The 72,089-nt window shown below is 35.6% G+C and overlaps 2 protein-coding genes across 2 annotated transcripts; both read right to left on the bottom strand.

Moving 5' to 3' along the window:
* Window positions 1–44,940: 44,940 nt before the first annotated feature.
* LOC144436111 (receptor-type tyrosine-protein phosphatase alpha-like) lies at window positions 44,941–61,837 on the bottom strand. The gene is made up of 17 exons (XM_078124801.1): window positions 61,743–61,837; window positions 60,634–60,752; window positions 60,193–60,283; window positions 59,589–59,665; window positions 59,088–59,124; window positions 58,097–58,194; window positions 55,178–55,297; window positions 52,930–53,099; window positions 52,542–52,677; window positions 51,879–52,028; window positions 51,285–51,378; window positions 50,781–50,857; window positions 50,162–50,296; window positions 49,552–49,683; window positions 48,667–48,818; window positions 48,034–48,169; window positions 44,941–47,495 (listed from the first exon to the last, which is right to left on the bottom strand). The coding sequence occupies exons 1-17, from the start codon at window positions 61,801–61,803 to the stop codon at window positions 47,409–47,411; spliced, it is 1,872 nt and encodes a 623-aa protein (XP_077980927.1). The 5' UTR covers window positions 61,804–61,837; the 3' UTR covers window positions 44,941–47,408.
* Window positions 61,838–62,504: 667 nt separating this feature from the next.
* LOC144436835 (cell adhesion molecule Dscam1-like) lies at window positions 62,505–70,891 on the bottom strand. The gene is made up of 10 exons (XM_078125694.1): window positions 70,771–70,891; window positions 69,689–69,988; window positions 69,094–69,243; window positions 68,525–68,662; window positions 66,270–66,381; window positions 65,459–65,623; window positions 64,282–64,468; window positions 63,508–63,550; window positions 62,740–62,836; window positions 62,505–62,520 (listed from the first exon to the last, which is right to left on the bottom strand). The coding sequence occupies exons 1-10, from the start codon at window positions 70,889–70,891 to the stop codon at window positions 62,505–62,507; spliced, it is 1,329 nt and encodes a 442-aa protein (XP_077981820.1).
* Window positions 70,892–72,089: the final 1,198 nt, after the last annotated feature.

Here is a 72,089-nt window from a genome sequence, read left to right as displayed (position 1 = left end):
TAATAATATACCAAATGTTCTAGAGAGTGTTTCTTTACATATAATTATTATCATCCGGGTACTTACCGAGATATCTAACTCCAATTTGCCTGGCAGGGAATGGCATTTTAGTTGCGATGTTCGTAAGAATTCGAGCTTTGAACATGATATCCTTTACGGTGTCAACTGATCGAATACTTAAACATGCTATCTCAGAATCATTCCCAGATAATAGTTTCATTTCCGATACAATGCTTGGATTACCCTCGTTTACATTAGCCTTTAAAAAAACGCACCAATAAAATGAAATATTGTCAGAAACAAAGCAAACTTTAACGACAAAATCTAACAAATTTACAATATCACAAACCTATCCTTCCAGCCGCGTCTCTCCCTCCCTCCCTCCCTCCCTCCGACACTCTCACTCACTCACTCACTCACTCACTCACTCACTCACCCACTCACCCACCCACTTAGTAAACCCATTCACGCCTCACCCACCAACCCATGTCATCCACCCACTCATCATTTACCATTCACGCCTCCTCCACCAACTCATGCCATCCACCCACCCATCCTACTAAACAGAAACTTTATCACCATATACTTACCGGATAACGGCGTACACTTAACTTCTGTGAATCCGATCGTTCCTCGTTAAAATTTATAACAAACGGGTGTTCCAGGAATGCTCCATCTACTTCAAAATAGATGTCGGATAGTGACAGGGAAAACTGCGAGGCTAATTTTTCACCAACATGTATGGAAACTACCGCGTAAATCTCTGCGTTGCCTTGATTGAGAGGTAAACAAACATTCTATACGTTATCGACGATTCTACAAATCAGACGTACGCGATTAAGGTGGCACAGTCTGTGTTTATAAACTTTTTTCAACTAAAAATACTAGTATAATCACAGGGAACAGGACGAATATAAACATAAAAAACAACATGTTTACACTCAGAAATGTTTTAATTGGGAAAATAGCCCGTGACTTTAATTGTTCTAGTAATAGCACTCTACTAATTAATGCAAAGTTGATAAAGTCTGATAACACTCCTGCTAAGGTAGGAAATCGGGGGAAAAACAGTGAAAGGAAACAATAGTTATGATGGCAATATTTAAAACTTTATTAGAGAAATAGAGAAAATAATATTAAATATCCTGAAAATCGCGAGAACAAAATTAACTATTCGTCCTGTTCCCTGTGGTATAATCACCTGCAATGGAATTGTCCATGTATATACGTGCTGTCAGAATGTAAGATACAGCGTGTCGCTCCGCGCTCACCGGCTTGTGAAAGGGTTGACAGATGTGTGAGGGCGCCCCGTGGCCGTCACAGTATACTAATACCTTAATTATAGAGATTAAACCTCAACATTTTTACCTCCCGTAAGGGTACGGGAGGTATTAAAAGGGGGAATGCCTGTCTGCGTGTCTGTCTGTCTGTCTGTCTGTCTGTCTGTCTGTCTGTCTGTCTGTCTGTCTGTCTGTGAAACCATTTTCTAAAACTTGGCTGGCTCAATTGTAATGAAATTTGGGCTATATAATCTTTAGGGTAATAGCTAGACCTGATTAGGTTTTGAGCCAGATCTGTTAATGTTTAATTAGAGAAATTTGCATATTAATGAAATCAACTAATTATGCAATATCTTAAGACTGCATACTTCAATTTCAATATAATTTAGTATATTCGTTAAACATAACAACATACATTTGTCCTATAAAATTCGTTGATGTATCTTACAGCGCGTTAATGAATATTTTGCATAATTAATTATTTTTGGTAATTAGGCTATATCTTAAGAATACATACTCCAAATTCAACATAATTTAGTACATACATTAACCATAAGAAAACACATATGTCCTATCAATTTTCTTGATGCACCATACAGTGTTAATGAATAATTTGCATAATTAATGATTTTCGGTAATTAGGCTATATCTTAAGAAAACATACTTCAATTCCAATATAATTCAGTACACACGTTAACCATAACAATTGCATATGTCCTGTAAAGCTTGTTGGTGTACCTTTCAGTGTTAATGAATAACTTGCATAATTAATTATTTTTGGTAATTAGGCTATATCTTACGACTGCATGCTTCAATTTCAATATAATTCAGTACATACATTAACCATAACAAATTGTATATGTCCTATAAAGTTAGTTGATGTACCTTACAGTGTTAATGAATAATTTGCATAATTAATGATTTTCGGTAATCAGGCTATATCTTAAGACTGCAGTATCATACACTCTTACATACATTAACCTAAGAAAGCACGCTTGTCTAAAAAACAAAGCCTGTTACCATAGTTTATTTTAGTTTAATGAGTTATTTGCATGATTAGCGATTCCCTTACGGGAGGCATTCAGTTTAAATCTGGTCTTATATGTTATTAAATAGCGTCACCGGGTCATGGTTCAGTCCACAGGGGCGCGTACTATTGTTTAGAGTGCCGTTTTCGTAAGGAAAAATATTATCCTGCTGCTACAAATGTATCAATACCCTATACTAGTAGTTATCATACGTATTTTTTTCCTCACAGGTAGGAAATTGTAGTCAGGACGTTCTTATCTAGCCCGTATAGGCAACGAAAATAACAATCTAAGAAATACAACACGAGTAAGTAGAATACTACAGAAAGAAATCCCCCTAAAACGTATTAACTCGACGTGTGCCGTTTACTTGCCAGCAATTTAAAAATACTGACGAAGATAAAATTAGATGAAGTCCTTGTAAAACGCACACAACTGATCGGTAGAGTTAGAACTTTTTTGCAGAAAAAAAAGACAAACAAAACAGAAATTAATAATGAAATTACTTGCAATAGTTCTAAATATAAATCTAAAGCGAATTAGTAGAAATGACAACTTACAAAGTGAATTACTGAGATCTATATTTAATCTCCCTGGAATGTCGTTACTAATGTGGTCGTTCAAATCGGATAACCAGCGTTGGGAGTATGAAAAGTCTAACGGCAATGGCCAATTTTTCTGCGAATAGTAAAATGAAAAAGGGAATCAATTAAACTACACGTATCAAGAATAGCTGCCGTGTTATTGTTACAAGCGTTTAATTCATGAATTATTCATAAACAACGACATATTAGCATAAATCATAATTTATGAAACAAGACACACGTGTTAAGGTCACATTGATATATAACGAGACAACACGATAGGTCAATGTCCGTCCATGTAATGTCATGTTGTTCTATGTCATTAAGTAGAGTTCACGAGTGTCACATTAAATGATAAATTACAACTTAGATGTTATCAGCTCAGATATTGATATAGGTGTTACTAAACTATGAATGTAATTAACTGTATTTTTTATAAACGCTTTTTGAAATAGGGAAATAAAACGATTGTTTGTTTGTTCCAAACAATATTTTTCTAATAAGTTTGTATTATGGAACAGATTCATCACAGACTGACAAATGGGCGGACGGACGGACAGACAGACAGACAGACAGACAGACAGACAATCTAGCAGGCCGGCAAACCGACAGACAGACATACATACATACAGACAGACAGACAGACAGTCTAGCAGACCGGCTGGCCGGCCGACAGACAGACAGACACGGCGTACCTTTTTCGAACGAGGCAAGGTTTCACATGTCGTGTTGTATACCAGAGGCCAGTTTTCATAATCTTCTATATGAATAAGTAATTTGAATGCTTTGATTTTATTGTCCTGGTGTTAGATACAAAAATAAAAATAGTTAATATGAATAGATATGGACATTTTTATTTGTACTTACATGAATACAAGATCATCTTGTTATTATTCAAATTATTGGTGTTATATAATCTATGAAGCATTTAAGTGAGTACCCAAGTATATATATTGTATATATGCGTTTGTGTTTTTGACAGACAGACAGACAGACAGACAGACAGACAGACAGACAGACAGACAGACAGACAGACAGACAGACTGAAAGAGTGCTAGTCAGTCAGACTAGGCAGTCAGCCAGCCAGCCAGCTAGTCAGCCAGCCAGCCAGCCAGCCAGTCAGCTGGCTAGCCTACCAGTCAGCTTGCAAGACAGAAAGAGAGACATATAGATAGATAGACAGACAGGGAGACAGACAGACATCCAGTCCACTTGACAGACAGACAGACAGACAGACAGACAGACAGACAGACAGACAGACAGACAGTACAAGACATGGCGTTGCTTACCATTAATGTGGTTATATGAATGATAAGTTCAAACTGTTGTGTTATTCCTGCGTCAAGAAGGTATGCCACAATTATGGCAGCGTTGTCTTCTGACACTTCAAACCTGTTGAACTGTATGAAAATGAACGTTAACGGTACTGGACAGTGTTCATGATTTTGAAATGATTCAAACATACTAGGCGCCCGCAACCCACGTAATATAACGAAATAAATAAATATATAATAGAATTGGGAATAAGAAGATTGCATTTCTGTGGTTGAAATTTGAAATATATATCTAATTTAGGTGATAGGTGAAAATGTTGGCCCACTGCAAGTATCATTATCACATGATGAAAATGCCACGAAACACTCCCAATCTGTGACTAGTCTATTATCCATACCACAGACTTATAACGGCACAACGACCCTTGATGCTTCAATTCCCCGGGGATTATACTCTCCCTGATGTTTCAACAAGGACGTGGGATAAGAACCTTCATATTGCAACATCTATCCTACCAGGTTCTCAGTTACTCAGCCGAGTTGACTGGTTTACGTTCGTGGTTCAAATCATGCCCAAATATTTTAGCCGTTATCTTTTGCCTATATATATATATATAGTAATGTACAATACCGTATTTCCAGAAACAATCTCGGCATATTCAATGGAATTATTTTCTAGACCAAAATCAATCAGATCAAAAACAAGGTGACCAACGTTGACATTCTGTAGATGAGAATAAAAAACGCGGAGTTTATTTATTTATTTATTTATTTATTTATTTATTTATTTATTTATTTATTTATTTATTTATTTATTTATTTATTTATTTATTTATTTATTTATTTATTTATTTATTTATTTATTCATTCATTCATTCATTCATTTATTTATTTATTTATTTATTTATTTATGTATTTATTCATTTATTTATTTATTTATATATTTATTTATTTATAACCATCAGTTTGTCAGAATTACAGGTTCTTTAAATACTAACTTAAGTATTTATAGAACATATATAGAACAGTTAATACAATACAATAAAAACACTGCTAAAATTATGTAAAAATAAGTAATCATAGAAAATGTGCCTAAAAACTTAAAATCATCAAACAGGTCAACAATCTGAAAGTCGCCCATAGAGTTAAAAAAAATGACAAGAGACCTGAATAAAATTAAAGTTTAAAAGATATTTGTTCGAGTGGAAGGTAGTCAAAAGAGTTGATTACGACAAAATAGAAGGGAAATACATCAAGTCCATTGTAACATTAAAGTTGATGGAGCTGAAGGTACGTGAATACAGAATGTTGAAATATATATACAATGTACCAATTTGTCTACTAGGCGTCTTTTTACAATAGTACTTTAATATGCTACTTTTCATCTCGTCCCCAATGATTCAACCATGCATGTCTCTTATTTTCGTCACCACTTTCCAGTTAACATGACGCCCCAATCTTGTTTATCATTACAATGAAATTGTTTGCCATCTTGATAGGGCCAAAACAAATATTTGTTTGGTTCTAGTAACCCGACCCAACCTAGTTTTTCGCTGCCATTCCTAAACTTTTTTTTAGGGAATTCGGAAACAAATTTGCGAAATCGAATTTTTTTGCAATTGCATACTACTCCAATCCTGTTTATATCATTAACCAAATACAAAGTAGACACTTTGAATTTAAAAGCATTGATTGTGTGCTCTCTTTTTGTACTAATCTTGAAATATAACCGTGTGGCTAGTCCCACTCAGTGATATCTCGTCTAATCCAAAGTGCATGCTCAACCAGAAAAGACTGTACATGTATTACAAACACCTGATTTAGTAGCACCCCCCCCCCCAACATAAATTTTGTTGTACCTCTTGATTTAGTCTCATCTAATTTAAAGTGCAAGCTCAACCTGTAAAGGCTGTATTTTATACACCATTTAGAAGTGAAAGCCCCTAAATACGTACCTCTTCAGTTGTTATTCTTGTGACGTTTATAATCTGATATTGACTGAGTTCACTGTCAGACAGACAAGTCTTGGCCCCAAATCCACCTGGACATTTAAATAAATAAAATATGTTACTATCGTATCTACCCGGACTTGTAAATAAATATATGTCAGTTACTATCCGATCATGATGTTTGCCTACCCACGCCGCTCCATCAAAGTTCAATAGCAAGTCTCAATGCTCGTGAGATTCGATTGTAATGAAGTTTTTAATACGTAACACACTGTACCAGTTTAGAACTAGACTAGGGATTCAGGGGTACATGATACGATTCTAAATTTACATATCACGTCATATTAAAACTTGCTGACGCTCAATCACACCTGGTAAAAACTATTACTTCTCATAAATCTGTCATTAATCTGTCATTAATCGTGTGCAACCGTGCCATGCTCCTTCTCTTAAGATCACTTGGACTTTAGCTAATATATCATCTAGTCTAGTTCCTATACAGTATCGTTACCATTTACATTTCCACTCAGGCTCAGAGTATAGTCAAAGACGTTACCTCTAGAAGTCCAGAGATGCATGAGATGCACTTTAAAATTCATCCACAGCCACCTACACAGTCCTTAACATCATGTCTTTGTTAATCAATCACACAATTCTAACCATTAACACAGTGCCTCATAAAGTTAGTGTTTATTGGGGCAGTTACAACTCTCAAACAGCAACGTTTTGACAGGAAAAGTACACAATTGAAGTGGATTAATAGCATTTGGCACAGCATGCGAGAAGCACAAAGACATCATGATTTGACAGGAACGGTTTTATAGCCTCTTTGCATACATGTAGCCATTAGATTTAGAATGAATGTCAAGGTGTTAGCTGTCACCATGCATTGTCAAATTTTATTTGAATCACCAATTTCATGTTTCTAACTGCTACACTAACTTGCGAAAACAGAGTGTTGCATTTGCTTTCTTGTGAGCAAAGACATACCATGTAGTAATTAGTATAAATACTACAAGATCCCTCATCCAATGACTCTTGTTTACTGATAGGAACCTGCACATACATGATGTGATAATGACCAAATGACTGAAATCAGTATTGAAATTATGTAGTTAATATATGTAGAAATGGTTGTTTTATTGTGTATATTCATACATGTGTACTTCGAAGGATTTATTGTGTTATTGTGTCACTCACACAAGTAGCACCCCTTTTACAAAATGAAGCCGTCCGTCTGTGTACTAGTTTATGCTCTAAAGTTATGAGAATTTGGAAAGAAATTAGACGATATGAACGTTTTAAGTGATTGGCAATGGGACAAGTAGCTCAAATGTTTTACTTCCCGTTAATGGTTGTAAAACCCGTTGCTATCAAACAACATATCTCTGTGCTTGTGGCATGCTGTGTCAAGTGCGATTAATCAAATTCATTTGTGTACATTTCCTGTCTATGTATATGGTTCCTTTTGTTCACCCCATGCAGTCTAAAGTTGTATGTGATGTCCAAATATAGTACATTTGTCAGCTCAGGATGTTACTCATTGATCACTATAACAGTTGGGATTCACTGATTGGGTGAACAACTTTTTGTGCTGATTGAGGGATTTTGACCAGACGTGGTTTAGTTAGAAACCACGTTGGCACCCAGACTAATATCACCAACATTGTGTAAATTTAGACCCAATTCCTAAATATACGATATTTTCAATCGTAACAAATTTCCGAGACTCTTTCGTTGACGCCGTTTCGAAATTACCGATTTTCACATATTCCATAAATCGTGACTGACTTTTGACCCCTATTTTTTGGAACGTTTGCGCTTGTAATTTGAATCCACCAGGGAACGCCTCTACCCATTACACAATCAAGTACCCCCCCCCCCCCCCCACTACCTATTCGACCACGTGACATAGTGCAGGCTACATATAGCAGGTACAAATATAACATGATAGAGTGGTATATAAAATAAGGTTTTTGGGCCACCTGGTTTTTGGACCACCATCCCCTAGGGGTAGGGATTTTTACACTAAAGAAGTTTTAGATGTCGATTCTGGACCACCCTGTATAAAAGTGCGCCCCTTGGAAACTTTATTGGGAAGCTTTACATCTACATGATTGTGCAGGTTCTCCATAGTCTTGTTGCCAAAAACAGAATTATTCATCAGGTTAGAGAGGTCTTTTTCGTTAAAGTCGCTGGTTGCCTTCTTCCTCTGTTCTGTGTTCATCCGAATATATCCATCCATAGTCTCTGGTCAAACTTTAAAGCTCTAGATCTGTAGACCTTCTTGAGTGTCGTACCAAGTGAGAGGTATATAGCTGTAGATTACGGTAATGGAGCACATATCGTTCCTTGTGGCTGAGATTAGGTACCAGCATACCTAATAGTTAAATATCTCTAATTGTTTTTTTTTTAAACATCTATTACAGCAAGACGTCTAAATTCATCTCTAAAGATACAATGTTTATCATGCCTTTTTATACATATCTCACTTTCCTGTTGCATTTGTATCATAACCGTCACTTCCTTTAATGGTTTCATAGTACAGTATACACCTAATAATTCAATATATCTAATTGTTTTTTAAACATTTATTGCAGCAGGACGTCTGTATTCATCTCTGGTGCTACGATGTTTATCATGCCATTTCCTTGTATTTACAGCCTTGTATCCACACCCATTGCAAACAGCAAGGAATTTTTAACCCTTTTTTTTTACAACCAGGACAAGGTCTTGTACCTGTTCCTGGTTCCTTGCGTAGGCAAGACAAGTGAATTTTACAATACTTTCCAAGACAGCTCTTTCCGCATAATTGTGTAGATCCAATTTTAATCCATTCACAATTATTTGTATCTTTCATTATATCTAAGATATATTTACAAGTTTAATTAAGGTACTATGAATCTGAAGACCTATTTAATTTATACTTCTTCAGAAAAATTTCCAAAGGGGTTTAACATAATTATAATTTTTCTCAAACTCCACTGATTTACTAAATACATTTATTACAACCTCTGATGGGTTTTCTTCAAATATTTTACTTCTTGTATATGTTAATAATCATTTATAATTTCTATATTGGGCCTTAAGACGTTCTTTTATATTGGATATTTTCAAATTTGCATGTATTATACTTCAGTATGACTGGAACCGCTGCCACTCCAGATATAAATATCGGACTAGCTGGTACCATTGCTGATATTGCAGTAGAAGTTAATATACCAGACGTAATAAGAATTGCTTTGTTCACTCCACCAAGCAATTCATATGTTCTTCTGTAAGCACTACAAACCCATTCCAGATAATTAATTAATTCTTTGATATATTTTACTTTTTCACTATTAAAATCATTATCGTTTTAAGTCTAGTATATTCAATTGGGAAATTAAGCAGTGTCCATATTATAAGAAACAATAAGGGTTCCCCCCCCCCCTCTGTCAAAATACCCTGTTCTCCTACACTTCAATAATAGTATACCCCAAGCAATAATTTTTGGAACGTTTGCGCTTGTAATTTGAATCTACCAGGGAACGCCTCTACCCATTACACAACCAAGTACCCCCCCCCCCCCCCCCACTTCCTATTCGCCCACGTGACATAGTGCAGGCTACATATAGCAGGTACAAATATAACATGATAGAGTGGTATATAAAATAAGGTTTTTGGGCCACCCGGTTTTTGGACCACCATCCCCTAGGGTAGGGATTTTTACACAAGAAGTTTTAGATGTCGATTCTGGACCACCCTGTATAAAAGTGCGCCCCTTGGAAACTTTATTGGGAAGCTTTACATCTACATGATTGTGCAGGTTCTCCATAGTCTTGTTGCCAAAAACAGAATTATTCATCAGGTTAGAGAGGTCTTTTTCGTTATTGTCGCTTGTATATGTTAATAATCATTTATAATTTCTATATTGGGCCTTAAGACGTTCTTTTATATTGGATATTTTCAAATTTGCATGTATTATACTTCAGTATGACTGGAACCGCTGCCACTCCAGATATAAATATCGGACTAGCTGGTACCATTGCTGATATTGCAGTAGAAGTTAATATACCAGACGTAATAAGAATTGCTTTGTTCACTCCACCAAGCAATTCATATGTTCTTCTGTAAGCACTACAAACCCATTCCAGATAATTAATTAATTCTTTGATATATTTTACTTTTTCACTATTAAAATCATTATCGTTTTAAGTCTAGTATATTCAATTGGGAAATTAAGCAGTGTCCATATTATATGAAACAATAAGGGTTCCCCCTCTGTCAAAATACCCTGTTCTCCTACACTTCAATAATAGTATACCCAAGCAATAAGGGGATTCCCCCTCTGTCAAATACCCTGTTCTCCTATAACTCCAATAATGGTATACCCCAAGTCATTAACGTTGACAGATAATCATTCAACGCAAATGTATTTGTAAGAAGCATGACAAAGTCAGTAGAGGTGAATTCAAAATGTAGACAATGCATACAATGAATGAATTTGTATAGTAGGGTGTTTTCAGCCTTAAGTAAACTATTAGTCAGACTCACACCTTTATGATGTTATAAGTATATAAAATACCGCAGTCAGATTAACAGGGGGTCTCACAGTCAGAATAACTGTGGAGGGGTGGTCTAAAAATCTCCTTTAAAAATTGTATATATTGGTAATATAGAAACGACCTCCTTGTTTTATACAGGGTGGTCAAAAACCAAGTTCTAAACCTGATTGTGTAAAACTCCCTACCCCGAGGGGAATGGTGGTCCAAAAACCTGGTGATCCAAAACACCTTATTTTATATACTACTTGATAGCTAAAATTGAAGAGTTCACCTGGACAACAAAATCGGACTTTGTAGTCTTCACAAACACCGTCGTCTTGTTGGTGATCAAGGCAAATAAATTCTGTGGAATTATATAGTCTGAAATATTCTCCAGTTTGTGAAGCGGGTGTACCGTCTGTGGTGACAACGTCGATGGCTGTAGGTTCGTCACATACAAGACGTGGGAATTGTTGATGGATGTCTCGTGGTGTTGCAAAGACATATGTGAGGTTACTCCAGCAATTGAACCACCGAGTCCAGCTACTATCTGTTGCAGAGAGATGTAATGTGGTCATTAGTCACGAATTAAAGTCAAACAATATCAGGAAATACATAGTTAAATTACCACCGTGACATTTTGTTTGTTTTTTTGTTCACGGAAATAAAGAAAAAACACTATTTGTGAAGTCGAGCGGCTTTAGATAATAAACCGTTCTCTCCCCACATATTGTCGATAAAGTGAAAAAAAGAACGGTGTTGTGTGTGGGTAACCAAACTACGCAAATCGCCACGTCAACTTTTAGAAGCGTGACAGTGTGCATGCCATCCATGGTAATACATTTGTATTTGTATAAGCTTACTGATGTTTTGGTAAGACACCATTACAGGGTTTTCCGGAAAAGTGTAATGACATTTCGGACTATTTTTCGGATTTTTTGATAATGTAAAACTCCGACTCTTATTTACTTCGCCTGCCTGCAGTCGACCTTAGACTGTACACTCGACCAGTGAGTAGCAAGTTGATAGTTTGAATTTTTAGTTAATGTTGAAAAGTTTACATGAGGAAGCAGATGCCTCTCTGAGAACGGGAAATGTTCAATATGTCAGCCACTCTTCTTCACTGTATATTTCGAACTTTCTGTACATAGAAATTACAAAAGTACTTTCAAACTTTTGGAGAGAGAGAGAGAGAGAGAGAGAGAGAGAGAGAGAGAGAGAGAGAGAGAGAGAGAGAGAGAGAGAGAGAGAGAGAGAGAGAGAGAGAGAGAGAGAGAGAGAGAGAGAGAGAGAGAGAGAGACAGACAGACAGACAGACAGAGAGACAGACAGAGCCGGGAAATAAGTGTATGAGTCTGTCTTACCTGTACACCTTGCATGTAAAATCAGAATTAAACAAAGAATGATAGTAACAGTCTGCATGAACCACATATTGAGCAGTTACACGGACAAGACATCACAAGACTGTAACACTTCTGAGCTAAAGTATTATCAAATTATGTATTTACTGATTGTCAAAAATGCGGAAGTTGGACTGTACAATTAGCTATTTGATAAAATCGCCTCTACTCAACATGTTAAATAAAGCAGTGACAAGTTTGTCAAAGCAGTCAGTGTTCAAAGTTGATATAGTACACACATTTGGTGTGACTGGCCAATGCACTGCCACTGGTGTGGTCATCATGCGACAGTGGATTGAGACAGATCACCTCGTCCACTGTCATTGACCGATTCCTAATGCCAACAATATACGTCATGTGTAAGTAAACAGATATATTTATGTTTGAAAAAAACATTTCCTCTTTTCTTATCTCACACGCCTCTCACACGCGACATGGTACAAGCTTGTCTTTAAGAGAGGAGGTGAAATGTTCATTCTATGATAATTTATATAATTGAGTGTGTGTGAAGGGGGGGGGGGGGGCGAGGGATATATAAAACTATTTTGTGAACTAATGAAGAAGTGAACATATATATATATATATATATATATATATATATATATATATATATATATATATATATATATATATATATATATATATATACAGCTGGCTGGCTGAGTGTAATATTCATACCATTCCAAGACAAGAACACTATTTTGTATGACAATAACCTCTGTCTTCAGTATTTAAAGTGTAACAGAACTTTACTTGCTTGACAGAACTGGAGACCCATCGATGAAGAGGAGCTCAGTCTCTTCGAAATATTGGGGTTAGAACTGTATGGTTCATGATATTATAGGTGTTCAAGGTGGTCGATTTATCGGCGGTTATAATAAAATGTTTTCCCCCAGAGACATAGTTTATATCTTTTGCTAACATTTGAGTACGAGGAAGCCTGCTTGAGAACTGACAGTGTATGTCGTAATTGGTTTTACTATCTTTTAGGTGCCAGATGTATTTACTGAGCTCAGTGTCTTTCTTCCTGTGATCAAGTTTAAATACTGTGATAGTGCTGGTTTTCCAGTACATAGATGAGATGCTGCGGTGGGAACCTGCTGAGAACGATCGTGAGAACTGGACCATGGCAGAAAGTCTCGGGCCATTTTTCATGGGAAAGAGAAAGGTATGGTACTGTGCTGAGCAGTAATGGTTTCATCAAACGGTCCGAGAAGTCGATGAATATATCTATTGATGTCTTATGACTTCCAGGATATGTCCAAGTGGCGATACAAGATGCACAGCCATTTTATGATAATCTGTACAAACATCGTATGTTGCCATAAACACATACATTCAAATTGAAACTTTAATTTCATACACAACAACCATATTGAAACAGATTTGTATCATTGGAAGACAGGATACTTTATTCATTAATCATATCCAATGAACGGAATATAATACATGTATAAGCTTCCAAGACATCTACATAATCAGTGTATTAAACAACCCCCCCCCCCCACCCACCCCTCACCTTTGAATTCAACATACTATTAGAACATTTACTTGATAACAAATGTACAGAGAAATTAGAAAGATTGTTGACATTTTTCGTCACTGAATTAGTGGTCATGCGCTGCGCGTCTTCTGTGCGCATGTTTACGAACAAGAATATCTAATCATACAGCATTACAATGTTACATGTATAAATCCGATGGTATACCTTAGTTTTATCTGTTCACTTGTGTCAGTTTGCTTCTCTTTCTGTCCTCCGTTGAATTGTTCACTACATACAGCACAGCTTCATCCAAGTCAAATGTGAACTATGTGGGTCCCAACACAACAGACTTTTACTACAAGTATACATAACAAAGGCTTGGGACGTTACATGCTGCATGCTTATTTGCATATCAAAGTTGTGTCACTTTTCCAAGGAATTATTCATATAGATCAACATGCGAAGTTTATTGGAAGACAACTTTAAACGATTACAAAATGTAATGCTTAAAGTTGGGCAATTCAACTTAGGTAGGTATAATCACATACCGCCCACACAGGTTACTGTGGTATGATATTTCAACTCACAATGTAAAATGTTGTCATCGAAATACCTTCACATTCGCATTCTTGACATAGACCTGACCATGGCTATTGAAATTAGGGAGGCCCACATTTTACTTCAACACTTGTTATTATCTAACTACGTATTATTATCTGATTTTTGGCATCCCACTTCTGCCACCGATTTCAAAGCCCATTGCTATCACATCTACCGACAGCCACTAGTACATTTGTGACGTGATATCAGAACATATCAGTCTTCAGCTTTTAACAGTCATGCAGTGAAGCAATCGCTGGTTATGTAGTCTCGGTTTAAGTCCAGTTGCCAGAGGTGGTTTTGGGGGGTTAACCTTGCAATGTGAGTTATATGATATTTTTTTGCAGATTCCACCTCAGAAAGGTGTCCTGTTAGCATATCTGATGGTTGCCACTCGCGCACCCCTGGGCATTTTGTTATATCGCGAGAAAACCGAAATACCATGTATTGCTATGGGTAAACACATGTTTTGGTAGGCTTAATACTTACTGCCTATAAAACCATGTCAAAGTTACTTAAAAGTCATATTTACATGTTACACACTGTATATTATGAATAATCAGTCAATTACAAATATTTTGTCAAAAGTTCTGGATATCAAAATATCATAATTAGGCCAAAGGTCAACAAAATGACGCCATTTTCAGTTGCTATGACTTATAGGTAGTGACTGTGTTTTATGTGTATTGTGTTTGTACATCCATGTATCATCTAGATTGTATTTATCAAATCAAGTTATGACACATTGCAAGGTTAACCCCCCAAAACCACCTCTGGCAACTGGACTATTACCCCGACTCTGACCGCTGGGGGCTCTTCTACAAGACCACCCACACGAGAGTCTGGGGAAACTACGTTTCAACCACCCCACGCTGGGGTTCACACTTTACATTACCTCAAAGTCACAGAAAGTGGGCTTACGAGTCCTGTTTGTTGTTGTTTAGATGTGTGATGCTTGAGAAGTGCTCCTCAAGTCTGGTCCTCCTGTATCTGATATTTAAAGCCGTTTTTCACTTATTGCTCCCGGTGATTTTCTATGCAGACGAATACAAACATAACCGCAACGACATTTTCAACAGAAATCAGGTTTAGGACTGTGAGACAGGGCTACAAATCGAGACTGTAGAACTGATCACCACCACGGGTTTGGGTTGTAATGAGTCCTCGTGGAGACCTCTTTTCGGTTAGGTCGTGGTTACGATATTCGTAACGTTAATACGTCTATATTTGCATATTAATACAACGAATGAAGTTAACGTTGTGAATCCTCAATAAGCAAAGTAAACACCAACCATTTCTTTCATTTCGCTTATTATGCATACGGACCACCACCATCATCATCATCATCATCATCATCATCATCATCATCATCATCATCATCATCATCAAAGAATCTGTGGTCACCGTATGAAGATTCCGACAAAGAACCTCCCCCCCCCCTCCTATACAGTAAGTGGACAATCAAAAACCAAACCAATATTTCAATCATATTTAGAAGTTATGTATTATTACATATTAAGGTAACTGAAATATGTCGGGATTAAAGTGCTTAAAGGTCGAATACCTCATAAGAATTGTTGACAATTGCAACACAAAATATTCCACAGCAGTTGTTATAAAACAGTTTTTCCTATCTCTTATCTCTTGAATCTTTTAGTAATTTCACCGGGAAATACTGCATATATTAACGGAAGTGTTCTTATACACACAAACATTCTAAATTTTAAACAACCTGTATCTATTAACTTTCATAATCTAAAAACTCACAAAGTTGTAAATAAAACTACAATTTGATATTATTGGTTGACTTGCAATTGTTTTCCTTTTTGACATCACACATTAAAATTGGATAATACAGGTACCACCATTAAATATTTTAAAACTAGTGAATTGGTTTCTTAATACAGTGAAGAAAGGACACGGTGAGTGGGACGAGGAGGGGTCACCGGTTGAGGGCGCTCAAGAGAACTAATTCAAATAACTGATAAAACTTGTTTATTAAAAGCAACAGAAGAAGAAGTAACATTCCATTTTGAAAAAAACAACAACACAACACCAGCTTTTCAAATCATTACTTTATTACATGGCACCTTGTAGGGAAAAACAAAGAAAAAAAGTAAAAGTATGAAACAATAAATAAATTGTAAACAAATATTTGTAAACAAATGTGGCCAATTGCATGCCCCGTTTGTATAATCAGATAGCCCACAAGCCACTGCCATACTTTTAATCAGGTGTAAAATACCAATTGTGTACTGTTGATACAGTACTGACCACAGTGGCGTCAGATGTATGATCATAGGTCATACGTCAGACCTGTATACGACATTAATCTTCGGACAGACTGATGAATGGCTTAGCAGCTTGGATCGTGCATGTACTTGGGTCGTCAGTTCATTCTACTCGAGATTGTGAATAAATATCTGATAGCCATTAAGTTATAAATATGTTGGTTTTACAATGTGGACTGTACTAGCAGCAATGCAATTACAACAAGCACACACACACATACAGAGAGAGAGAGAGAGAGAGAGAGAGAGAGAGAGAGAGAGAGAGAGAGAGAGAGAGAGAGAGAGAGAGAGAGAGAGAGAGAGAGAGAGAGAGAGAGAGAGAGAGAGAGAGAATTATGCAAACTGATGTATTCCGAACGACTCACTGAGGCAGTGGCTATTTGTCGGCTTGAACAGTGACTGGTGATTTTTTGTTATTATTTTTTTATCTCCGCACCCACCTAGCTATTAAAGAATCACTATCATATCTCCACCTGTACCGAATTATTTCCAAAGACTTTGACCTGAACAGTGTTTGACAACGAGTCAAACGTTTGGATTTCCATTGGTGTGGTTACAATAAATAATATTCAATCAATCACGAGAACTAGTATAACGACCACATCCAACATGACGATGTTTTATGGCAGTGAACAGGAACAATAGTAGATCGAAGTCAAAAGTTAGAAAGCTCTTGCGAACAGATGCGTCTTGGTGTCCTTTTTGAATTTATAGACAGTTTGTGAAGAGCGTTTAAGTAATATATAATACACTGTTCCATAAGACTGGCTCTACTCGCGATAACACACGCTCACCGTGTGATTTTGTATCACAAAGGGATCAATGGAGTATACTTTTTGTTATTTGAGCGAAGTGAACGAGTTGCGGGTTTACTATTAATCAATTCAAGTCACCGATGTAACCAGGAGTATTAGTGTTATTGCATTGAATGCCTTGTATTGGTGATCAGTAGTACTTTGTATTGAATCCTGTACTGGAAGAGTTAACCAGCGAAGAGCAGAAAGAACCGATGTGATGTGATTTATTTTCTTTGTACGTGACACAATCCTATCTACCTGCTGTATTTGCAATTGGTGCATGTTTAAGAGGGACAAATATTATATTCATTGTAAAAATCGGTACCGGAACATTTTATTTGACATTCGTTCGAGACGACAGACACTGCATGCTGCCGGGATCGTTCACAGCATTTTGGACGTCGTATTTAATTTACCAATGTACTAAACATGTACCGTTCGCAAGTTTTCTCTATTGTTTGTTTTTGTTTTATCATGATTCCACCTCATACAGGTAAGTACTAAATATTTTATACCACTGTAATCATGGCGCTGTCATCCATTTCGGTGGCTAACCTTTTTTTTTCGTTTGAGAGGGCACTTTATACATGCATCTGCGCGCTGCTCCAGCTTAGTCTTCCATGGTTAGGTCATCATAGGTAGGACTGATCGTGAAAATTGAAAGATGAAATATATATGGGAATAGGGAAGACTTTATAATCATGAAGATGTAATGCACTGCAAGAGAATGGAGGAAGAAAAACAAATCACATAATTATATATACACATGTACTCGTGCATGCGACAATCTTCGCAAATCCTGGTTAATTAGCAAATATAGAGAACGAACATACTTGATTAAGACTAACAAGGCTTCGTGTGCACAATTGGCAGAAACTGGCGAGAACCTTAGCTTTAGGTGGCCATCGCCAAGAGAACCTTTATAGTCTTTTTTTAGGTGATCAAACGGGAGCAAACTCATGCCGATCGTAAGTCAATTCAAACTTACCAAAAGATCAAAATAAGTTAATTTCAATGGTATTGGTTTCAGCAGCTTTGATTAAAACATTTTGAAGAAATAATATTTAGGAATCAGTTATTATATATAAAGGAGGAAGACTGAATTAGCCTGTAAAATTTATGAGAGACAGAGATGGTGGGTAAGCCTACCAGTATTCGAAGTGCTATGGAAAATAATATCTAGTTAAATATTGAAAAACCTCTTTTGAATCAGAAATGTCGTTACCAGGATGTTTAGTTTGACAGATATTAGCTGTTTTATTTTCATTATCTCATTTCTTCAATTTTATTGTAAACTGTCTCGCTCCTTCTGTCTGTCACAACTATCATTACGTTGAACCACATAACAGCACCAAGTCATTCATTATCGTATTGACAAATCGTTTGAGTTTGCAAGTACAACAGTTTGCAATTACACGCAGTTGCTACGAATGGTTCCTTTAATGGGCGTTTGGTATACAACTGTCGAAATCAGACCATGGACAAACTGAACCTGTTATAAACATTGTATAAACAACTGAATGGGATTGATAACACTTGGCACAGCATGTTGGAAGTATAGAGACTTGTATTACATTCCATCATTTGATACGAAAAGTTTCATGGCCACTTTACATAATAGTTTACATTCACAAACAAATTTCCCGTGCCCCTGGCATTTCATGTACACATAAAGAGGCTATAAAACTGTTCTCATCAAACCATGGTGTGTAATACAAGTCTCCCCGTTCCAACATGCTGAACCAGTTGTTTACGTTCCCTGTGTGTAAACGGTTCCATTTGGCCATTGTTTGATGTCTGCAGTTGTAGTTTATTAAACTGTCAACATGTCAGGAGGTACTTCAATTTTGTCAGCACAGGGAGGCCTGAGGGTAGGGGGTACACAAATATTCCACCATTGATCAATTCCTCTTACCCCTCCCGTGAGCGATTAATGAGGAAATCCATATAAAAATACGGCAAAATAAAATCCACTTCAATCCCCCGCCTTTCAAAATACAACAGTACCCGTTTCCATGACAACTACGAGGAAGGAATTCCGTCTGATAACGATGAATTGTAAAATGCAATAAATGGTCTTAAAAATAACTTGGAAACTGCTAAATCATCAGTAAATGTAAGTGCATATACGACAGGTGACGTGTGACCTTGGTCCACAGCCAGTATGCGTCGTGACTTACATATAGTATACCTCTCCACCGTAATCTTCTGATCATGTTGATGTTATCAGTTGCTCATTTTGACCTTTAACCCCACTTGTGGAGACGTGTATTGCGCAAGTCGTTGTTATCTTTTGTCGTAACTCTTATCAACTTTGGACACGACATAATTGAAGGGGCATAGAATGATTTGTATTTGTGTGTGTGGGGGGGGGGGGGCGGTAATTTTCGCTATGTATTGATAATTGTTTACTTACAGAAACATACCTCACGAGATTATAGATAATGACGGATATAATTTTATCATACAAGACAATGTATCGTTAACTTTTCGATTCACACACTAACGTTTCTGTGCATTTGTTGTGCTGTCGTCTGTGGTGTTGCTGTTGTTGAGTTCATGCTTTGTTGTAAAATGCACAAGTGAAGTGATTTTGTATTTAAATTATTTTATTAGCGGGGTAGGTTTTTTCCCCCATAATTCATTACACAATGGAATAAGAGTATGCTGTCACCCCCGAAAAGGTGATCAGCGCATAATAAATGGTCCACACATGCAATTTTTGTGTTCACAAAATGGTCGCGACTTGGAAACATGATAAGCAGTGTCGACGTTACAGAAATTTGATTTATTCCCGACATTTATTTTTAAAAAAGACTACATTTCTACCCTTGTCAAATAGACGGCAGCTGGACTCGTTGGTTTGATAGCTGCAACAGGGCTTATCCACATGGCTTCAAATACGGAAACGATAAAGAACATTTAGACCGTATTAGGCTACAATTTCCAAATCTAGTTTGCGAAGAACCCACAGATATCGATGTAGCTACCATAGACGGTGTACCAGCTTCACAAACAGGGGAATATTTCAGCCGATACAATTCCACAGGATTTACGTGCATCGATCGCCAACAAGATGACGGTATTTGTGAAAATTACAAAGTTCGATTTTGTTGCCCAGGTGAGTATTTGTTGAGGTGATCAGTATGTTTACACTATATGCTTTACATGTATTGCAGATATTTGATATTTCATCGAACTGTCAAATTGACAGATAACAGTTATTGTCAACATAATAGTAACACCTAGAGACGCAAGTTTGTAATATATTGTTATTAGGTAGTTACAGCATGTATATGTATAAGAACAGTCAAGAGTATTTGGACTAAAAGACACACTATAGAAAATGTCGCCCTTGAAGCAGGTCCTGTGTAAACCCTGTAACATTCCTGTTATCAAATTTACAGACCATGTAACAGCACTGGTTTCATACCCTGTTACGGGATCTGTACGCGGCCTAGTTACAGATATGCCTTCTAATCTGTCTGTGGATTTCCAGCTGTGTACCTTTTTATATTTTCATAATCTTGAAAAAGTGTGTTAGAGGCTTTTTTAAAATGAATAATTAAAGTCTGTCTGCAAAGTTATATATTTTTCACAAAATGAAATATTTCGACTACCAGCAGCTAAAGATTTACCCGTTTTACTTTTTCCAGGTGGTCATGGAGCTACAACGTGTCTGACTGAGGAAGAAATCAATCTGTACCCAACAATGAACGATAGGAACATAACAATATTAGAGGTATTTGTGATAGAAATTGCATGAAATAGGTTCATTTAAAAAACTGAAATTATCACCTCTATTAAGGTATTTTACAGTTTTTACGTGTATTTGACATACTTGCAAAATATAAGTTTTGGTTCCGGTAACCTGAGCCAATCTATTCTATCTTTACTGCCACCAGAATATTTTAGGTAATTCCCCCCAAAAAAATTATTGAAAACGAAAACAATTTGCTAACTGGCGCGAGAAATAGTGAGATTTGAAGACATGGACGTCATCGCATCATGTGATCAAAACAAAATAATTGGTGGAATAGAGCGTACAACATGATATGTCGTCTGTGTATAGTACAGAAAGTGTGATGACATAGATGATAAGTCTCTGTTGACCTCTGCAAATATGAAGTGAACAGTTCAACAGATCCTCGAAGATAAAAAAAAAAGTAAAATAAAAAGTAAACCCTACCTACCCACCCTATTTTAAAATTGGGCGTTATCGGAACCAAACAATTTTTTGTTTTGGCCTAATGAAAAATTGACCAAATGTGGATGTATCAAAATGATGGATGTAGTACCTTGTGATAATCATATGTATTTATGAGTACAGCAATTTTAACCAATACACACAGCAAACGTTTAAATAAGATGAGAGCTTTTGACTGCAAACAGTCAGTCTTGTTTACACCATGATTGATTGGCGCTCTCCTTGGGCGCTGTTTGTATTTGTGGTTGGCACGAAGCAACATCGTCATGTCTGTCCTAGATTTAATACAGCAGGAAAGCGGGGAGTACATGCGTCATATTGATAAAAACACCCTTGGAATAAAGATGCGCTCGTGACGTTGCTATAGCATAGATAATTACGACAATGAGGCTGCCAGGCCTCACATTCGTACTTCTCTATGATAAAGTAACTTCACGAGCACAAGTGTCCTGAGACAACACCCCTACTTCACACAACTCCATATTTACCTGGTTATTAAATACTGAGTGGGTTGAACCCACTTGCAAGGTATGTGAGCTAAACACCCAGTTATTTACAATCTCACTGAACGTTTAAAAAAGCATATCAATTGCCATCAACAATCATTTTCACATTTCGTGTTTTGTCATCAGATCAAGTTCTTATATTACAAGTATACGTACACGGTCATTGCTATGTCGAGGTTCTTATTAGGAATTTCGTATCACATTGTGTTTATATATTCAACACATGGTGAAAAGTGGTCACTTAGTTAAAAGAAAAGTTTTAATTTCTTTAATATAAATAAATGAGACCTAATTATTGAATGTAAAGAAAAAGATTGGATAAACAATAAGCCCATTTCTGTTGACACAGACAATGTACGGCCCCCTTGAACTGTAATGCTAATGATTGATTGTTATAGTTTGCCCTTTGATGTTATCCACAGAGCGTCAACATTGGTGCACGAATTTTTAGTCTGGCGGACTTTGGATTAGAGAATGGCGTGATTGAAAAGGTGGACATTGTATCAGGAAACACGGTACGGTATCTATTTGTTCAGATGTCGATGTCAGAGACTGGGTCAACATGTCTAAGATTTAAATCCGGAAATAAATTTCTGTAGTAGGATATCTATAGAGATAAGTGATCCTCTTCTGACATCATGTTTACAAATACCTTTGTCGATATGGATCGAAACGGTCAAACTGTTAAAACTGCGATCAATCTCATTTAAATCTGATCCCACACACTCACCCAATCACGCAACAACAAAATAAAAAACAAATCACAATATACGAAGGAAATAGAGGTAAATAAAGCAATCGAACCGTATTTATACATGACATTTTAATTAGATTGCACTGTGATCGTTGATGAACAGATGATATGCTATTCCACTTTACGATGTACCGTTTACCTGTGACAGTCTGTCTGGCTGGCTGGCTGTCAGTCTGTCTGTCTGTCTGTCTGTCTGTCGACCAACCACACCAGTCATCCAACCCTTCGTCCCCTCATTATCCATCCAGCTGCCCCTCCATGTGTTTATCTATATGTCTATCTAGATGTATGTATGTATGTATGTATGTATGTATGTATGTATGTATGTATGTATGTATGTATGTATGTATGTGCCAGTCTGCATATCTATCTATCTATCTATCTATCTATCTATCTATCTATCTATCTATCTATATATATATCTCTCTTGTCTGTCTATCTATATATCTACCTATATATATATATATATATATATATATATATATATATATATATATATATATTTCTGTTTATGTAATTTATCTATCAATCCATCCATCCGTAAACATAGGTATATATTAATCTTTTAAATTTTGATTTTATATTTTATACAGTTCAACAGGTTTGCAGTGAGTGAAGACAACTCTGCTGTTATTGTGTCACGACTTCTAGATGCTGATATCATACAAACGTTTGAGCTCATAATCCATATAACACCAATGGTAAGAAAATGTCAGTTTGAAATTTAGTCTTATTCACTCGCTTACTCCCTGCCTTGTCTCAATGTCTCCCTTCTATTTGCCAGCCTTTATGCTGTCTGTCTGTCTGTCTGTCTGTCTTTCTTTCTTTCTTATTTCTCCTTCATTCACCCACTCACACTCACTCACTCTCTCTCTTTTCTCTCTCTCTCTCTCTCTCTCTCTCTCTCGCGTAATACGGTTAAGACTAATTTTTATCTATATATATATCTAGAACGGTGACATCAAAGCATACAAGTTAACAATATACATCAATGATATTGAGGATTGGCCACCAGTATACAACACATCATGTGAAATTACTCAAAGCAAAACGGCAAGTATTAACTAGTAGTGTGTGTGTGTGTGTGTGTGTGTGTGTGTGTGTGTATTTGTGTTTGTATGTATGTATGTATGTATGTATGTATGTATGTATGTATGTATGTATGTATGTATGTATGTATAGGGTATGTATGTATGTATGTATGTATGTATGTATGTATGTATGTATGTATGTATGTATGTATGTGTGTGTGTGTGTGTGTGTGTGTGTGTGTGTGCGTGAGTGCGTGCGTGCGTGCGTCTGGGACGACCATGAAAATAATGTTTTCTTTTTCAAATATCTCTCCAAACCTTGGCATATGAAACTTTGTTCTTGGCTCCTTAGAAATAATTTGGGGGCCATCGTCTTGTTTTTCAAGCATATCGTCGATCTTATATTTCCCTCTTGTGTTAATACCGTACTTAGTCGCGATACATACGATTCTAAATTGGCTTATTTTTTTATAACATTTTGACCACTACTTCAAAAATTTGTCTGGAGACCCATGATTTCTTTTTTGGTTTCTTGAACAAGGTAACAACAAAAGTTCTGGGTTAAATTTCGAGAGAGTTAATTCATGTTATATCCCTACTGACTTTCTGCCTTTAAAAGCTTGAACACACCTTGTAATGCCTCACACAATCTGTCTGACAAGGTAACGTAATGATTCCCAGTGATTAAAGTGTGGCCGAAAGTATCTTAAATTCACTATGTTTTAAAGCCCTGTAAAAAATAATATTTTGCTGCGCCTAAAAAAGAGATATGATTCATTTTAGAAGTCGACATTGCCCTAATTTTCTGCTCAGCCTGGTACTCTACGTAAGCACGAATTGAATACATTATTGTGTAAACATATAAAACATACTTTTCTTGTGTTTTGAGACGTAATAAATAGCTGCAGCCACACTTTAATTCCCCTTGATATTAATAAACATTTATATTGTCATATATACTTCGCAGGTTGATTGGCCATTTCCTTTTGATCTGTTCTACCTTTATGAGTGGACTTCACAAATGAATAAAGTTGATGATGTGTTATTTGGAAATGGGTGGAGCGTCGATATGAATAACTCTCTTTGTATGTTTGGATTTTCTTTTTAATATTATTTCATTACAGAGAACCTCTAGATCTAGAACAATAATGAATTAAAACTGAATTTACATGCATGACAGTTGATGCAATAATTGATCGTAAATGTATCGAAAATAGGTGGTCGTCATTTCAACCAACCAACCAACCAACCACTAGCTCACTCACTCACTCACTCACTCACTCACTCACTTACTAATAACCCACCCACCCACCCTCCATCACTCATTCCCTCACTCACTCACTCACTCACTCACTCACTCACTCACTCACTCACTTACTTACTAACCCACACACCCACCCTCCATCACTCATTCCCTCACTCACTCACACACTCACTCACTCACTCACTCACTTACTCAATCAATCAATCAACCCAACAACCAATCAATCAACCAATCAATCAATCAACCCACTAACCAACCAACCAACTAACCAATCAGTCAATCAATCCATCCATCCATCCATCCATCCATCCATCCATCCATCCATCCATCAATCAATCAATCAATCAATCAATCAATCAATCAATCAATCAATCAATCAATCAATCAATCAAATATTTTCATGTCCACAAGATATACTTTTGCATCCCTTCGAGATTTCTATCATCTTATCTTACTCATACGAAAATTGGTTTATTACATGACGTACAGTGAATTAAAGTACAAATACGTTAATATAAGTGTATCAACTAAGGGGTTCTGTAAAAATACATGTAGATATATATTTATCAGGAAGAAAACAATATCGTAAACATACACCTTTGCGTTGATATGATTTCGTGTACGTTGATTTGCTCACATTTGTATACTTGATCACGATGCCAGTATTGTACTGCAGTGTTAATACCAACAGTATCCACGCATATCAATGCAATAAGTGATGTTAGTTAGCTATCAATATAATATTGAATAATCTAGAACTTAAATATTTGTTTGACTTCTCGTTTAATCTGCAGATTTATTTTTTATGTTTTATACAATCGGATATCAGACGAAACCTTTTACATAATTTGCATAATTCCGAGAGAAAGAAAATCGTTAGTCATCGTTAATAGTATGAATATTGCATTTTAAGTTTCAACATAATCTTTCTTTTAAATCTTTCCCACAAAGGCAATGCTGTCTTTAACGTGCCGCTTGTCAATAAGAAGGTAGCTAGACGGAACTTATATCCTTACTCAATATACGACATCGGTTTAATCATAGCAGGGGGAACTCTTAGGGAGCCAGATGTAATAGCATTTGACAGAGAACACTCAAACTCGAGAAAATTTGGTTTACACTTTTATCAGGTAGGTACTTTGATAATACATACACTTAATGCCCTGTTAATACAATGCCCCCCTTTTTTAGATTGTTCTTCATATGCATTCTTAACTACCATGTTTGTATGTAATATCCCTTCACGGCTAAATTAATTATGCAAATGCTTGGTTTAAGCTTAGCGGTCGTGTTTTGCGCTTTTTCCTGGGCGCTTATGTTTTGGTTTATGTTTATAAACAAGAATGAGTCACTAAAATTCAAACGTGCTGTGTGTGCTTTCAAATATCATGTAAACCCAAATACCAGGCTATATCTTGGTTTGATCTGTTCATTTCTTACTACGTTCAAGTACGTGCAGGTAATCCCCCTCCCCCACCCCCATGGAATGTTACCATACAACAAGGAAGAGAAAGAGAGCACATATTTTGTCCTATTTTCAGGGAAATTCAAGTGACCAGAATGAACCACAGGATGTAGCGAAATTGAAGAACTATCATAACCATACCATGGATATAATTCGAATAAATATGGACGCTCTTGACACCAAAAGAGACACTGAGTTCACCGGTCAACTTGTATTGGCCTCTTCCTTACAACAGCTTTATTTTTCTGCAGAATTGAAAATCGGATATATCGGTACGTTCGACGGTAATCTGTTACACACACACACACATGTTATACATAATATACATAATATACATACATAATATACATACATACATACATACATACATACATACATACACACACACATACACACACACACATACATACATACATACATACATACATACATACATACATACACACACACACACACACACACACACACACACACACACACACAAGACTATAACATTAACTACCATATTTGAGGTAAATACAATTTCCGAAATTATTTCTACAAACAAATTTGAAATGTTGTTTGTGAAACATGAACATATATTTTTGCACTGGGTTCAGATTTATTTTCAAAATCAGTATAAATGTCCGCAAAAAGAAGTGGTAAATATAGACATCTCTATATTGCACGGTTAAGTAGTCATTATTCTAGTAGTAGCAACGGAGTTCGACATTCAAGCCCTTGTGTAAATTATGGTGTAAATATATGTAAAATCAGTATAACTGCACTTTTGATATTTCGCAGCTGGGTCATGTCTGTTTTGCTTACACGAATTGACATCCTAATAATAATATTTCCATAGTACATTATGGCATCTATGGCCATATCTATTTATGTTTTAAAAATGTAGTTTTGGCACTTGATGTCATTTCTTTAAAGGTTGTGCTTCAAGCAAATTTGGTGGTAGGTGTCGGCACGACTGTTTGTGTCAGAATGGTGCCACGTGTCATACATGGAATGGTGCATGTAAATGTGATGATGGATGGCGTGGACCTCAATGTGATATACGTAAGTAATGCACCATAATTCGTCATAAACATATATTATTATCATTGCTCTTATAGACATGATTGTCCCTGTCAAATGGCTATGTGTGTCAGCACGACGCCATGTACCACAAAGTGGGTATAGAATGGTGTATACATGTACAGAATTGTTAGGGAGATGGCATGGACCTTATCCCAGACCACTTTAGTTGTCTGAAGTCTTGTATAAAAGTAACGCATTAGTCATTACCATGGGTGTATGTATGTATGTATGTATGTATGTATGTATGTATGTATGTATGTATGTTTGTTCTCTGTGTGTGTGTGTGTGTGTGTGTGTGTTGTGCACAAATTATCGAATCGCAGCGATCGATACTTGGTTATTGTACAACCAGTTTAGAAAGATACACGTTCTTTTTATTTTAAAGTTATCACATTCCTCTTCATTTCGATATAGCGATGGAACCATTTTCCATAGTGACAACGGAAAACAGTTATGTAGCATTACATTCTAGAATACAGTTAGAATGTCATTTCTACAATATCAAACGACAACCTTTAGTATGGGAATTGAACGGGAAAGTTATGTCTGAACAACGTCCATTTGTGAACATCGATTTTCCATTGGGCAGGTAGGTTACCAAAATGTACCATTTTTAGGCTTTGAACACACGGTAATAGCACGATTATCATCATTACTCCCATGTATCATGGATTATTACTAATACACTAATGTGACAGAGGCTACTTATATCAGATTTTAAGAGATTTCTTGGTTGAATGTACGTGGTTCTTATCAAACATGTTGTTTATCATTGAAACCCAGTGCAATTATACTCGTTTGAAATGTCTGCTATATGTGTACACGTGTTTCCCTCTACCACAGTACAAGTGCAAATTACTGACATCGAATTGTTGCAGCTGGTCAACTTGAACTTTTAACATCCAATAGTTTAAGATCAATGATTGCTTTTCCTTTAACAATAGATTATCAACTTTGACAATTGGAAGTGCGAGTAAATACTATGAAGGTAGTTATCAATGTAAAGTGTACAGCCGTGATCCTAGTATTTACGCCTTTTCAAACGTCATCAATGTAACAATCGAAGGTAGGAGAAGTGTATTTTACCGTATTGCCATAAAATCTTCCGAAAACAGGATTAACCGTAGACAATCTTGGTAGTCTGCGGATTACCGAACGAAACAAAGATTATCCAAATTTGTTTAAGATAATTGTACGGTGGCCGGAGCGACGAATATGATTATGACGGCGTTGACAGTATCTTAAAATTCCACTCTAATCTACATATAGAGCTATATTTATGTGATTGGATTAAAATGATTGTTTTAAAATGGGGATATAAACAATAAAAACCTACATTAAATCAGTGCTCTTACTTTCATTTGTAACTTCAGGTTGCAGAAGTAATAAATGGGGAAAGGACTGTGAACATCAATGTGAATGTGTGAAGGCTACCACCTGTGATCAAGACAGGGGATGTATATGTTCAAGTGGATGGGCAGGACTGAGATGTGATCAAGGTTTGTTTATCATAAAGTTTAAAGGAATGTGTATCTTAACTTACAAAATCTCTCTTGGTATTAAACATGGTTTCTTGGTTTTTAGTTGCCAATATTGCTACATTCATGATCAGATACAAAGCCATCTTAATTGGTCAATTTGCTGCATGCTTTTTTAATAGACGAAAGTAAGTGTGTTAAGGGTCATGAATAAATTATGTATGTATGAACTGTTACTATTTTTGGTGTTAGACTGTAGCTGTCCTTCATCCTATTATCACAACGTTTCTGTAACAGATATAGAAGTTCCTGTGATAGAGAATTGTCCTTCAAATATAACAATATTGGTTGAGGATGTCTCATCTGAAGTTAGCGTAGAGTGGCCTACTATACAAACCACTGATAACAGCGGTTCAACCAACATCAGTTCAAATTACCAATCTGGTGATCTGTTCGGAATAGGGACCACGGTAGTGATGTATGAAGTTATAGATGAAAACAATAACATGGCATTGTGTACGTTTAAAGTAACTATTAATGGTAAGTAATACACTATCTTTCTTGATGATTTTTCGAGTTAAAAAAATGACAGTGCAGATGGTATGTGTAGAGAGAATAACCTAGGTTGTGACACTACCATAAACTGCAATGTCAGTTTTTCGTATAAATCAGAAAACACTGTTTGCAAATTAATGAGTGTGGCTCGTAGAGTAATTTAGGAAGTGCTTTGCTTCAGTTTTAAGGATTGTAACTGAATTATCTGTAACTTCACTAAAGGTTAGAGATAATTACATTTGATGAAAGTTACAGTTGTGTCTAAACTATAAATGTCTAACTGCTGTCAAACATAATTATTGTTCTCCCTTAGAATCCAAGGAGGACAACACATTTGTATGGTTAGCTACAACCGTTTCTGTAGTGGTTGTGCTTTTACTTGTAGCTCTTTGCATCAGAATTATGAAATATTGGCGTAGCGAGCCAAAATTTGAACGCATTAGAGACGAGGAATTATGTGTACCGGTAGGTTTTTACATTCATTATTCGACTATAGTATGAATAGTATAAAACTGTATAAATTTCAAGAATATTGTATATAATATCTGACAAGCGAAATATGTGTTATGAAGCACGACCTATATGGTTATGTAAATTCATTCTCAGTATTTGAGAATGAATTTAGGAATTTAGTAGCATAATGTATAGCAACGTATACTAATTTCATTTATTAATGTACAATAATACGATTAAGCCTGCCAAATAAATGTTTACGAAAGAGGTGGAGGAGGAATGGGATGGTGGGGGGGGGGGGGCGGAGAAGGAGAGATCTATGTGGACAAAAAAGGAAGGAGAAAATTCTGAAATTTGGAAATGGAAAAGCGGGGGGGGGGAGTGCAGAATGTTGAACTAAAGACTTAATAAGCCATCTCTCCATCGTGCATGGTGGTATGTATCATTATATATATCACAGCAGTGTCTACAATAACTATACATTGTTATTAGTATGTTTATGTCTCAAAATTTGAACCCTTTGCAATTTCCAGGACGGAGTAGTCGTATTTCAACGGAAAGAACTTGAGTTGCTTAACATCATCGGAGAAGGCCAGTTTTCGAAAGTGCATAGGGGGTACCTAACTGTAAAAGATGAAGACGTGCGACCTGTAGCAGTAAAAATATTGAAAGGTTAGTCAATTGGAAATATCTCGGAACTACTTTGTATGCATCTTGATTAGTATTACATTGATGAACTTTGTGATGTGCCAGTGCTAGGAAACTTAATTGTTTAGATTACAGACCATTCGGTAGCGAAAGGCAGCATTGATGGCAGGAGTTTTACTTTCAAGTCTAAATGTTCTGTATTTAAGATTGCTAATGTGATTGATATACAGTGCTGGGTTTCGGGTTAGTATTTTAACGTGTTTTTCCATTATATTTATCGTAGTAGTTTGACCACTGCAATTTCCACCATGGTTATATACTATATAATTTAAATGTGTCGATGTCGCACATGTTAACGTTCGTATGGGGGGGGGGGGAGGGAGGGAGGTGTATTGTTTGTAACTTTGTATATATACGTTGCACTGGCTTTTGATGGAATTGCATATAATCATAATTTAACGTAATATATTTCAGAATTTTATCTCTAAAATCATTATTAACAACATGAATTTGTTATGTTAAATATACATTATTCCTTTTTTTAAAAAGAAGTAGCAAACGTGTGACGTAAACTCTGTGGTAGAGCCAAAGTGGCCGTCTTTGACGCGTAGAAGCTTGGGTACTTCTGATCGTGCGTTCATCACTCGCTACGCCTGTGAGAATAAGGCCGCAGTCCCCACGCAAATACGCCGAGTACGCCACACTTGCACACACGCGTCATGGGGTGCTGTCATCTAAATTTACTGGCACAACCACAGTTGCCACCTATTGCCATATTGGTAAAATTAAGTCCCAGTGATTTACCGGGTTTAATTAGTTCATTTACATTGCTTATTTTACTGTTTTAGATGACCTAGAATATCGTCACACTTTACAACAAGAGATCAACAATATGAGACAGCTGGAAGGGCATCCTCACATTGTACAATTAATTGGTGTTATCACCAAAGGAAGTATGTTGTTTGACTTTTTTCATTCTATAGAGGTATATTGTATATTTGAACACAAGAGAGATATACCGAGGGGTGGACAGCCAACCAGCCATAAACCAGACAGACAGAAACACTCACACACACACACACACATAGCCAGCCAGCCAGAGACAGACAGACAGACAGACAGACAGGCAGACAGACACACAGACAGACATACAGACAGACAGACAGACAGACAGACAGACAGACAGACAGACAGAAAACATAATTCTCCAAATCATTGTACCAACAGGTGATAAAGGTATCATTATCGAACTCATGTCATCGGACCTGCTTGCCATTCTGAAAAAAAATCAAGACAAGAACAAAATTGATAAGGGAGAAGAACAACGCTTACTGAAGTTTGCTAGACACGTTGCCTTGGGTTTACAACACATGGTTCACATGAAGGTAGGTTTATCAATATCAAAATTATCTCATAGACAAGAAGTGTATATTCTGGTTGACCATAGACAGTGGAGAAGGTGGGTTGACACCTTTACGTATAATGTAAACTTTGTCCTGGGTAGTCTAGATCTGTGTAAAAGATACATTATTGTTTCAACAAACATAGAAAGCTACTCACCATAAATAAGACTCTGTAATTAATTACATTCCCACTGTGTTCAGACAATATCTATCTACTAAAACAACAAGTGTGGCAATAGCGTGTTGCAGGATGCTGGAATGAAATTTTAATTGAATGTTAAAATTTTGCTCATGTATGGACGTATAGATAAGGAATAGATTCGTCAATAGGTAAGAAAAAGGAAGGAATTAGTTATTCAACAGTGTATAATAATACGTAACTTTAAGGTTTTATAATTTAATGACGTTTGAATTTCTGATCATTACTTGTATGCATCTGTCACTCCTTCCAGAACTGTAAAGGGTGGGGATGTTACTGTTTTGAACTTTCAACCTCTTTCCTGGATATTTAAAACAGTATTTTCGCTTCTTCATAGGTAGTTCACGGTGATATTGCTGCCCGTAATATTTTGATTTCGTGTGACGACGTTGCTAAGATTGGTGACTTTGGTTTGGGACGAGATGTGTACCAGGATGGTGTCTACCATAGACATCCTACACGGGTAAAATACATTGGCTTTCTACATTGTACATACGGTGTTCTGTATCATTTCATTAGTGACATTTACATTACATTACATTACATTACATTACATTACATTACATTACATTACAGCAACAGTAATATTTTTCATTGAATAGTGAAAATCAACCTTTACAAATGATGGTTTAAAGATATTCTTTTGTGACTGAACATAAAAACTAATGAAATATACTGGTCATTTAATACAGCCTGCTTTTGTAGGTAAACCTCATACATTCTTGTTTCCCACTCAGCGTGGATGTCCTCTTCCGGTGCGTTGGATGGCACCAGAATCATTGACAGATGGAAAATTCACAGCAATGACTGATATGTAAGTTATGGTTATACCGTTATAATTTGATGTCATACACTAACATGAATTCTCTTACTTAAGACTATGGATGATTGATAAAGAGAAAGACAGACACACAGACAGACAGACAGACAGACAGACAGACAGACAGACAGACAGACAGACAACAGACAGACAGACAGATATATACAGTGGCAATTGGTAGTATGGTTTGAGATTACTGAGGCAGCTCAGCGAAGTCTGAGCGAAAGGTCTTGGTCAGAAAAATTGCTCTTCTCTGTATTATATGTATATATATATATATGTATATATATATATATATATATATATATATATATATATATATATATATATATATATATATATATATATATATATATATATAGTTTTGGTGGTACTGGAACTCTTTCTCTGTTGTATGTAACTCGGAGTTTCACGCATTGTGCGATCATCATGATGATCGCACAATGCTTGAAACTCGGAGTTACAACCAAGAAAGAGTTCCAGTACCACCAAAACGATTGCTCTCTGCCACTGCGGTATAGAGCACTGTCTTAGCAGATTGATACTCACCGAGTTATATATATATATACATATATATATATATATATAGGAAGTCAGCGGTAAGATTTGTCCGTAGTACAGTGCTCGATACGTCTGCACGCAGATATATATATATATATATATATATATATATATATATATATATATATATATATATATATATATATATATATATATATATATATAATACATAATGTGTGTGTGTGTGTGTGTGTGTGTATAAAGGTTAAAGGTTAATGAGTTAGCTTCTCACTTGCCGAGGAATAGGTACACATCACCAGGACGGCTCATGGAATATACCAGTCGACGTGTTAGCGCAGTCGGCTAGAGCACTCTGACTAGTATTCTGGGGACGTGGGTTGGAATCCTACACATGTTAATTTTCTTTCCTCAATTTCATTACAGAACTCATGTCATGTGTGTGTGTGTGTGTGTGTGTGTGTGTAAATACCATATAATGACTGTGACTATGCTCTTTCTTTTGACTAGGTGGTCTTTTGGAGTATTGCTGTGGGAGTTGACAACACTAGGTAAGCTATCTAAGACATTTCAATTTAGAAAGTTATTTCAGCAAAAACGTTTCTGGCTACATATGTGCAATGCATTCACTTCAAGTCATAAAATAACGCTTGTCGGGGTTTCTATTTGGAAGGTACATCATTTTTCCGTCAAATTAAAAGTTGTGTATTATCTACCATCGTTCATCGAATTAGTGGTTTCAAAACCCACACCGTCGTATTAATGAATTGTATGTTTAACTAACAGGAGGGATGCCGTACCACATATTTCAGAATATTTGTATTGATAACTTCGCCGACCAATTACAGAAAGGCTTACGTCTACAGAAACCACAGCATTGTACGGATGAGATGTATTGTTTAATGAGAAGTTGTTGGAGATTACATCCAGAAGAAAGGATCACTGTGGTATCAGTTACTAATACACTGACAAAATACATAGAAGAGAATAAGGTAGTTAACTTTTGTATCACTAATCACAATATATATTAAGAAAATGTGTTTTACCACTTCTGCTTCAAACAGTTTCGACTGAATTCACAAAAACTAAATATCTAAATACCAGTAGATTTTACATCTAAACATTTCGAGTCACATGAACAAATATAAATGGAGGTAGGTTTTCCTATTACCCCCTTCCGTTTTTTATATTTAATCTTATATCCCAATACTAACTTATATTTTACTTTTTCTATACGAGACCAGCAGCTACTAATTGGTCATTTTATAAAACACAAGTTATCTGACTTACTAGATTCGATTAGGTAATATATGACTAAATTCCCTAGCATCTTTCCTATTGCTTTGAAATGGAAATGCTAGTCCTGAGCGAATTGGATGACCAATGCATGTAATTTGCTGTTGTTATTTATTATAGCAACATTCATTCATTTATATTATGAACGTCACTAGAGCCAGTATTGAGATAAAAAGAACAAACCACAGACAGAAAAGGAAGAAACAAGCAAACACAAAACAGACAGACAGAGAGACAGACAGAGAGACAGACAGACAGACAGACAGACAGACAGACAGACAGACAGACAGACAAACAAACAAACAAACAGCACAAGAGATGTTACAAAGAAATTTCATATAACAGATTGGAGTGCCCATAAATTTGAAAACGTGGTATTAATAGTTGCTGTCTTATCTCTATTGCAGGGAATATTTACAGCCTGAGAAGAGTTATTATTACAGGACATTTACCAAGACAAGAGCTGAACTATATGTATTTACATGCATGTGGAGTGCATGTATCTAAGACTGCTTTTAAATTTGGATTTGGTTTCAATTTTCCCGACATCAACTGTATGTTAACTTTGAACAGTTCCTTCCTTATTATTCGACGAGTGTAGAACATTTGAATGACGGTTCATTTTTGTTTTTATAACGTAGAACATTTGTTGCAGATTTTGGCAAAAAAATCATTTATTTGTATATATTGTTTTTGTAAAAATAAAAGTTTTGTACCGCGAACCATGGATACTTAGCCTGCACTCAACGAGCAATTAAATGGCAGTTGCAATATTTGGCCCCTCTAGATCTCGTCATAAACATTTAGCAAGCAATGACAGTCTTATACCTATCTCTCTACCGTGAACAATTGTTCACTTCAATGCCTATACCAATATAGGCATATGTACCATCTGTCATCAATGTTGTCTTTTGACAAACAAAAAACTAACAACAAAAAAACCCAAAACAAAACCACGTTCTTGCAGAACCAAAAGTTTACGAAAAAACCTTTGTTTCCTGGAGGCGTCTTTCTTTTAAACAGTCAACAAACTTCCCGCCCGATAGTCGCACGCACTTTACCATCACTATAGTATTACTGGACGTCTAATACTTCTGTTGTACTAAAAACGTGACACGTGACACCTCTGTCCATATCTAAAGAGAACTACTGTTTTGATAAATAATAAACGCGCATACGTACGTGACAAGTATTTAACGAAAAACCATCCACATATTGTAATTATGAATATCGAATGCGAACAATAAAAAGCGTTGATAACTTCTTGTTTTTGTATATTTCAATCCCGAAACTAAAATTAAATGATTTACTAGTTTATAGATATCAGTTCATGGTGTATTAATAGACATACTGTAAACATTACTTAATCATTACAGCATATCATCCCTACATTGTTTCATTTCCTCCCAATCTTAATAATTTGCAATTCACGGGTTTCCACTCTTGCATACGGATGCCCGCCCCTTACGGTCGAAAGACGGATCCGAAATAGGTCATGACATAATGTCTTGATTTATAAAGGTCGCAGCGCACAAGCAGTTCAAAGGTTTTTTTTAGTATAATTGAACTTTCGATATGGAATTTGTCATTCTGATGAGGATCGTCGACCAAGACAGATCGAAAGCTCAATGCTAAAAATCTTTGAACAGCTTGTGTGTTACGACCTTTGTAAGTCATTGATCTACCAAGCTGATGAACATTTTCGGTCATGATATCATTTGCTGTAATCAGAATAAGGATTGTGATCTTTTGATGGTCACAGTCAGTTTTTCAATGTGGGGTAAAAAGTAAAATCTTTTAGTTAGGTGGGGCAGATGTCATTTGCTTGTTCACGATTGGCTCTGCAGATGTCTTCACTGAAGTAGGGAGGGTTATTTTTGTGTTTCCCCACGAATCTGCAGACTACATGGGCTGGACAAACACAGACAAAAATGACTTAGATCTAGATGTGTGGGAATGTCTTCAGAAAGCTATATTATGAAGTCAAACCAAACATATTAATATTTGTCAATTGTTAAACACGGCCCAGCGGTTAGATTGTGATTTTTTTTCCGCCAAAGCGAAGATATGTACCCATCAAATTTATTGATCATTTTTATGACCCTAAAATAATGTTTTGTCGGTTAGTACACAAAAGAATGTACGGAGTGTTTTTTTTATAGAACTATTGAAATTGAAATTATATTAGTAGAGAACGAATAACAGCAATTGATAATGCTTGGAGTTTTCACGATCGGCTCTGGCGTCAAACAAGCGTAAAAATAATCGATGTATCGCTATTTCTTATTTATTCGTGACTCTACACTACCTTCTATCAGATGTTTTGATTCGCCAAAAGGTTTTCGACAGGATGATGTCATGATCATGCGATGCCTCAAGACTTGTCTGTACCCATACAACACAGAGGGCGTACTCATGTGACGGCAGCAACAGTAAACCGCCCTCGGGGCCTAGGGTAACCGAGGTGACTTTATCGTAAACTTTGACCCAGTTCATTACTTTCTACCGACGCGATATGGTCTATCATGGAAGTATCATCATCCACTAAACGCCGTGTTCTCGCGACCTACCAATCTGCTTCTACTATACCAGTCGGGTTATCCTGTTATCGTTTGCAGCTCGTCTATCTGGTACAGTAACTGTTGTTTAAATTTCGTTACATTTTGAATGAGTTTCAGCAGTCGCTTTCGACAATCAAATGTATCTATTGACATTATCACCCGGGATTAGAAATCATCGGTGTGTCAGTTCAGAGAAAAACACAATTTTCAACTTCTGACAAACTCGACCTGGAAGATTCAGCAGCTTCGCCACAGAAATTTTATCCGAGTTTAGCGCCGTGAAAACTGAGGTATTTAAGGACAATTACAAAATGAAATTTACCAATAACGAATAAGCGGGAACTCACCAACATGCAGTACAGAACCTGGGAAATGATACAAACTTGCAAAGTTGAAGTTTTGGCGCGACTCCCAAAACAAGCATTGCCAGTTGAGACAAATGGCTTCTGCCGACGAATACATACAAGAGAACTCGGCCAACTGTAATGATAATGTAGTATTATGTATTAATCGAAGGTATCCAGAATCTGTCTCGATATCTATAAATACGTGTACATCTAATGATTCGGCTACACGTTCAACGTGTACGCGAACGCGCAACTCACTCACGTTCACGTTCGCGTATCAGCTGTGACCTAATTTTGCTTCGGCTAGCCGTTTACGTATATCAATAACAGATTACATGGTTAGCCTAAATATTACATTAATGTTTTGGTTATATGACATAAATAGCGGAATGACAATAACCGTATGACTCGACATTATGACAAGACAAATAATTAAGCAGATATATTTACGTGAATAATCTCGTATGTTCACAATAAAATCACCCTGTAGTATCTTGAAGATTGCAGCGACAGTCATCATGATACATCGTGATTTCTGTGCGAAATCAGTTACGTGAAGGCAGCCACAGATTCAAGGCTGCATTTTAAATATTTTATCAAGGAAAACAAAATTACTGAGGTGTATTATGTTGTGAAGGGTCAACCTTGCTAAAAGCATCAACATTTTTGATAATATTAGTGATTATTTTACAAAAAAATTTAAAAGAAATTTCACGTTGTTTACTTACGTGTAAACAGCTGTCGCCACGTTCGAAACACCCGCGAAACTTGTCAGTACGCAGAGAAGTAGGTCAAAATTGCGACGTAGTAGCACAAAATCTCCTACGTCACACGTGCGCGTACACGTTGAACGTGTAGCCGAAACTCTCTATTATTTGTCAATTTTCCGTCATTGACCCGTGTCTTCTGCCAGCATATGGTATGCGCATATTGCAATGTATCACTATCAATTCAACGTTTTTGAGTGACACGTACATACAATTCTGATAACATCAAATTGCCACATAAACAAAAGAAACAAATTTTATACCTTGCCTTCAGGCTTCACAACGTTAATTGTTTATATGTTCATAATTATATTGAAGTATATCTAACATAATGTATTCGTTCACATTACTTATATTACCGAGTTCTCTTGATACCCTGCCGACGTCGACGTTGACGTCCAACTCCAACATGACCTACAACATCTGATAATTATAATTCTAATGAATGATGTCAACACTGTGAAGATACCAAACACTGAAAATTCAAGTTTAAAACTCAACTTTCACTGACTAAAATTGAGTGTTATTCTCTCTTTTGCTGATTATGAACTTTGGGAAGAAGGCAATTTGAAAGGATTACATAGCTCCAGAGTAACTTGCATCATGTATTTAATACTTAATTAATTAAGGCTATGTAGATCATTCACTAAGTGCAGTCACCACATACTTGTTTTTATGGGGGATTTGAATGACAGCAATATAAAGAATAAAGATAAACTGTACATACAAAAACACACTTTCCTGAAATATATAATATATACCAGGAACCTTTGTTAAAACCCTTCAAGGCATATGTCATGATACGAGACGTTGCCTTCCATGGAATAATCGATACCATACACATCGAACTGCTCCCTTTCCTTGGTTACATTTGCAGCATTTTGATTTTCTCACATTTACCATGATCACAAAATGAATGAAGTACGATCGATGACCTTCAGTGATGACCACAAATCTTCAGGTGTTCCAGTGTTTTGTTGTAATGCATGTGAAAATAATTGATTACACTTTCAGATAGACACGTATGTTTTTGTTTTAGATTCTACTATGCTGTAGTCAAGGATTTGTTCACATTGCTTGCATCAGGAAGGTTTGTCAATCCATGTTGAACAGTTTGGCATAGTTTGGTAAATGTAGCACTGTCTTGATCTAATACTACATTTGATTGTCTGTATTTGCTGGGTTTTCAATATTTCAGATGAGTTCAGCTGTCATGTCTGCTTCCATTGCTTTTCAACTGACATAATAATGTTATACGAGTGGCCTATACCCACCTTCTGCCATCCTACGTTAAGTGATCATATACTTAATGATGGCTCACAACTGTAAAGATGAATTAATTAGAAATATATCGAAATGTAGTGTGGCAGCTGAACCAATTTCATCCTTGTGCATTGTAATCTACTAGTACTACACAAATATTTTGACAAAGAGAAATTGTTGAATAGAAAAACCATCACTCTCAAAATTTGGATTCTATACTTCCAAATACATGTACAATGTACTGGTGATTATTCTGTCGGAAGCTCTTCCACCACAGGCCTTTGATAGGGATATTGAACCATGAGGAGTGCATGCCAACATGATCTTGGCAGTATATAGTAACTCCATATTCCATCCTGTATGTTCAAATCTCTTGGTATTTCCAGCAATATTTCTGTACTAATTCCATCAGTGACCTTATCCTACAGAAATATTTCTTGAACAAGGCTGAATGATTGGGTGTTGGAAACCCTTTTGGTGGGTGGTATACCAGAGTACAGCAGTCTTACTCTTTGGTGTACCATCCGATGGAAATAATATATATGGAATCGATTCAAATATGAGCGACTTTCCATATCCAGTTGGTAATAGGGCGATGCAGTCTCCTTTCAAACACGCTTTTAAACAGTCCAATTGTTTAGGCTTGTAAAACGTGAAGTCTGTACCGCATCCGCTGTTTATAACAGCGAGTACATACTTAGTGTGAATAACAAAGTCGAGAGCTTTTATGAACGACGTCATATTGTTGTCTACTAAACTTCCTTGACGATTAGCACAATCGATAGTAATGGCCAATCACAGCCATGCATCAAATACCTGGCTTCTTTTGTGAGTGTAGCACCAGCAGCGGCAGAAAGGAGGCAGGGGACTATACTACGACACCGACACCTGAAACAAAATGGCATCTGGCTCAACAGAAATCTTACCAACAGTGCTACAATTTATTTTATCTAGCTCAACAGTTTTACTTCATACTGTCTGGCTCAACAAAATTCTTACCAACATTGTAGCATTTAATCGTCTGGTTAAACAAACATCAGTGCTAACTCGTACTCCGGCAGTGCATCTTACCAACATTGCTACATTTTGTCGTCTAGCTCTCCAAAAACATTACTCTAAAATTGCTACATTGTTTCATCTCGGTCTACAAATAACGGCTGGTCACATTTTTGCTTTCTAGCCTTAATTTTAATAAATAATATATTTATATATCATAATTTGTATATTTGCTGTGGCTTTGTGTTAACCCTAAAGCTTTTCGGTAGGTTGTACAATGAGCATCATTGATAAACCATTGTTTGTATAAAACTTCAACATGCAGTAGTGCAAAGTCAATGATAGAACCATTCAGCCATTCCTCTGGTTCTTAAATCTGCACGTCTGTTTTATTTAAAGCTTGTAACGATTTCTTCCATAGTAAGGACCTGAAATGTAACGAATAATACTAAAATCGATGATAAGTATTTGTAATTGTCAAAATAATATGATTGTCATAACAGTTCATACCCAGCCTTGATATTTTTAAGACTTATCTGTTTAGCAGAGCCTACTGACATCTCTATATATCCACACTTTTGTAAAGCGCCATTGAACATTACTATGTAGTGGAGTTTGGCGCTATATAAATCTCTTTGATTGATTGATTGATTGATTGATTGATTGATTGATTATACATGTAATATTCTTGTAGACAGTACAGTATACAGTTATAATATTGATTTTGTAAGTTATGAAATATACCAATTGATGTGTCGTAATATTGTATTTTTGTATGATGACAGATTAATTAACATATTATAAAACCTTACGGTAGCGTACACTTTAAACAAATTTAGAATTAGGTATAACAATAATGAATTTTGGTGAGCTCTAACCTAAGATTTAGAATGAACAAAATTATTGTATGGTTATTAAGTATGATTTATAATGAAATAGATTATTGTACGGTTGTTAACAATACTAACTGTCACTGAAATGATTAATTCTAAGTAAATTAAATCGCCGTTAAAAATTATCACCTTTTCTGAAATAATGTAATATAATATAGTAATGACTATATGAGACATAGAAATATAGATGAATAGAAAATGAGACTGTATGACTTTTATTTACGTTTTTAGCTACATGTATGTATAGTAAACTTTCTTACCTGGTTTGCCTTCATGTTGGTCACTTGTTTTCTTTCTTTTACTTGTACTGATACACTAGTTTTACCTATTATTAAACAGAAGAAACAAAGATTCACTACAGTTGAAATCAAATTGAAAAACTTTAAACATAACCAGGTACACTTGGTCATGTTCAGACACTAGTCTTTGACACAAATATTACAAAGTTAGCCTACATGCATGTTTATATGTACATTAATTTTGTATAGGAGCAAATTGATTTATGTTTATGGAAAATCTATAAAATCAGTATAAATAGTGTACCTCTTGTGGTTCTAGCTACTCTTTTCCTTTTGATAGAAATCATACCTGGGCCAGCTGGGAGATCTCCTTCACTGTCTTGGAACTTGGAATTAATTTGCTGGATATCTTGTGAATGGATTCAAGGTGTTCACTACTAATCAATTTCAAAATGTCTGCACCGCATGTATATGAGATAACTGATAGTGTGCAATTTGTCTAGGTTTTCTCTACATTATATGTAAAGTTTATTTGACTTTCATCGTTTATTATCTGGTTACTGGTTTGTTATTGGGGTTGGTGCTTCGTTGACATCTGCTGACTGGTTTGTTGTTGGTGTTGGTGCTTCGTTGACGCGTCGTGTGGTGACTGGCTTGTCGGGGTTGGTGCTTCGTTGACTGGTGACTGGTTTGTTGTTGGGATTGGTGCTTCGTTGACTGGTGACTGGTTTGTTGTTGGGGTTGGTGCTTCGTTGACTGGTGACTGGTTTGTTGTTGGGGTTGGTGCTTCGTTGACATCTGCTGACTGGTTTGTTGTTGGGGTTGGTGCTTCACTCAGATCTGTTGACTGGCTTGTTGGCAGTAGTGTCTCGTGATCTGCTGACTAGCTTGTTGTTGGGGTTGGTGCTTCGTTGATATCTGCTGAATGTCTTGTTCTTGGTAGTGGCGTCGGTTTGCATGGAATGTGAAGCTTAAAATACAATGCTGTCTCTGTATAATGGTGATAGGTTATTCCAACTCCATGATGGGAAATGAGTAAATATTGCTATAACATGTTTGCATAACGTGTGTGCGTTTCCAATCTTCACAGTCACATGAAGACATGTTTTCATTTTTCCAAAATACGCTTTACTGTCGAGATACATCCTCAGTTGGTCGTACCAACCTATCTCTCGTATTCTAGATGGTACCATCAGCTAACGATGTATGACAGAGCATAGACAGGCTAAACGTTAGACCATGGATGTATTAGTGACTAATACATCCATGGTTAGACTAAGTCTAGTTCTAGCTTATTATATAGGATAGAGTTACGATTACTTCGAGATGATTGTAGTAATCGTAACTCTATTGTATAGGTACTAGACTAGCTTAGTTTATGCATGCACTGTGTCAATGTTGGCACACGATTTCGCACTCATGCTGATCAAGGCTAATGGAACGGGTTGGACAATGAACATTATAAATACAATAAAGTCGTCAAATTCGTTTTTTATATACACAGAAGTGGATATAGGTTGCACAAAGCGGTACAAGTGACAATGTTTAATTTTCCAAATGGTAAACTAGCGTGATTGGGATTACATATTCTAATATTTGGTATGTTTTTAATCTCCCGATAGCCATTTCAATATAAATTCAGCGGTTGGCAATTTTCTTTGTTTTCTGTTCGTCCACTTTCGACATTTGTGCGGTTCCCGTTTGGCCGGGCGGTATACAAGTAGGCATGACGTATGTGACGAGGTCGACCATTATTTGGAACCAACTATTCGCTATCACCATGTCTTGTGGTTCTACTGTATGAAGAAAGCCAGGGTGTCTGACAACATGGACGTCAGAGGTACGCCCACCCCAGGTACTTGATATATAATTAAATGCCGTTGGCATTATGCTAAATAAATACTTTATTGTGTGCTGGTGCTTGTAGTCTGACCAACTGACAAGGGATTTTCATTAAACACTTCATTGCAGTCTATAATATGGCGACAGTCTTTACCGGGTAAATTGGGGTGTAATTATAAGAAGCTCGTTTGAGAGATGTTCCCACACTACACATCTGTCAGGGTTGAAGACGATCGACTTCAACTCTCCAGCTAAAAACTGAATCCATGTTGCAAATATGCGACCGACAGTGTTGGCAGAAATACCAAAGCGGTACGCAAGGTCCCTATGCAAAAGTCCTAATCGCAACTTCATCAACACGAGCAAAAACTCGTCTTTACCAGGCAGTTTTCGAGATCTTGAGAAGGCCCGAACTTTCTCTTGGTGATCTAGTAAAGCGTCGTACCGACGTAGAGACACTACCTGGCTGCCTCCAATACTTCATTTTGGGAAATTTGTTATGTAATTCTGAATATAAGGCATCAAAGGTTGCCTTGTTACGAATACCTGTATAAAAATTACATTTCTTGTCAGAATCAACCTAAGTTTTGTCGTTTTTTTTTTAAAAAGCTCACTTTATAAAAAGTACTATCCTTCTTAAGTTTTGAAATTAACATTAAATTTTTCTTTACCCTGTTAGCACATACTGTCAAAGTCATGAAATAATAATGTATCACATTCTGTATTCGATCGGTCGAAATGGTGTTTGTCACGAGTCAATATGTAGGTCGTGGGGGTATTCTCGTCACGTAAGCTGTAATATGTGTTTGCCATATCTTTGACATTGTAAACCATTCACTTTTATGGGGAGGGGCTGCTATAGTTCGTTTCTTGAGACTTTGTGACAATGTGTGATCGTCTCCAAGGTAATCTTTTGAGAATGTCAAAATTAGGTGCATTTGATGTATGGAAACTGTCGTCGGTCTCTCCACCTAAATACAATATACTTTATTATAATTGCATATAACGACGTTCATTTCCTGAATAGAATCCCAATCTGGGCCCACAAGTGACTGTGATGAAAACATACAGTGACCTCCATTCAACTCCATGACTGAGCTAATAAATAAATCTGCAACAAAAAACTTTGTTTCTGGTGTATTTATTGCATCCGATTATATATATCATTCCATTTACACAATTTTAATTGGTCAAACTATACTGTTCCTGAATAGTGAAACTAGTGAAACCTTTACAATGAATTGTGTTAGTCTCATAAAAACAGACATGATAGTACCAAATGTACAAACATAACAAACATTTTTCTTGCATATTACAGACCATCTGTAGAATTTTTTATGGTCAGTCTCTTTCATAATAATGTCTAAAGGTAATACAGAAAAAGAGAAGAAGAGAAATATATAATACATGCATTACTTTTGATGCTCACGTAATATTTCACTAAATGGTGGTCGTATTCGTAGTGAACAATCATGATTTATAACACAAAAACATGTGTAAACTTTCTTTTGAGACTTTGACCTTGGCCATCTAGATTATTTATCAAAATCCGATCCTTTCAAGCATATCAAAGTCACTTTATGTTATTTTTATTTATTTATTTATTTATTTACTGCCACTAATTTCTTTAAAAATCATGTCACCATTCAGTCACACAGAAGTAAAGTATTTGAGGGGTGTGTCGTCTATGAGGACTTGTTTTCTGTATAGGTCTATCCAATCAGTGTGAACCTTACAAAATACTTCACATAACACATATGGGTTCTATGGCAATGAGATAGGTGAAAGAAAAAGAAATTGTTTTAAATTAATAAAACAGAATACATACTCCAATGGAAGGAAAGATTGAACAAAATGGGATTATTGAGGTAAATTCAAAATACGAAAATGATTATAAATCCATGTATATATTGAAACAAAGCACATGATTACATGTAATACACTCAACCCACCAGGCATCAACAAAAAGACTGGTAGTCAACTAGCCAGGGAACCTTACCTTCCTTTTTTTATCAACTTAGGGAGACTTTTCTATGACATTAATTTACCTGCCCTCCTGTTTTTTATAGGTAGGCCACTTTTACTGTTCTAGTCTCTTACAGCTTCAGTTTTTGTTCTTTCCTCTTTTATTTTTATACTGGTTTATTGGATTAATTTTAGCTTTTTGTTCATTTCCTGTATTCTTATTCTTTGCTTCATACTTGTTTGTGTTTTAGCCCTTGAAAACGACTGTCTCTGCACAGTCGAAACGTCAGGATTCAAATAATGTAGAAGTTTTAACCAGACTTTGACTTATCCTTTTATTCAAACTGATATATGCTACAACATTGGAGTTCAGTAAATGTTAATGGATCCATACACTATGATATACAAACAAAACAGTATATTCATTCATTCATTCATTCATTCACTCACTCATTCACTCATTCCGAGTACTATCCACTTATTCTGAATACAAACACCTTGTTTAAATAACACTTCTCTGGATATATTTTGACTATTCTGGAATAATCATACATTATAAGTATCATAAATTTGTGCATAGACAGTTTTATAATGAGATAGTATTAAAGGAATGTGACCTGTAAGTGTGAATGATGAAGATTACATAGTTTCATTGACCCTTCTTGACATATATGCAAATTAAATTGTGGTACTTTAACACAAATGGCAGCCAGGATGATGTGAACATCCATTTTGGTTACACAGCACCTGGTCATTTCAGCTGGAAATGGGTATGGTGTAATATATATCACCCACTTATGTAATGTATTGCTTCACAGTATTACTGTGTTGATGAAATGTTAAACAAATACATGTTACATTGTAATGGCACTGTCAATATGTAGTATTTTTAAAATTGGAAACAACAAACTATTCCAATTGAAACTACTGCCTTTTGTAAACATGAAACAGTGTAATATTTTAACCTTTCCCCTTTCATTAACAAGTCACAACACATTATGATATTAATATTATCCCTTAAACTTTACAAATTGTAGAAAAAAAATGAAAACTCCATATTTGTCATATAATTGATTAATTGGCCATGTACTTTGTTATTTCAGAATTGAAGAATATCAAAGCAGCTGAATTGATCATTTGGATAAGAATCGGCTCAGAAATGGAATTGATCCAAGTATATCATTTCTGTTAAAATCTTACCAAACCAGGAAATGAATCAATACCATCTTTGCTGTAGACTAAATTTTTGAGTTGGAAATCCAAAACATCTAAAGCAGTGAACATGACATTTGTAAAGGTTTACAAATACACTGACCTGTTTGGAAAAAACAAACCAAATCAAATCTACTCAAATCCAATCCAACCATTTATAAAAAAAAAAAAACCCTCGTAAATGTGACTATATTCTAATGATGTAAATATTTTCAGTTTATGATAAATGCTAGGCTGTAAATTTCCTCTCAATTGCACTTTCTGTTGTGATCTTCAGCTTGGATAACAATGTTAAATCTCGTTACAATAATGACTGAAGTTCTCGTAGCATTCAACCAATTTCTCTGTACATGTTGGGTTCAGTTGCAATGATGACAGATTAGTCTTCATATAATTCATCCACTTTCTCTACAGACCTGGTAATAGTGTCTCTCATGTCATGATTCTAAACCACACGATTTTTAAAGTTATCATAATCATCAAAAGAGTGTAAGTAATCCATGATTGACTTGTAGACAAAGTGATACTGATCCTGTAAAATAAATGACCATGGTTAAGATAACATTACGATATTACACACGCATATACCAAGATACACACATATAATATGGACACACACAGAGACATGTACAAACACAAAACACACACACATATACAGACACACACACACAGAGTCATGCATATACACAGGCTAGCAGGCAGACAGATAGATAACCCTCCCCACAATCTTACAATTATACTTCAAGCTTACTTGAAATGCCCACATGAATATGCATTCCATAACTTGTAGTGACACTTGTAAGTGTTGACAATGAAACAATGTAGCAAGTACCCATAACCTAGTAACTGAGAGGCTGTTGTTTTTGTGCAGACCCTACTGTAACATGAGTATCAGGTATAATTTACTTCTTAGAGGTCATGGGTCATTGAATATATTTATTAAGACATGTGCATACATTGCCTAGCCCAGCAACATACGACAGCTCAATGGAATATTGTTAGATATTACTAGTACATCCCATACATACAGTCAACTGTCCGTTAATCTAAAATTCATGAATTCTACTTACAATACTTTGTATGATATTATTTCTTTGTTGACGTAGCATCTTGTAAGTTTGGAAGATGTCAACAATGGCCTCTGCTTTCATTCTTTCTATCACTATACTTAATGCACAGAAGACCCCAGTTCTGCCACCACCAGTACTATCATTATTGAATATAGAAATTAGTCAACATTATGACAATAATCAATTAATCAATATTACCACGATAGTAAGTCAACTATCACCAAGCTAAGACAGACACAGATAAAAACTATGATTATGATATGTTGATATAAGCTGTCATTTACATTGTCAATGTGTACTCAAATATCAGATGCGCTAGGAATCCCAGACAAATGACTTTCAATGGTATCCATTGATAATAATATTACACTCGAAGAGTTTGCTTAAAGTTTGCATATTATATTTTTCTCAAACAAAAATTATCTTGCTTAGTTTAGAATTCCATGATGAAATCTGTGATGAGCTAAAATGATTACAACGATAATTGTTAGATCACATATAATTTTAGTTACATACAAAGATGAATTCGCTAAAATAACAGTAAAGATGACAAAAAGGGTATATAAAAAATGATGTCAGATTGCTTAATAATGAAAACATCCTTAATTATGTGTATGTTGTGTTGTGCAATACCTGCAGTGTACAATGATTGGTCTATTGCCTGTTTTCTGTTGCTGTCTCTGAATACGTCCCAGCATGCTTAGCATTTCTCCTGCATGACTTGGGGTACCTATTTCTGGCCAGGCAGTGTATTGGAAATGACGAATCGTGCGTGACTCTCCACTCTGTAAGCAATCATGCAAAATATTCATATACATAATGTTATTATCTGATTTAGGTAATACATTAGCTACACTGATAATACAATTTCAAAATATGCATGCACCATTAGCATGTCAACATCATAAAATATGTGACTCTACTGTAACTGTTTGGCAAAATGAGTGCAGGGTCAGAGATACAGTAAAGTAGACAGACGAAAAAGAGTCATGCATTGTAGTTTCAACATTATTTGTCACCCGGGTGATGGAAATACGCAATGATCACCTACTTGAAGACCAAAAATTAAAGAGTAGAAAACATCCAAATGAGAAGATAGAAGCTGAGATAGAGCTTTAAGTAAGCAATCTTTATAAAATATATAACACCCCTACCACCACCACCACCAAGACCACCAAGCTATTGGTACATTTATACAATGTGAGTAGCATACCAGCAAGAATTTTGGATAGCATGGATGACTATATGGATCCAAATGGAAACAAAATACACACAAGAACAGACAGATTGACAGAACTCAAATTGAATGTAGATAAACGCTGGTTTAAATTTTATCAACTAAAAGTGTAACGATATGTATATTTAACAGTGAAATAACTCATTAAAACGCTAAAAGGCTGGAAATGGAGGATGAATAAAACGTAAGTGTGAAATAACTATGATCTATGTACATTTGATTTAAACTTTTCACTGTTTTCTTTATCACTGTTTTCTTTATGACAGATCACCACTACTTACCTTTGTGTCAGTGACATGAAAGTTTTGTATAGTAAAACCATCATCTGATTCTTCCAACTTCTTCTGTACAGCAATGTTGCCATAGGTTGCTGCTTCATCTATCTCCATAGGCCAGTAAGGGTAGCATTTTCCCTGAAAATAGTCACAATTTAGTATTTGTTTTCAGAAATGAGCCTGCATTATCATTAAAACATTACACATGTACAATCTAGTATGGCAGCTTATAACTCAACATTTTATAGGATAGACGAATACTTAGCAGTTAACTGCTCAAATGTGGTGTACTTAGCACTGGAGCAGAGGGAATCATAATTCATATTTTCATCCTCATATCTAGATGTAATAACATATTATACATCATATACTATGGTATTGTAATGTCACATGTTACAGGAACTGATTCACTGTCAACTACAGATACATTATAAACATGTCAATGGCAATGAAGCACAACTGTACATACTCAAAGTCATCTACTACCAAAAATATATATTTCAGTCTGCAGTATTCGACATAAAATCACACCTTCAGTTCAGTTGTCCTTGATATTAATTTAGTAACATTCCTAAAACAACCCGAGAATGATAAATACATTATTTGCACTTTTTACCTGGCCCCCTTCTTCCAGTTTTGTCATCATGACTACTGATCCTGATCGGCATTCCCAAATCATTCTCCAGAAATCATCAACTGTAGATTCTAACGGTGCTTGAGCTGCAATGTACGTGCCTTTCTGTCGGTATCCCTGTGAAAGTTATACGAAATGATTTTTTTTTTACTATATCACAATTCATTCCTTAATAATCTCAAGCCGGGGCACATTTAAGTAGACAATGATAAAAGTAAAGTCACTGGTCATGATATGTACCTTACATGTATGTATATGTACTTGGAATGGAATGGAATGGTGATTTTGCTGCACATGACCACCGACAACATCACAATCAATCATCATGTATTTTACATTATCGCCCATCTGTCATAGGATAATGTTATATTCTTTTTTATCAGAAAGTCGAAGAATAGTATAGTAGGGTGTAATATTGTTTGATATAAATATGTACAATAATCAATTAAAAAGATACATTGTATAATTGTATTGATGTGCTAAATTTTATCCTTGCTGCATAATGCTGGAATGAGTTGTTAGCACTTCACGAAAATGTACACTGTATATTCACTATGAGAAAACTCTAACTTTGAATTCAAAACACAAACAAAATACTTACATCGATGAGGGAAGCATTTATATAGTCAGAGTGCTCTTTACCAATCTCTCTGATCAGTCTGACACGGTTATGATCATCTGCAAAACAATAGCGAATACAAAGTTATAACTTTGGCCAACTTTACTCCTAATATGTCAAATGTTAAGTACCTGCAGCTATTGTCATGGAATCAGTACTGAAGCAAGGTATGTGTATTAAACTTGAAGAAACGAAAACAGAAAAAAGGAATTCCCATCAGTTGTTTTTATTTGTGTGTGTCTAATGTATGAAATGGCATTCTCTAAAAAGCTGATACTGAAAGACGATGTCAAAGTCAAGTATAATTATACTAGCAGAAAGGTCTTAGTAGTAATAGTTCCATCTCCTCAAACCCCGACACCTGTCAGATTGTGTCCATATAAGATTGGGCTATATCAGTAAATTGGACGTAAAAGTTTAGAAAATGCTAGATGGACATGAGTACTATTAGCGATTACATGTTGATGGTTCATGTAAAATACTTACATGGTACAGTGCTAACCAGTCTGTTCTTTGTTCTGTTAGCTTTCTGTGTAGCTTCTGTCAGGACTACATTTTCAATCGGTACCTCAGTCAATTTCTGAAAAGAATATTACATTTGCTATCATGTCTTTCAAAAGCAAACGCTTAAGAATTTCGACAAGAGGTAACTAAGATGTTGATGTATTCACAGATGAAGTCTTAACTATGTTTAATGATTGACACTAGATTGTGCTCCAGAGACATACATCAAACATTACATGAATGAATAGTCTGGTAACTATCCCCTAAAGAGACATACTCGTGACTTTCGACAGTTTTATACCCCTCATAATACATTAAGTTTAATTACGTCATCTCTATGTCATCTTAAGTTTCTTTGCAGTGTCCTGCTGACAATATCCATAGAAATTACTGGCTGCTGTAATTACACCTTGAGGCTTGAGGAAAAATCCATCCAATATTAATTTTAAAAGTATGATAATTTTAGTTCTGGAAATAGGATTATTTGTGATATATCTCCTCCTTATTAACATCTTTGGACTGAGGGCATCCTATTTTATAATTTTTAATGGTAAAATTGTTTCATCTTTGAAATACCTGGTATTCCACTTCCAGTCCGGTCTTGTCAGAATTTGGTACTTTCTGGTTCAACTTCGACCAATGGATGAACCAGTTTCCAGTTTCAATTTCAGTGTTGCCATAGAGATAATGCTCTGCCAGAGCTTGGTGAATAAAGACATACTGGACCTGTGTAGTTGATGATATCAAGACAAATGACAAATTTTATCTGTACTTGTAGAATACGCTATATTCTGGTTACCCATCTAGCACTCAATTTCAAAAGATTGAGACGTGTCATAAGAGTGCATTCCACATGAAGAAAAATGTGGCTAATATCAGATGGCACTACATACGTTATACAGCAATAAACAAAATGTGACTAATGCAATGCACTCACTTGTTGAAAATTACACGATCTGAAACAAAGTTAGTAGGCATGCTTTGACCAGTTGAGATATTGCCACGAACACTGGTTAATGTTTGTTTGTTTGTTTGTTTGTTTGTTTGTTTTTTAAAAAGAAGAGATTTTGACTATTCAAATATCAGGACTCTCCTTGTCAAATATCTGCCTTTGAGCAATGCTGCTAGTGCTGTCTTTCTGGTAACAGGATATGGTGTATTAGTATGTAAATAAATGTATTACTCCACACAACATACAGATACTGATGGGAATTAGGTGAATCAATGTGTATTACTTACATCAGCTTGAACCAAGCAATTTCTCTGTCCACGGATCTTCGAAATGAATGCAAATACATCAGCCTTTCCCTCTTCTGCCATTTGGTCCATCATTGCATCTAATACAATGAAAGTTCCTGTACGACCAACACCAGCACTGGGGGACAAATACAATTATTATTATAATCTAAGCCTATATATTTTAGATTTCAGTCAATAAAATTTTTCTATTTTTTCACACTGTATATTATTTGGAGATGATCTGCTAATATAAATATGGTAGCTTCTTGGACACCAAAACGTGCATCAATAAATGTAAGTCTGTTTGTCAAGCCAAATGATGAACAAAAATAATATTAATAAGATTTTTCTTAAACCAGACAATGTTCTGTTTCTACTTCTAACTTACCTGCAGTGGACGACCATAGGACCGACAGTCTTTGCATCTGCAGCCATATCTATGGCTCTTGCCCTCTTGATGAAGTTCAGCATACCAATAGGAGAAGATGGGATGCCAAAGTCAGGCCAGCTGACGTAGTGTAACTGAGTTATTTTCCTCATATCTTCTGGCATTGATAACTGCCAAATAATGTGATAAATTAATAGCTGTAAACCTTTTTTGCTGATATCTTACTTTATAAGATTTTTCTGTATTTTAGTATTGTCCTCAACATTATAATACGTAAATGCATTGTATGCCAAATTTATCTAAACTCATTAAAAAATATCTAAACCATCCAATATGAGTGATATTATTGATATTTTGTGAGATAATAGAATTGTGAAAATGAAGTAATGTGGCATTAGTACGGTAACTGTGCTGCATAGTGCATAGCTGCTTAACAATATAGTGCGCACCTGTCCCACAGAATTTTTCACTTGAAAAGCTGTTCATCAGGCACTGTGCCGCTGTCTGCAAAGCTCTGCTCAGTAAAAATACAGTGCAGCAATATACATGACATTGTGTGACACTATGTTGGAATGTGCAGCTACCTACACATGTACATAACAATCAAGTGCGGCAAACTGTGCAGGGGTGTTAAAAGACTGCAGCTACCTGCACACACGTGTATTTGCTCCAGGCTGATTGAAGTAATACATATACAACATGCATACATACATACATACATACATACATACATACATACATAAGGTTAATGTTCCTGGTAGGCCCATCGTCTCAGCTTGTAACTGCCCTACAGAACACATCGCGCGTTATTTAGATGCCCTTTTACGACCTATTGTGGCATCTCAGCCTACCTATATTAAAAATACGAACCATGCTCTTAAAGTACTTAATGGCGTCCAATCCACCAACAAGGTAAGCCACGATACCTTTTTTTCTATGGACGTTAAGTCCTTGTATACTTCCATACCACATAATGAAGGTTTTGTTGCAATCGAACACTACCTTAATTTAAGCCCTGTACTTGACCCTTCTACCCACGTACTTCTGAGATTGGCTGAACTTGTTCTTACTTGTAATTATTTTACCTTTAATGACAGGTATTTTGTGCAGAAACGTGGCGTTGCTATGGGAAGTTGTCTTGGACCTTGTTTATTTATGTCTTATCAAGAACACCTTATTTTCAGCTCGTATCAAGGGATCTTACCTGAACTATATAATAATGTTGGGTTCTTATATAGCGCTTTCCCACTCTGTGCTCAAAACGCTTTATAATTATTACCCCTGGCTCGGATCAGAACGGCACAACGGCCCTTTAGTCTTCCTCAACAATCCATTGCAGCCATTTAACTTTAAGCGCATAGGATTAAAGCCTTCACATTGCAACCTACATCCTACCAGGTCCCCAGTTATACAACTGGGTTGACTAAGGCACAGTCGTGGTTCAAATCTTGCCCAAGGACTTTACCCACTCAGAAACAAACAGCAGGCAGCGATGGGGCTCGAAACTGCAACCTCGAGATTCCAAGCCGGTCACGCTGACCATTCACCCATCATGACTCCATTAACGATTTATTGATGACGGCGTTGGTGCAGCTTCACTCAAACTTCAAAGAAAGCCTTTGTTACACTGTGTGACATTATTTCAAAATTTTGCTGTTCAAAGTAAGGTGCTCGCTCATTTTTGAAGTTGGAAACATGGCTAAACACAGCGAGAAGCGTTTTATTATGGTATCAAATCTAGTTGAATTTAAGACTACTTTTGATTAATCTGTGTTTATATGTCTACTATGAAATTAAAGTTCGATTTCTTTATTAAGTGGTAGTGCTGAAAGAGTAGCCATGCATTCACACAGCCTTTGGCGTTTACATTTAAAGAAGACACTATGATTGTAGAATTGCCTTCTGGTGCATTGAAGGCATCATGATCGTGTCCAATCACCATACTCCTCAAAACACTCATCTGACCATATTACTCAAAAGTGTTTGTGCCTAAAGCTAAGTTGGAAAATGATACATATTCCTGTACTAGTGCAGCAACGCTAATTGCGCGCATTTATGCCACATAGAGTGGAATGCTGCACCACAACTTTAGCAAAGCTGTGTGCACTAGTGGAGGAATGCTGTGCTGTGCCATATTTCAATTCATTTATACATACTAACAAAACAAAGGAGAAAGGAGACGTTGATATAACGAGATGGTCCCACTTTCACTAGACAAATACTAATCAACTATGATCTAGTTACTTACATGACAGATATTGAATGTTCGGATGGTATAGTCAGCTAAGATGGCTGTGTCCAATGCAGTCACCTCTAAATCACCGTACTCCTCAGAACCTTCATCTGGCCAATACTTAGCACATTTCTCCTACAAGACAAAGTTCAAATAAGTTAGGAAAATACAGAGAATTACATTTTTTTTTTTTTTTTTTTTTTTTTTTTTTTTTTTTTTTTTTATTATATGCATTTACAAAAGTTTACACAACAGAAAAAGAACATTACACAACGGATAACAATACAAAAGGGAGGAAGAAGCGAGGCATCAGTACGTTGAATCGCAAATAACTAAGGAAAGGGGAAAAGTGTATGCGCGTGTACCAAAATGAAATGAAATGAAGATGTGATATTTTACTTCAGAAACTGGCGGACAATCAACTTCTAAATTCTCAGCTTGTCAATAAAAGATTCCATTTCAATTCAAATGCTGTAATATTGTTGTTTTTTTCAGCATTAATTTTTTCAGATAACATCGTCGTTTTCAAATTTTCCTGGAATATATGAATAGAAGGCTCAATACTAGAAAATCGTATTGCATAAATATGATATTTTGCCAGTAGCACTAGATGATTTAATATTGTATTGTCCCTTTTTGGAATAACTCCTAGTATGACGTCCTTACATGATAAATTTTGTTGTTGAATATTTTTACCCTTTATAAAACTTTGAAATTCCGACCAGAACGCTTTGACCACTTTACATCCCCAGAACAAATGCTCCAACGTTTCCTCTGCACCGCAATAACTGCATGAGGAATCAGTTTTAATAGATATATTTTTTAGATATACATTTGTTGCCAGGATTCTGTGGAGTACTTTAAACTGAAAGGATCTTAGTTTTTCTTCTATGGTCGTTTTGTAAATTAACTTCCAATATGGTTTTAAATCATAATCACAGTTTGCAAATTTAGCGTGTGAGGTAGGTGGTTCAGCAACTCTATCTCTAAAATGATTATAATATTTTCTTGTTGTATTATTTCCTTGGAGCATTTGTTTCACATGTTTGGGAGTGTTTGCCTCAGCTGTCTTAATAAATTCTCCTGTTTTTAATAAAGATTTCCATTTCAAGGGTATTGCAGCAATAATACTGTGGTACAGTAAGAAATCTTGTCCTACATCATATTTTTCTTTAAATGTTTGCCAAGAAAGTACTTCTCCCTTTTCATTAAATAGGTCTTTCACGTATTTGACTCTATTTTCAAGCCAACTTGCGCTGTAGAGCGATTTTCCATTTCTTAAAATATTCCTGTTATTCCAAATTATTTCAGTGGCTACTTCTTCAGGAGTAACTGGGTTAAAACGGTATTCATTAAAATATTGTAACATGTTGCAATAGAAAGTTGGAGGCCTTACACTAAGTTTGTTTACATCAAAGTTACAAGTTAACAGGAAGTCCAGCCCCCCTACTTTTTTAAAATAGTAGGAAGGGATAAGAGTCCATGATAACTCGTTACTTATTAGTTGTTTTAAATGTGATAACTTCAAGGCTTTATTCATCAAATTTGCATCTATCATTTTTTGACCTCCCATGCTAAGGTCTCCGATTAGAGTATTATTACGGATGTGGTGTTTCCTCTTATTCCAAAGGAAATTAAAAAGGGTTGCCCTAACTTCTTTAATGACATGTTCTGGAATTGAGACGGATTTCATAATATGAATAAACTTAGTGATGCCAAAAGTCTTTGCTAGGATAACTCGACCTCTAATGGTCAAATTCCTTGATTTCCATATATCTAGCTTATCTTTAAGATTACGCAAGTTTTTCCAAAAGTTTAGCTTTTCACATTCAACTTTATTTTTTCCGACAAAGATTCCTAGGAATTTAATTGGAATTTTAGTTTCTTGAAGAGGGGGTGGAAAGTCTCCAGAGTATTTCCAGATACGTTTGGAGCGTCCAAGAAATAACAGTTCTGTTTTATCTAAATTTATTTGAAGGCCGGAACATTGTGCAAATGTGTTAATTTGACTAATACTGTTTTTGATTGAAGACATGTTCCCTAATAATAGAGTAGTGTCATCTGCAAAACCAGATATTTTTTTCTCATAATTTGTTGGCAAGATGAAGCCTGTAATGTCGCTTGACTTTCTTATACTTATAGCCAACAATTCAATGGAGGTTACAAATAAGGCCGTGGATAAGGGACACCCTTGCCTAACGCCTCGTTCGAGATTAAACCACCCACTTGAAAACCCATTGTTTGTGACGCAACTCTCTACTTCGTTATAAAAGGTATTAACCCATTGCTTTAGAGAACTCCCAAATCCAAATAGAGCGAGCACTTTCTGCATTAAAACCCATTCCAAACTGTCGAAGGCTTTTTTAAAATCTATAAACAGGACGGCCCCTTCTTTTTTTTCGTTTTCACAATATTCTATGACATCGGAGATTAATCGGATATTCTCAAAAATACTCCTTCCTTTGATAAAAGCGGTCTGATCGTCATGAATCGTCAGAGAATTACATAAATAACACACAATAGTTCTTATTGCCAAGGATGGATTTGTATGATCTGTACAGGGATATGCGAATGATATTTGAAAATGTCTCAACTGTCTTAATTTTAAAAGGATTGCATGTTTAATGAAAGTAGGATTTATATCTTGCAACTAGTACAATACATTCAGCAAGGACCTGATCAGCACTGGGGCCCAGCATTCCAAAGTGATAACAATTTAACACTAGACAAGGCCTTAATCAACCAGTCTATATCGTCTATATCGTCTTAATCCAGCAATCTATAGTAATATCCCCAACCCTAAAGTTGGAGTTGTTTTCAAGTTCTAAAATGAGGATTGTACAGGACGCACAGACTATTATAATAACCGAATGTTTTAAAGTCTTGGGTTGAGTTGGTTGTCATGCTTGCAATGATTACAAGTGATCGGCCTACCCGGTTACTCTCGAACAACTTGGTTACCATGACAATAGTAGCTGATTCTTGCTCCCAAACCATTCTCCAGAAGTCATCTACCGTCTCATCCTTTGGTCCTGAATCAGTGAAATATAATAACGAGGAACGTGTTATAGAGTGACCAACAAAGTGAAAAGTGAAATACACAATACAGTATAAATACATGACTACTGCCATATGATATTAGCCTATAGCTATATTAGTCTTGATGTGGAATGCCTTCTTGTGACACATCTTTTGAAATTGAGTGCTAATTGGGTAGCCAGAATGTCTTGAACAGATGTAACTTAGCTTAACCTTCATATGTGGGATAAATATATATCTGATGTCAAATCAGTAAGAAGTGCTTGTTTAGAAGGAATCCAATATTATATTTCATTTTGATGCCATGTCTAATCAATCAATCAATCAATCAATCAATCAATCAATCAATCAATCAATCAAACAATCAATAGTATTAATAACATTGCCTTTTATATAGCACTTTCCTACGCTTTCTTTCGTTTTACCATTATTACCCCTGGTACAGATCTATAGCGACACAACGGCCCTTTACTTCCTCAACTCCTTGGGGAGCATCCAATCCACTGCAGCCTCTATAAGCGCATAGGATTAAAGCATTCACTTTGCAACTTGGCAGCAGCAGGGATCGAACCTACAACCTGCAGATTCCAAGCTGCTGCCTCTCTAACAAACAAACAAACAACCAACCAGCCAACCAACTGACCATTTTTTGTTTGTTTGTTTGTTTGTTTGTGTGTGTGTTTGTTTGTTTGTTTGTTTGTTTGTTTGTTTGTTTGTCTATTCATTTGTTAGTTCGCTCGCTCGCTTGCTCACTCATCCACCCAACCCTGCTGCAGATATTTCACTTGACCATTCACCATAACTGTGGCATCGATGTTGGCATGCAAAACATACATTTTATTTTCATATGATTATTTGAATATGTTAAGTGTTGAAAAGAACTTACCCTGTGATGCTATGAACTTGTTAGGCGATTTATAACCCTACAAATGGATAAAGAGAGGAATATGCGTCAAACCGTTCATAAGAAACATTGTGACCATTTGCATGTAAAGAGCAGCTAGTTGGACTCAATGGAAAGGAGACCAATCTCTGTGATTAAGAAATGGGTGATTATTTGTAGTTGTGATTATACCTAACGTGGGATGATTAGAAGGACAGGATTATTCCGGATGACAATGACCTGTCATTCTTTGAAATGAATTTTAAAAAAAAAAGACATTTCCTCATATTGGATGGTCTAATACCTTAAGAGGGAAATCTGGGCACGAATCAATTTGTTTATTTGTAGGTAAGAATTAGAATTTTAAACTGAATTCTGTAGATTATTGGAAGCTAGTGAATTCAAAACTATTAAGCTATGTGTAATTTGGTTATTTCTTTTTAGTAAAGAGTCGAGTATCAGAGTATTGTACTCTCTTTAATAGAAATAAAGAATGAAACTTGCATCCACATAGCAGGCATTGATGTAGTCTGTGTCAGGATCATTGTCTACGACACTCAAAGTCACTCGGCTTTGATCATCTACAAAGAAACGACAACAAAACGTGTATTAATCTCATGACCATAATTTGATATCAACGTACAATGCATAAAGACTAACAATATATTGATGTGTTCATAGATAAATAGCCTTTCTTACTGCTAACACTGGCTTGTGCGGTGTTAATACAAGGTATAATTAAGTATCGTGGTATAATTAACAGAGTGGGATGACAAGTACAGGTACACCTTATCAGGTGTTTGAAACTAGAAATGGTTTAGAAACTAAGACTGATCACAAACTTAAACATAAGACCTTTCTGTGTGATTACCATGAGATCAAGCATGCAGAAAGACACAGTACATGTACCAGACCAAAAGTACCACCGGACTAGTGCAGTGGTAACATTAGGCTGACCGTGACACCATGCTAGCAAACCTGAGAGCCATTCTAGAACTGAGACTCTAACTCTATGACAACAGGCTAGCAATGATCATCAGCCAAATAAGGCATGCTGACTTACACAATCTAAAACGTTAAAATACGAATTATAGTTAATAATACTCACATGCCAAAATGTTGACATATCTATTCTTACGTTTGTTGACTGGTCTGTTAGAGGCTTCTACAGTCACTTGTCTTGAAGATCTGGGTAGATACTGATTTTGGAATAAAACATATGTTAAATAGTTGTTTGTCACAATATTTGTGTAATATCACGAATTGTTTTTGAACTGTATTATAGTAACTATTTTATTAAGATATGTACTTATTGTTATTTCATCTGTGAGAATATTGCAGATGCCCACGGAAACAGCTGTCGTCCACAACTATTGTTGACACTCTCTCTCACACACACACACACACACACACACACACACACACACACACACACACACACATATTCTTTTGTAGAGTTTGTAGAGACTCTCAATTTCATAGCACTAATTTTCTGAATATTCTAAATATGAAATTATTGAATTACAATAATTATTTAATCTATACTTACATCGTATTGTTCATAAAACAAACGGTTGCCATTGGCATGGTTTTGAGCAAAGACTTGAGGTAATCTTTCATTGGGTATGGCTGGGTATGTACGAGGAGCATGATCCATTGAATCCAGTTCTAAATTGGAAACAAACATAGAAAGAGTTTTCAAAAAGATTCTACCATTCACCCAGGGTAGGTCAAAGAAAGTTACCATTAAACCAGGGTAGGTCAATCAACTTGAATGGAGTCTCCATGTATTAAAATGATTGTTCACTACCAATATGGTCACCATTCAGTTAAAAGATATATGAGCACCAAAAGTAATGCATGTATTATAATATTTTTCTCTTCTCTTGTTCTGCATTACCTTTAGACATCATTTTGAAGGGAAAAAAACGATTTGGCCACACATTAATGCTACAAACCGTCTGCAATATGCATTAAATTTCTTGATCTCGATAATAAGACTCGGAAGGGAGAGGTAGAGGTCATTTTCTTAAAAGAAAGCTTGCATGTGATTACATGGGGTTAGACACTTGAATGTACTCCTATGTGTTGATGTTTTTGAATTAGTCAGTAATATATTGATTTGCTACTACAAATATGGCCTCAATTCAGTTATATGAGCAATAAAAGTAAACCATGTGTCTATATTCTTCTCCTACATTACATATGAATATATACGGAATTGGCAAATCAGTAAATATGACAAAGTGTCCGTGATATGTAACATATCTCAGAATTTTGATAACTCGCCCTGGATGTCAATATGATGGTCAATGCCTTAATTCAAAGCTTGTAATTGTACTTGGTAATAGGGGTAAATGCTTCAACGGATTACTTATACATTTGAGCTTTTGCGTTATGCCTTAAACATTGACTTTTACTGCAAATATGTCTGTCATTTGGTCAAATGTGCATATATCGTGAAACAAAGTAATGTGGATATGTCCCATATGATGCCACCTTTGTGCCAGGTTTGAAAGAAATCGGATATTGCATCTGTCTTGTGCGCGAGTCTTGGCTATATGCTGTGATATGGAACTTCCCCTTGAGAGGCATAAGGAGCGGAACAACAACGTTTTAAATCAGTATCATAGTTAACGACTACATACATATACATACCTTGGTTTTTACTGAAACGTATGCTCTTTTTACCCAGCTGAGAGACAGATCTCTGTCTCATTACGAAGATATTTGATAGATTGCTATGTTCTGATTGTAGACTTCTGAAATTCCGAAATATAAAGACCATACCAAATGCTTACTGAAATCTGTTATTAACATGATTGTAATAATAATGGTCGATATTTTGTGTATATGTTATGGTCTGGACTCCTTTCATGTTTGTGTGTACACATGAACATCAAGGAAAGCATTCTTTATTATGGTTACATAAAAAGCTGATAAAAGTTGACTATAATAATTTAAAGATTAACGGAAACGGGATTGGCTCATTTTATTTTTCGTGTATTCTCTTTGAATTCAAGGGCACAGAAATATGATAAATCGGTATTACCCGATATCACCTTTTTGATCGTTGTATCACTGTGTATTATGCACAATGTGAGACTCACCTTACGACTCGTGTCACGATGCAGAAACGGTACTCACAGGGATACGACGAATCAAGGGGTGATATCGAGTAATAAGCTCATATACATGTAGTTCACAGGGATGTGCTATTATACATTGTAAACTTATTGCCCGGCTATGGGACACTAGTAAATGTGTACTACCTGTTGGCAGTAACTTTTTCACGAGGCTGCGCTGAAGCCCTAAGGAAATAGTTGCTTCACAACAGCATGACGGGTAATCTACAACATGTACTTGTGATCTGATATTTTATAACACGACATTCTCCGTCCGATCGGTAGGACTCCCATGCTACATGAATAGTGCCCTATGGAAAATAGAATACAAATAACGCCCCACTCTATATCAAATGGACGTCACTGTAGGTAATAACTTGCCCGTACCATGTGACACGATCTCCGCCAATCACTGAGGTATATGTGTGGAAGTTATTACATATATAAGATATGCAGAGATTGAATGATATCCAAACAACCAATACAAATCTAGATGTACCAGCTGTGAAATAACAATGAAATGTACCCACCTGAACAGGATGATTCCAAGGATAATAATGACAATAACGAGTACAACAATGATAACAAATACAAAAGCGATGACAACTGGTGACTCTTGTCCTTCAGCTGAGGGGTAATATAACAGTTGATCACTCATGAAATATGTATGAATGCTTTATCAAGTGAATGTTCCGTACAGTGAATTGAGAAAATCACACACAAACATACATTGAAGGGGAATATCCACAGTTCAATAAACATTTAGAGCAGCTGACATTTAGGGTTTAAACCCCTTAAAAGACAGCAAATAAACCCACAGTCTACTAAAAAGCTGAAGTTGGGGCCTTACCCCTAACACATAATATATTTTGGCATATTTACAATGTAAGAAGCATTTTGTTCCAATGCAGGTTAAAAACGTTCATAGTAGTAGTAGTAGTATGGTCTTTTATTCTGTACATCCAAGGCCATCGGCCCAAAATACAAATGTAGTTGCTTGATTTTTGAAGACAGTATTAACTACGAAACAATTTAGTGGAAATGTTACAAATGAAATTATGATAAATTTACATAAATCTCTCTACGTAATTTCATTGCATGAAATGTAAATACAGCAAAAACGTTCATATTTGCATCGATGACAATTTCAGCATTAAAATCATGATCACTCTTGAATTGAAGATTGCGTTATTCAAATTTTCATGTTACAAGTCGTTACATTATGAATACACCTAAGTGAGCAAATGATAACGATATACATAATGTCACTTGTAATATTGTATTTAACACTATCTTACCAGTTTCTATGGGTTCCATGAATGGACTTGAGGTATAATAGGGCTGAGACATAAAAGAAAGAACGACTTTTAGAATTGTTTCCCTAAATACAAGGGTTGTTACCAATATAGAATATCAAAGTTTGAAGTATGAGGTATGCACTTCCTTGGAAACTTTAGATAAAGCATGCGTGAACAAAACTTAAACCGCTTATTTATTATTCTAAAAAAATATCGATCGTTACAAAACCACAGGCCTCCTTAGGGTAACAGACGCACCACCCCGAGACAATACATTTTGTATTATGCCATAATAAATCATTTCCTCCCAGATAATTTAAGAATCATCACAAATTAATAATTGATCGCTTGTAATACTTTTCTAAATATAATGTAATTGGTGTGAAATGAATTTCATAACCTTTTACTTATTTACATGAACGTGTATAAATTAAGTATGGCATTCTCTCTCTCTCTCTCTCTTTCTCTCTCTCTCTCTCTCTCTCTCTCTCTCTCTCTCTCTCTCTCTCTCTCTCTCTCTCTCTCTCTCTCTCTCTCTCTCTTCGTTTCTAGAAAAACTATCACACCCTATCAAAAATAGGCTAGGATTTATTCAAATGGGTAATTGTACCAATAGTTACGATCAAAATATGAATGCAAATTGTTGAAAAAAATTGTATTGAAGAAAAGAATTCCCCTATTAATCCTAATGACTCCAACGATAACATAGTATTGATACCTGACTTTGGGATTCAAACATTTGGGGTTTTATCCACTACATATATTTGAACATACCTCCCCTCCATTTGGATTATCTACGTAAGCTCTCAGAAATGAAGTGTAAACTTCCGTTTCTGCCAGTTTACCATTGACTGCTTCAACATCATATCCAGCTCTTTTGGTTCTACCCCTTTCAGGTCCAGGATTACCACAGCTTGACACCTCACCAGCACCAACTTGTATTTCATTCTCAAAGTCGTCACTTTATTGACAAAACAGTATGATTTTTTTAGTAATAAAAAATAGCTGATTATGAACAAAACATCATCGTACATTTAATATTCAGTGTGATGAAGACAATATACAATGTATATAATTTTCAAAGTTAAAGATTATTCTTATTTTGTACAAACGTGAGCAGAATGACTTGATAATCCCATATCCTAGATCATTTACAAATTATTATAAACATCATTTTGAAGGTAGAACATGGCCCAGGAACAAACTTCCCTGTAAATAATTTAAAAAAATCAAAGTTCTTTAAAATCTTCCCCAAACATTGCCATAAGAAAGCTTGTTCATTTGGAAATAATCAAAGTACTTCGTGGGTTAACCGGCTTATTTTCAAGAAAATCATCAATCATTCATTCTCCCATGTACTTATACAGTATTCGATGGCCATAGTGGATTCTGTAATGAGTAAATCTTGATATAATTTTCACCTCTTGTATCCTCAGATTTGTTTTATTGACACTGTCAGACAAATTGTAATGTTTTTTTTTTTTTTTTATTTTCTTGTTATTTTATAGAATGTAGCGATGTGGCAATTTAGCGACCGAACGGCGTTGGCAATGGCTGTGAGAGTGTGAGGATGTCAATTTTAAATAAAAAGAATAAATGTAAAAGATATAGTCATTCCAATCGTGATGTTTAATGATAAAGTCTGATGCTTTATTAAAGGATTTGTGAATAAACAATCTTGCCAGAATTTGTGCAATCGCTTTGTGAATGTGTATATATATGGTAGAGCCACTTATAATTTCTGCTGGTGATATGTACCATTAATTTTGAAAACATTGTGAAGATAGCAGTTTCCTGAGACTGAGTCTTGCACGCTGTAATTTATTACTATAAACCAATGTAACGTACAGAATACACACATCGACAACATTTCCTTAATTTCCCAAAAGAGTGTAAATGTTGAATTTTGTTTATCATACATACCAAATCATAAGACTTACTCTTAACTTACCTACTGAACTTTATAGCACTATATGCAACTCCTGGCTCTGCTTCCCTGTAGCTCTTTATTTTATCTGGTGGAAACACTTGATCAGGGTTATCTTGTATTGTGTTCAAAGTGTAGACATACTTGATGGGGTCAATCTTTAAACGTATTACAATCACTTCATAACAACTATAGAAGATAAAGATATACAATTTCCAATCACTACTAAATTTTCTAAGTTTACAACAACAACTTGAAGTTATACATATATAGACATAACGTTTAAATTGTTGGTTATCACTCACCCATGGTTTATATGTGCGTACTTCAATTAACCTTTTTATGACATTTTAAGGATGAAGATGTTCTTGTACATATATTCCTCAAAGCTGCGTTTGGCAGAAGAAACGTTATTATCTGCTTTGAAATATTACACAAATGAAAAAAATATTCATCTGACCTTATACTTTATCTGGCCAGTAAAATCAAATACATACCATACATATACTATAATATAAGATCATTAAAATGACTACACAGTCATACGATCCGCTTATGAATAAAATCTGACAAAAACAAAACATTTGGAAATTTGATGCGATCATACGATAAACATTACATTTTGTAGGACATGAAAATAACAAGCTTAGAAACTTGACTTTCAAAATTCAATATGACTTTATGTATGTATTTCATTGTTTACCTAAATAAGCTGTGTTAAGCTGCTGCAGGTAGATCTGAAATTAATGTTCATTGAAAGTCATACTTAATGTAGGATTCTCAGAACTGGTACCTAAATGAAAATTCTTCATATATGCAGAAAATAGATTATTACCTGATAGGGCCATTTCTTTCTGAAGCTCTTTCTAATGCGACCCAGAAAGAGTTGTGAGTTGGTTGTCGAGAAGCATCGTTAAGTGGTTTAGGAGCTGTTACAGAGGAAGGTCCTGTTGGTAAATGAAATAACGTCATAAGTTACGTCGCTGTAAATTTTATGACTACATGCTGGTCATTGGCCTTATTGCCTCTTCCAATGGGAGTTAAATTGAGTTTATGATGTCATCTTATGTTTCTTAGCAGGATATATCATTAACATAATTATATTAATGTGTTCAGATGTACTCTGATTACCTATGAGACTGCCATGAATCTATAATTTCCATTTTAGTGCTGGTAAAAGTATTTCCGACACTGTCCTTTTCAAGTATAGTGAATGCTATAGGTTGACGTTTAACCTTTCAAAATCTAAGAGGCATCATTTCTTAATTTTCAAATATTTCTGAAGGCTAAAATATAGTGTGTAAAGGACTTTTGTATTAGCTAACCAATCCGCCATCTACGATCATCATAAAATTAACAATACGAACAAGATCAGCAACAACTGTCGACATCAGACTGTGGACGAACAGAACCTGTTACAAACAGGGAAAGTAAACAAATGAATTGGATTAATAACACTTGGCTCAGCATGTTCGAACAGTAGAGACTTGTATTACACACCTTGGTTTGATAAGAACAGTTGTGTGGCCTCTTTATGTGTTCATGAAGCGCCAGGGGACCTGGAAATTTGTTTGTGAACATGAAGTATTATGTTAAGTGGCCATAAAACTGTTCTTATCAAATAATGGAATGTAATACAAGTCTCTGTGCCAAGGGATATTAATCCAATTAAATGTTCTACCTGAATTGTAGCAGGTTCCATACGTCCAAAGTCTGGTGTCAGCAGTTGTAGTCAATTCCATCCCCCTAGGATCAAAATGAAAACATCATACACGATAGATTTTGAAAATACATTCGATGTAATATCGTATTTGTAATGCCTTCACCATAGCATGTGATGCGGAATGATAACGGCAAAGAAAGTCTTCGTAGCAGACACAGTCTCATAAGATACTTTACTACTATGTGACAATTAATTAATGGTGGCATGATTTATGGAAATTGATGGCAACAACTAATACTGATATGCAAGGAATGACTTGATTATGATAATAAGATCGTGACGGTCAAAGTCAAATTTAAAGGTCAAAGTCTTACAGAAAACTTACACCTGATAATATAGTGGTAGACATTCGATTTTTGAAGTAGTCTCTATATAGTGACTATAGTGATTAGCATTTGTTACAAATTTAGTTTAGGAATTGCGTAGTAGTTGTCTTTGCTATGTCTACAGTCGATGCACTCATCCACATAAAGGCATTCGCCCAGGCAATATGTCATGGCAACATCTACATTTGGTAAACCACATACAGGCATGGAAAAACGTTATCAAAGGAAAGAAATTTAACAGGATTGTGACCAGTGATGACTTTCGTAAAGAACATTTAAATGTACCAGACTACGCCTGGAATAACCCTAATGAAAGAGGCTATACCATGTTATGCGATAAGTCTGGTTCCGATTACCCGACCTATACCTAGTTTTTCACTGCCGACCCTAAACGTTTGTTTACCTAGTATTCGAGAAAAAAAATAAAATCAAGAAAATTGTGGAAGTCTCGCGACAAATAGTGGATGTGAAAACTGATATCAACTCAAAAAACATTATAAAACTGTTCTTCCAATCTGTAATGGCTGTACATCTGATGAGAAGAAAAAAAAACAATAACACAGAGACGATACAGAAAACAACGGAAAACATCACTTCCTGAACTAGACACGCGCACATAAAAAAAAGAAATAAAAATAAAAATCTACCTACCCTGCTTATTCCAAAATTGAGCGTAAGTGAAAGCACAATTTTTTAAAGGCCTCATATAAATAATTTTATGAAAGAATGTCTACTGACAGTCTCAAACCATTATTTTTAAATTCCGTGCATGATTTTTATGATAAATCAATTATAATGCAATGTCAACCTCGACATTTAATTGCCAGTGTGTACCATTGTTTCTTTTAACTTTAAATTTTAAAATGCAATGATAAAACGATACGAAATCGCTTTAGGTGTGACAGAGCTGTGGAAAGGTTTCTTCCCTTAAGTTGTTTCCACTACTATGACTTATGTAATCGCAAAATTATAGAGTTCATAAGAAATTAATTAGCCCAAGACTAGTGTATTGTGAGATTTAACTATCAACAATTAACTTACTTCCTACCAATGTCCTGGAAATTGTACCAATAGATGGCACACTCTTTAAGCCTCCCTCGTTGACAGCAATAACTGATATACTGTACTCAGTATATGCTAGTAGGTCGCTCAGTATCAGGATTGTTTTCAAGCCATCAGCTGAAAAAAGAGAGGTAATGATTAACAAATTGTTATCTTCAAAGGTTCTACAGTGTGACTGTCTGTCTGTCTCCCTCTCTCTCTATATCTGTCTCTGTTTCTCTCTCTATGTCTCTGTCTGTCTGTCTGTCTGTCTGTCTGTCTGTCTGTCTGTCTGTCTGTCTGTCTCTCTGTCTGTCTCTCTGTCTGTCTCTGTCTCTGTATCTGTCTGTCTGTCTGTCTGTCTGTCTGTCTGTCTGTATGTCTGTCTGTCTGTCTGTCTGTCTATCTCTCTATCTCTCCAGTCAATACACAATTATGGTGGCAAAATCACATAACCAATTGTATCAGATTTGGTTATCAAGGTTTACAATTTGCATATTTTGTATTCTTCTGTGTGCTATTTCGGCAAGATGCAATTTACTGAGGATTCTTTAGGATTTGACACTCACATTGTTTTACCCGAGTCTCTCCCTCAACTTCATTATAGCGGACAAGATAGTGGATCAAATTTCCCCTGTGGGAAATTGGTTCAACCCAGGTTACTTTCAATTCTGTGTCTGATAATGCCATCACGTCAACATCTCTTGGTGGGGTTGCACCTGATTAAGATGTAAAATTGAGTTTTAGGTATATAATGATATTAAAGAATGTCGATGTCAGTATTACGAGTCAACATACTACTGGAGTTTTTTCAACAATACAATCAACTAAAATACTGTCTTATCAAAAGAGCAGGTCGATGAAAACAGGGAACAGTAGTATATAGGATAAACGCACGTTTGAAATAATATCCATTATCCAATATTAATAGCGTAATTGTCCATGAAAAGTTTAATCCTTTGCAACACAGTAGAATTAGATGTTCCCCGCACATGTCACGTGGTTTATTATCATCAAAGTAACATCACCATAGACCCTTAACCCCAAGGGCTATCATTATATTATTTCAATCTTTAACATGCATCTAAACTGTATGTTCTCACAGCATCTGTCAATGAGGCTGAATAATGCTTGGAAGGAAATAACGAATATATGAATACATACCGGTAGCCTTTGTTCGTATATAATCACTCTCAGTATAGGTACTGTTTCCAATGAAATTTTCACAACTAACTCTCACTCTATACTCTGTAAATGGTTCTAAATTCTTGACAATATGAGAATACAGGCTTGAATTATCGTTATCATCCATACTTGGAATCCACTCTACAGTTTCCACTCTTTGGTATTCAACATAACACCCAGTAATGTCTTGATTACCGGTGAAGAGAATTCTCCAGGCTATGTTAATGGACTCAGAGTTTGTAGACTCAAATCTGGAAATGACGACGGCATCTGGTCTCTCTGCAGGATGAAATAATACAGCAGATCAATTTCAGATTATTCTGATACATGTAGGTACTATCTAGTTACATCATTTCTATATGCAAATTTACGACTGTCTATTCATTATGAATACCGTGATACTAGACATGATGTACATTTATATTCATGTAAATTACTTAATGGAATAAGTATATGGCATTTTCACCAAAATATAGACAATTGTGACGGACCGGAATGCATGAAATGTGCTACACAAAATGACCAAGACTATACAAACAGTGATACTATTCAAAAGAATTTTATAAGAATACCTGACTTTACCCATCTGTAAGTATTAAGTAGGGATTTATGTTAGGTGGGGTATTTCCAATTCACCAACAACTTGAATTGAATTGAATTGAAATTTATTCCCCACAAGAAATAAACATACAGAAAAGAAATAAATGATAACATCCAAAAGGAAAACGATTTCAAGTTGTGGGTGAGAGACTAGAAAGTAGTTTTCGGAAAACTAATCTAGTCTAGCCACTCAATTTCAAAAACATCGAATTGCATATCATAAAAAATATGTTGTGACTGTAACTTCACATTATAAAACGTAGTTATTGGTTGGTGATAATCCCAGATTACTGATTACAAGTCAGTGCTGTGTGTGGGATCTTTTATTATTTCACGAATAGAGAAACTGATATCAATCACAATTACGTTTGCAGCAACACGCATTTTTTAAAATCACAATAACAATAACAATAACAATAACAATAACAATCGCAGTCAATATTTAGAAACCCACTGCTTACCAAGTACAATGAGAACAAAACTAGCTGAATCAGCTGAATCTCCGTAATCGTTATAAACCTCACAGCTGTAGGATCCATTATCACTCCGTTGGACACTGGATACAGTCAATGTTGACAGCATAGTGAACTCATCATCACCACCATGGTCCACAGTTTCAATACCACTTTGTATCTCACTAGTACCATTGTACCATTTCACATCAGAAATTTGAATTGGTTTACCATGAAATGCACATTGAAATGTTGCTTTTTCACCAAGGATATACTCTCCATTTTCTGGAGCATGAACAATGGTGGCGGGAACTTTTAAATCAAAACAAGAATATATAATTATCAATCACAGTACAATCATTTACTATGTTCTATATAATTGTCATAATTATCTAGCAACTGTGTCTAGGGTGTTTTGCAATGTTGGACATGAATTATATGTCATAATCATATGATAAATAAGTGCATGTGTCTTTTAAGGCTTGTTGATGTAAATTATAAGCTATATAGTTAATTTGCATAATAAATGATTGTTTAATAATCAGGTTTTGTGTTAACTATGCAATCTTCAAATTTCACATAATTTCATGTAATTTTTCAATTATATAAGTGGTACATCATGTATAATAGCTATAGTTTAGAATTGTGCATTCCAACAATGTGTGTAGGTCCAAAAATCTATGGTCCTGCCCTTACGGGAGGCATTCAGTTTGAATCTTGTTATGTTAATAAATAACAGTAATAACAGTGTAAATAACAGTATAAATGTCCACTGATATATAAAAGACTTTATTTTACATAAAAATCCAGCCATAATATAATCTTCTGAATGTTATATCTTTTTGGGATGTACGTCAACATTATGCTTAAACTTTCTCAGGCACATATCTTTTCTCATTCACCAAGGTTTGGTTAAGTTCTATGCATGTTGATTTATCTAATTAGCATATTTATCTAATTAGCATATTTTAATAGGTATTCCTAACAATATCCACTTTTACGGCAAGAAATGGGAGAAAATCAAGTTGTTGAATTTTGATGTAAATACATTGTACATTTAGTGGTCCTTGTTCAGTTGTATGTTCACAAGATGTTTTCATATAAATTTTGCAAAAATGTATTTTGCTACAAGCATGCTATTAGGATTAGTACTAGTAAAATTTCATGGAAATCAATATTAATTAGGCTAATTAGCATATTTGTATCATTTTTGAAAATAATTCTACATATCAGACAGATTTGCCTATACGCGTTTCATCTTCAAATTGCTGCAAACATATTTATTGGTTGGTCAAAATTTGTACTTTCAAGAATATTTATATTTTATG

This window comes from Glandiceps talaboti, chromosome 6 (genome assembly GCF_964340395.1).
Source record: "Glandiceps talaboti chromosome 6, keGlaTala1.1, whole genome shotgun sequence".
Taxonomy (NCBI): Eukaryota; Metazoa; Hemichordata; class Enteropneusta; family Spengelidae; genus Glandiceps; species Glandiceps talaboti.
Note: the sequence above shows the minus strand (reverse complement) of the source record. Positions and strands in the feature narration are given on the sequence as shown.

Excerpts from the sequence above, each read along its gene's own strand:
- LOC144436835 (XM_078125694.1), bottom strand. The coding sequence starts at position 70,891 with ATGCTGTCAACATTGACTGTATCCAGTGTCCAACGGAGTGATAATGGA. Across the intron at positions 69,989-70,770 it reads TTTTGTTCTCATTGTACTTG|AGAGACCAGATGCCGTCGTC; the intron begins GTAAGCAGTGGG and ends TTCATCCTGCAG. Across the intron at positions 65,624-66,269 it reads GAAAGAAATGGCCCTATCAG|TTGTTATGAAGTGATTGTAA; the intron begins GTAATAATCTAT and ends TATCTTCTATAG.
- LOC144436111 (XM_078124801.1), bottom strand. The coding sequence starts at position 61,803 with ATGAGACAGAGATCTGTCTCTCAGCTGGGTAAAAAGAGCATACGTTTC. Across the intron at positions 58,195-59,087 it reads CAAGTTCATAGCATCACAGG|GACCAAAGGATGAGACGGTA; the intron begins GTAAGTTCTTTT and ends TCACTGATTCAG. Across the intron at positions 49,684-50,161 it reads AACTGGAAGAAGGGGGCCAG|GGAAAATGCTACCCTTACTG; the intron begins GTAAAAAGTGCA and ends GACTATTTTCAG.